General features: G+C 39.8%; 6 protein-coding genes and 1 non-coding gene across 13 annotated transcripts; 3 read left to right on the top strand and 4 right to left on the bottom strand.

The window, feature by feature from the left end:
• Positions 1–14,899: 14,899 nt before the first annotated feature.
• On the top strand, positions 14,900–16,694 carry LOC122056227. Its single transcript, XM_042618064.1, has 2 exons — positions 14,900–15,690; positions 15,791–16,694. The coding sequence occupies exons 1-2, from the start codon at positions 15,023–15,025 to the stop codon at positions 16,455–16,457; spliced, it is 1,335 nt and encodes a 444-aa protein (XP_042473998.1). The 5' UTR covers positions 14,900–15,022; the 3' UTR covers positions 16,458–16,694.
• A 1,596-nt stretch (positions 16,695–18,290) lies between these two features.
• Positions 18,291–20,503, top strand: LOC122056228 (midasin-like). Of its 2 annotated transcripts, none has more exons than XM_042618065.1 (2): positions 18,291–18,442; positions 18,908–20,503. In XM_042618065.1, the coding sequence occupies exon 2, from the start codon at positions 19,004–19,006 to the stop codon at positions 20,099–20,101; it is 1,098 nt and encodes a 365-aa protein (XP_042473999.1). In that variant the 5' UTR covers positions 18,291–18,442; positions 18,908–19,003; the 3' UTR covers positions 20,102–20,503. The 2 variants fall into 2 exon arrangements, with proteins under 2 accessions (XP_042473999.1, XP_042474000.1); XM_042618066.1 differs by having other exon boundaries at positions 18,308–18,447; positions 18,908–20,366.
• Positions 20,504–22,548: 2,045 nt separating this feature from the next.
• On the top strand, positions 22,549–25,492 carry LOC122056229 (probable xyloglucan glycosyltransferase 9). The gene is made up of 5 exons (XM_042618067.1): positions 22,549–23,519; positions 23,597–23,905; positions 24,019–24,309; positions 24,384–24,497; positions 24,568–25,492. The coding sequence occupies exons 1-5, from the start codon at positions 22,764–22,766 to the stop codon at positions 25,189–25,191; spliced, it is 2,094 nt and encodes a 697-aa protein (XP_042474001.1). The 5' UTR covers positions 22,549–22,763; the 3' UTR covers positions 25,192–25,492.
• A 153-nt stretch (positions 25,493–25,645) lies between these two features.
• On the bottom strand, positions 25,646–25,739 carry LOC121968970. Its single transcript, XR_006108472.1, has one exon. It is a non-coding gene; the product is annotated as a small nucleolar RNA snoR8a (small nucleolar RNA).
• Positions 25,740–28,505: 2,766 nt separating this feature from the next.
• Positions 28,506–29,694, bottom strand: LOC121968153. Its single transcript, XM_042518637.1, has one exon. The coding sequence runs from the start codon at positions 29,529–29,531 to the stop codon at positions 28,734–28,736; it is 798 nt and encodes a 265-aa protein (XP_042374571.1). The 5' UTR covers positions 29,532–29,694; the 3' UTR covers positions 28,506–28,733.
• Positions 29,695–46,520: 16,826 nt separating this feature from the next.
• On the bottom strand, positions 46,521–47,021 carry LOC122054769 (ocs element-binding factor 1-like). The gene has a single exon (XM_042616205.1). It carries the CDS (start codon positions 47,019–47,021, stop codon positions 46,521–46,523), a length of 501 nt encoding a protein of 166 aa, XP_042472139.1.
• Positions 47,022–47,570: 549 nt separating this feature from the next.
• Positions 47,571–52,457, bottom strand: LOC122056231. Of its 6 annotated transcripts, none has more exons than XM_042618069.1 (4): positions 52,189–52,455; positions 51,974–52,113; positions 51,678–51,746; positions 47,571–47,884 (listed from the first exon to the last, which is right to left on the bottom strand). In XM_042618069.1, exons 1-3 carry the CDS (start codon positions 52,338–52,340, stop codon positions 51,724–51,726), a joined length of 315 nt encoding a protein of 104 aa, XP_042474003.1. In that variant the 5' UTR covers positions 52,341–52,455; the 3' UTR covers positions 47,571–47,884; positions 51,678–51,723. The 6 variants fall into 6 exon arrangements, with proteins under 6 accessions (XP_042474003.1, XP_042474007.1, XP_042474002.1 ...); XM_042618073.1 differs by having other exon boundaries at positions 51,974–52,092; positions 52,189–52,450; XM_042618068.1 differs by lacking the exon at positions 51,678–51,746 and having other exon boundaries at positions 51,943–52,113; positions 52,189–52,457.
• Between the last annotated feature and the right edge of the window lie 18,614 nt (positions 52,458–71,071).

The following is a 71,071-nucleotide window of genomic DNA, read 5'->3' on the forward strand; positions in this document are numbered from 1 at the left end:
ATCATATCTTTTGTATACACAAAACTTTATCCGTTTACTCAATAAATCCATAGGTGTGGATTACTTTGATAAACTGGATGTTTCAAGACCTTGAAGCTTTGTATCAGTCCATAGACTGATTGAGCTTGCACACAAGATGCTCTTAGCACTTTGCAATGAACCCTTTTGGTTGCTTTATATGGATGCTTTCTTCAAGACTTCCATTAAGGAATGCTGTCTTGACATCCACTTGCCAAATAGATAAAAGAATCTGGATAGACTTAAGCATGGCTACCAGTGAAAAAGGTTTCCTTTTTCATCAAGCCTTGCTTTGAGGGTTTCTACCTTCCTGTCTATCCCTCTTTTTCTATTATAGACCTTTTACACCCAAAGGTTTTTACACCACTTGGTGGTTCTACAAGCTTCCAGATTTTATTAGAATACATATATTCTAATTCTATTATTCATTACTCTTTGCCAAGATGCTTCATATTTATCTTGGAGTGCTTCGTCATATGTCCGGAGATCAGGTTCATGTCCTTCAGGGATCGAGTTCAAAAACTCTCCCAAAACATGAATCTTTTAAGGTTGCTTAACAACCCTCCCACTACGACAAGGCATTTTCTACAATTGTGTATCATTTGTGATACGTGTTGCAGTTTTCTTGTGGTATCTCATCTTGTACAGTTGGTACTAGATTAGACATGTCTTTTATTATTTTCTTAAGAACAAATTTACTTATGAGCACGTGGTTCATTATATAGTCCTTTTCTAAAAATCAGTCATTGATGTTATCAATGACCTTCTGATTTTTAAGACTATAAACCTACTTTTGTTTATTTAGGATAACTTACAAACAAGTGAACTCCTATCCAACTCATCATTATCTCTCTTTAACATATATGCTGGATTACCTGAATCCGAATATGCTTCAAAATAGGCTTACGCCTATTCAGCAATTCTATATGAGTAGAGAGTTATGACTTGGAAGGCACTATGTTCACTTTCATTTTCAGAGTTTATCCTTAAAACAAATTTGGTAATTTTCTTAATAACTCATCATCTATCTAATTATTCCATAAGAGTTCTTTTCCTTCTTTCTACTACACCATTCTGTTGGGGTGTACCAGATGTAGTTAGGATTGAAATCCAACTTCTGATAAGTGACTCCTAAAATCTCTCAAGAGGTACTTGCCACTACGATCTTCCATAGTGACTTTGTACTTTATTCCTCCGCATCAACCTTGTACTCTTTGAACTAATCAAAGTACTTAGTCTTGCGGTACATTAAGTAAATTTATTTGTATCTTGAATAGTTGTCTATAAATTAGACAAAATATTCAATACTACCTCTTGTCTGGATAGTCATAGGATCACACAAATCAGAATGAACCGATTTCAACATATCTTTGACTCCATACCCCTTGGACTTAAAAGCTTCTTGGTTATTTTCCTTCCAAGTAAGACTCGCGGGTTGGAAAGATTTCCACTATCAATGAACCCAAAAGTTCATCAGCTACCAATGAATCCTACTCAAGTATAACCTAGCTTTAGATGCCAAAGATATAATTGGTTCATTTCCGAAGGTTGCTTTCTCTTAAAATTAGAAGATGTGTTACTAATTTCCATTTGTTGCATCGTGAGAGTTATTGGATTATAAATTGTCAACCATCATACCAGAATAGATAACTTCCCTATTTTTCTTGATAACAACTTTGTTATCAAAATAGACAAAATATCTATAATAGTTTAGAAACTGAAATCAGGTTCTTTCTAAACTTGGTACGTAAAGACAATTACTTAAAATCCATATTTTATTCTTATCAAAGGATAAACATCTCCCACTGCAACAGCTACCACTTTTACAGTAGTACCCATGTGGACGGTGATTTACCTTTCATTTAGTTGTCGGGTTTCCTGGAACCCTGCAATGAATTGCAGACATGATTAATGGCATCTTGTATCTACACTCCAGGTTCTGGTAGATAACACCACTAGACATGTTTCAACTAATGAATTAAATACACCTAAATTGTTCTTAGTTCTTAGAAGACAGTCTACCTTAATGTCCAAGTCCTATTTCCAATCATTACAATTGGGACTACTAAGTCTTTTTCTATAGTATGACTACTAGGGATTGACAAACATCCTAAGAATCACAAAAATATTTGGTCAAGATCAACTCCTTAAAATCTCCATGAATTTTGTGTATACAAAATCGAAGAGGAGATTTTATTCATTAATTTTATTATCTCGTCTACTTTACTTTATGACGAATAAAATTAATAGTTGATCTGTCTTTGATCAAATATTTGGTCAAAACTCTTTGAATTTAAAATAACATTGATTCCTCAAACAATATTATTTAAATTCACCAACACCTCAAACACCGTAAATTTTGCATGCCACGTTAGTGTGGACGTATACAAATTCATCATTTGTAAGAGGAGGGTTTTACCCATTGACTATCTTGTCAATATAACTTTTTGACAAATAAAATTACCTCAAACACCATGAATCTTGTATGCCACGTTAGTGTGGACGTATACAAATTCAAACATTTGTAAGAGGGGTTTATTAATTTTATTATATTGCCAATCTAATTTTATGACAAATCAATAGTTGGTTTCCCTTTGGTCACACAAGTGATAGTAGTGACTCCGTTGGGGAGGATACTATTAAATGTGTCTAAGTGTATACCATTACTTGACACTAAGTCCATTAATAAGATTATGCCCCTTCCGTTGGGGAAGATCACACGCTCTTAATTAACTTCCTATAGTCATCCAAAATGGAAGTCTGTTCTAGTGATCCGCAAACAAGCTCATCCGTTATGGAGGAAGGCACTCAGAGCCAACGCGCAAGCTTGTTTGCATCACTTACAAACCAGTAATGGAGACCATGGGATTTACTTAAAAATCCCTCTCCCACTTAGTTATTTATAAATGAGGAATTTTAACTATGCTAGCCTACTAAATATGTAAACCAACATGCACACACAGCACAATATAAAAGCAATAAATAGAAAATCTAATTTTTAACTATTATGGCTTTTATCTCTAGTTGTCCTCCGTGTGTTGTCATCCCAAGCTGCTGCCATATTTGGCCACTGCCACCTGGTCTAGCTGTCGCATCCATCTTGCTCCTAGTTCCGCTGCGCCTCTGGTCCTTAGAAGGTTCCACGCTTTGCAAGATTCGATCCGCGACATAAATAGAATTTTACATTTTTGATCCTATATTCCATAAAAGGAATGTACATGTATCTAGATCAAAATAAAATCCTAATAAAACTAAATACAGCTCCTGCTGTATTTTATAATACAATCATGCACACACATATAAATGCCCTTGACATGTCCAAGGGTCCAATCACACACATAATAACTATAAGCCATAATAGTTGGATCCTGCATCCACAAAGTTAGCACATCCTACTATTAACCTGCCTAAATTATGTATGACATGTGCATAATTAAACTAATACCAAATACACAGAGGCAAAACCCTAGCTCTGATACCAATTGTTGGTTGCTACTCGAAAAGCCTAGAGGTTCCACTGTACAAAAATTTTGTACAAAGGTCTGAACCTTTTCCTAGCTACCATGTGTTCTTTTAAATTAAATTTTGGATCGCCTGCGGAACTTAACACGTTTGATCCAAAACTTAATCTATTTGTTCTTTAGGTTTTGACTTGGATCTCCTTGAACTTAACACGTTCGACCCAAATCACCTTAAGTTATTAATTCCATTAAATATTAATTTCCATAATTGGTTCCCAGTACTGATGTGGCGAGGCACATGGCCTTCTTGGATATGGGAGCAACCACCACCGACTAGACAAAACCTTTTATAGAAATCTAATATTTAATTTCCTAAAATAACTTTAGGTTAACCGAAAAAAAACAATCAAATCACAAGGAAAAATAAAACAAAAGAACACAACTTCGAAAAACATATTTGAAATACTAGAATCGTAAGCCTCTTGTATTTGGTATTATTTCCAAAAATAACTAGTATGATGCGGAAAGAAAAATACTAGTTATACCTTTTAGGAAGACCTCTTGATCTTCTACCGTATTCCTCTTCTAACCTCGGACGTTGTGTGGGCAACGATCTTCCGAGATGAGAATCCACCAAAGCACCTTCTTCTCCTTTCTTCAAGTTTCGGCCAAGCACAAAGCTTCCAAAAGATGAAGATCTTTTTCCACCAACCAAGCTCCAAGGGATACAAGCTTTGTCTCATTCTTCTTCTTCTTCTCCAAGTAGTATCCGGCCACCACAAGAGCTCCAAGCAAATAGAGAAGGTTCGGCCACCACCAAGAGGAAGAGAGGAAGAGAGGTTGGCCGGCCACAACACCAAGGAAAAGAGGAAGAGAAATAATAGAGGTTGTTCACAATGAAGCCCCTCTACCCCCTTTTATAATCCTTGGTCTTGGCAAATAAGGAAATTTAATTAAAACTTCCTTAATTCTTTTTCCATGAAAAGGAAAATTTATTTAATTAAAACAATTTTCTTTCTCAATTCTATATGGCCGGCCACACCAAAGCTACAAACAAGGAGAGTTTTAATTAATTAAAACTTCCTAATTTGTCTCCAGAAATTTATAAAATTTCTCCAATAATTTAATCCTTCATGATTGGTTTATAAAAGGAAATTTAATAAATTAAAATCTTTCTTTTAAACATGTGGATAAAAGAAAGTTATCTCTAAAAATTAAAATCTCTTTTAATCTACAAATAAGGAAAGATATCAAATCTTTTCTCAATCTTTTGTAGAAACTAATAAAAGAGAATTATTAATTTTAAACTTTTCTTTAAATCATGAACATGGTTTAAAAGGAAAGTTTTCTTAAAATTTAAAATCCTCCTTTAATCAACAAATAAGGAAAGATTTCAAATTTTAAACTCTCTTTAAACATGTAGATGATTTACAAATAAGGAAAGTTTTACCAAAATTAAAACCATCCTTTTAAACTACAAATAAGGAAAGAGATTAATCTCTTCTCTTAATCTTTTGTAGAAAACTATAAAAGGAAATTTTTAATTTTTAAACTCTCTTTAAAATCATGATATCCACATAAGAAATAATTTTAATAAAATCCTTTTAATATTCTAGTGGTCGGCCACCTAAGCTTGGGACCCAAGCTTTGGCCGACCACCTACATGACTCATCCACTTGATCTTGGCCGGCCCTAGCTTGGGTTCCAAGCTAGCTTGGCCGACCCCATTGGATGGGTAAGAAGGTGGGTATAAATCTCTATATACTAGAGGCTACGATAGGGACCGAGAGGAGGAATTGGTTTTGGTCTCCGATGAAATTAAGCATCCGTGTTCGCCTGCACACAACTTAATTTCATCAATAATAATTCATTCCACTAAAGAACTATTATTGAACTACGCACCAATCCCAAATTACATTTTGGGCTCCTTCTTATTATGAGCGTGTTAGTCTCCTTGTGTTTAAGATATCGAATGTCCACTAATTAAGTGAGTTACTGACAACTCATTTAATTAATATCTAAGTCCAAGAGTAGTACCACTCAACCTTATTATCATGTCGGACTAAGTCCACCTGCAGGGTTTAACATGACAATCCTTATGAGCTCCTCTTGAGGACATTATCAACCTAGTATCTCTAGGACACAGTTTCCTTCTATAATCAACAACACACACTATAAGTGATACCATTTCCCAACTTATCGGGTTTATTGATTTATCGAACTAAATCTCACCCATTGATAAATTAAAGAAATAAATATCAAATATATGTGCTTGTTATTGTATTAGGATTAAGAGCACACACTTCCATAATAATTGAGGTCTTTATTCTTTTATAAAGTCAGTATAAAAGGAACGACCTCAAATGGTCCTACTCAATACACTCTAAGTGTACTAGTGTAATCATATAGTTAAGATAAACTAATATCTAATTACACTACGATCTTCCAATGGTTTGTTCCTTTCCATCTTGGTCGTGAGCTACTGTTTATAATTTATAAGGAACCGATAACATGATCTTCTGTATGTGACACCACACACCATGTTATCTACAATATAAATTAATTGAGCAACTACATTTATCATAAATGTAGACATTTGACCAATGCGATTCTTATTTCTAGATTAATGTTTATACCAAAAGCTAGGCTTTTAGTATACACTCTAACAGTATATAGCCAAAAGAAATAAATTCACTATCACTAATATCCAAACCATAAGTGGTACATTCCAATTTCTCATATTATGTCTAGGATAAGCAATGTGTTCACTTTCTACTCTTGACTCCACTCTTGGCAACATCCTAAAATGTATATCATTAGTGTCTACATTTAGTCTAGTATCGGACCTCACCCACTTTAACCATCCATGCTGCCTACATCCATAATATAATCTTCCTGGGTTCTTGATCGATCTTGAGACTAGCACAAATGCTGTTAATCCGCAATCCTTGCATCGTACAGTTTCATATTTGGTATGGTTGATGCTACTGTTACTTGATGATGCCATTCAATAATAACCTAAAAGTAAAATTTAACAAAATTAAGTTAAACAATAGCAGTTTGAATAAGTATTGAAAAATATAGATGGTATTCAAGTGACAATATATGGAGCATTCAAAAGAAATGATTGCAACTTAAAGCGCTACAAGAATATAACTATAGAAAGATTTGTATATGCACTGTTTAGACAAGAACAAATCATTAGTAAACATATTGCACTTCTTAATCACACTTATGCAAACAACTATTAAACCCTCCTCTTTAGTAGGTGCACACCATCCATTGACACAATTCTACACTTTAAAGGTTGACTGTGTTTAATAGTAAGTTTCATGATCCATGTTGAATTAGTATCTCAAATATTAGATATAACCGAAATAAGGATATCATTTGAATGACATGCCTAGATATCATGAAACAACTAGTATCTCAAAATTGGTATAAGCTCTGAGAATGGAAGTAGCCTAGAAACAACTAGTATCTCAATATTTTTGTTTTGTATTAGCATATCACTTTCTCTTTGACTCCTCATACTAAAGGAAGCATATTTGGATGATACATAGCCAATTTGACTCCTCAGTTATTTGCCCAATGTGATTAAGAACAGAGACCATAAATAAAAATAGAAACCATCAAAAATTGTTTATGCACTTCTTAATCACATTGATATTGCAAATTACAACATAAATAGACACTCAAACAAATCACAGATTCTTGTTAATTGATGTCACATTGATCATGCACTTCTCGGCGTTGCTACAGATTAAAACCCGAAACCATAAATAAAAACAGAAACAATAACATTTTTAAAAATGAGGTTTTACCTGCAATGAAATTCGTCGCGCCGAGAGAAACCCTAGAATCGTTGGGTTTGATGAGTGGAGGCGGCGCCTGAAACCCTAGATAGACCGTCGGCCTCTGTAATGCTCGCGGCGAAAGCGAGAGGAAGGTGAGGTGGAGAAGATGTGTGGGGCGGCGTTGCAGAACCCGCGAGGGATGGAAGCCGAGCTTTGCGGAGGCGAGAAGAAGGGCGAGGTGGAGAAGATCTGTGTGGGGCGGCGTTGCAGAACCCGCGAGGGATGGAAGCCGACCTTTGCGGAGGCGAGAGGAAGGCGAGGTGGAGAAGATGTGCGTGGCGGCGTTGCAGAACCCGCGAGGGATGGAAGCCGACCTTTGCGGAGGCGAGAAGAAGGGCGAGGCGGCAGATCTGTGCGGCGGCGTTGTAGATCCTCGCGAGGGATGGAAGCCGACCTTTGCGGAGGCGAGAAGGATCGCGAGGTTGGAGAAGATCTGTTTTGTTCCACAGCAGAACCCGCGAGGAAGGAGGCGAGAAGAAATGCTGAAAAGGAGGAGTAGATTGAGTTAGGGCTTAGGCAGGAGGACTGTGGCGTTTTCTAAGGGAGAGAAAAGGTGACGCGGACGGTGCCACGAGGGCGGTCCGCAAAGGTGCGCAAGTTTTGTTTCGCAGTGGAACAAAACTGATATATATATATATATATATATATATTGATTGAATTATAGAAATAAATTATTTCTGGAATTTTTTTTGATTTAGGGATGAATTTGACAACGAAAATAAATTGTCGCCAACTTATCGTAAATACTGTACATCGATAATTTCACGACAAAATCATTTTCATTCCAAATTTCATCGCAGAATCTGGGACGAATACACAGATTCGTCCCAGAGTCTGGGACGAATCAACATATTTATCCCAGATTCTGGGACGAATACACAGATTCGTCCCAGAATCTAGGACGAAATATGAGACAAAAATTAATCTGTTGCAAATTAAATTAGTATTTTCGTTGTCAAATTCGTCGCAAATTTTATAACAAGAATAATATTCGTTGCAAAGGTTTGATGAAAATTAGCGACGACTTTGGCAACAAAAAAATAATTCGTCACCGAATTCGTCCCCAAATTCGTTGCTAAGTTTGCAACAAAATAAATATTCTTTCCAAAATTGTATGCAATATTGCGACGAATAGAGTTTTTGATGCAAATTTGGCGACGAATTTAGGGACGAAAATATTATTCGTCGCCAATTTCGTCCCCAAATTTGTTGCTAAATTTGCAACAAAAAAATATTCGTTCAAAAAGTTGACAACAAGAGGTTTGGGATGAAAAATTTTTCGTGGCAGAATTCGTCCCAAAAATTTTGTAACGAATTTTTTTTATAAATTCGATCCAGAATTTGTCCCAGGAAACTATATTTTTTGTAGTGTTAAGTTAATTATCATTCAAAACCTAAGTTATTAAGTCCCGCCTTGTTATAAGTCTATTGCTTACATGCTTGATTAATTCTTGGGCATGGCCTAACTTATTTGAACTCACATTGACTTGTAGTGACTTTTAGTTGACTAATTTTAATGTTGACTTGGAAAATATTTTCAATGTTGCTTATGTTGACTATTCCATTTGCAAGTCCTACTTGATTACTAAATATATTTAGTCTAGTACTCACTTTCAATTCTATATTTGACTTCATGTGATTTCAAAGTTGTTGACTTAAATTTAAGCTTATTAATTCATCACATATCTAATGTCAAGCTTATTTGCTTAAAGATTGTTTAACTAATTATTCAAAATGCTTCTAAACTTATACTTGATTCTAGTATGACTTATAGTTAATTAATCCCTTGACTTGTTTGGTTTAATTATTTGACTATAGTCTAACTTAAACTCTATTTACAGTTGACTTTTCTAATTGCAAAATTAATTATTCTCTATCTCATTAATTTTTGCAATCTTATACTTACTCATATGCCTTGATTCAATATTTGCTCTATTTATGCCATTTTGATATATAAAAAAGAGGGAGAAAAGTAAAGGGTTAAAGTATAAAAATACTTCCCAATTTTAATTCCTTATCTGACTAAGGGGAGAAATAATTAAGGAGTAGTTAAATTTCATTTTTTTTCATGTATTACTGCACTAACTCTATCTTCTTTTCATACCATGAATATAAATTTAAATTTTATTTTTATTATTAATTACTAACTTTAACTTAGTTTTCATATTATTAAAAAAAAGAAAGATTGTTAGCGCTGGGTGTACAACATTTAACTCAAAGTTTTAATTTATGAGTAAGGTTAAAATTAGGTTAATTGTGATCTAACTAGTTATGTCAAGTTTATAGGTGTAGGATATTTGATAGGTTATAAAGTCATGGTTGCGAACTAGGCAATGATCAAGTCCTAGTGGCTCTAGACATCTAAGTCCTATATATTGGGAATCATGCATGAGCTATGTCTTGGTTGAAAATCAAGTAGAGAAAATTCATATATGGAGGCTAAGTGAATCAAGTCCAAGTGATTAAGTTGGCAGACAAAATTCCTATCTAGATGCTAGGTAAATCAAATCCAAGTGATTAAAGCTTGATAAACAAATTCATAACTGGAGGCTAGGTTGATCTAGTCCAAGTGATTAAGGCTTGGTAAATAAATTCCTAGTTGGAGGCTAGGTGATTGAAGTTCAAGTGATTAAGACTTGGCAGACAAATAAGTAGTTAGGTTCTAGGTGATTCAAGTCCGAGTGTGTGAAATTAGTTGCGAGATTGGTTGGCACAAGTCTAAGTATGTAGAATTGCTTGACAAAACCAAACTAGACAGATTAATCTAGTCAAGTGCAAATGACTTCACACTCTATATCATATTCATCACGCTTAAATTGTTGTATAGAAGAGAAATTTAAAATAATAATTAATTTTTTAAATTGTTGTATATCTATACTTCTTGCTTGGTTGATCAATTTGTATGCTTAAAGTGTTAGATATTATTATTAACTTTGTTTTATTTGATTGAATTAGTCTAAGTTAATTTATTATTTTTGTTATGTTAATTCTGATTAATTCAATTACTATTTGTTCATTACATTCTTGTTATAAAAATTCTTAACATTATTCATTGTCTTTAGCGTCGATCTCGATCCTATATCGAGTACCCGAGAAAAGGGGTTGACCGATCGGGAAGTGAGGCCGAGTGCTCGGAAAAGAACACTAATTGATTGTGAAATAAGGCCGAGTTCTGAGAGTCATCCGGGATACCATCACTAGTTTCAAATCCCTATGGATAATTCACAGTCTCGAGTTCTGTGGCGGTATAACAACAGCCCCCGGGCAATCCGTTCGATGATAGTGTACATTGTGTTCCAATCCAGAAGGGCTTTCTTGGTCGAGTACGAAACAAACACGAGCTTGATCAAACCATGAATGACAAATGGAATACGTGGGAGATTATAGGAGCAGTACACTGACCATAACGGAATGCATCTAAGCTTTTGTTGGGCACGTGATCTTGTCCGAGCGCTGGATCGACGGATGTTGGGGGCGTGACACGTTTCGTTGTCTCTGGTCGGCGATGAATATCTCCGATGGATCTGTAAAGAAGCCGAGTCGGGAGGAGTTTCCCAACGACGGCCCTCCGACGCTCAAGTCAGGCAACGAGAAATGAGAGAGACAGCGTAACTGTGGCTACAGTGAGGATTGCACATACCTTTGTCGACGTCTGGGGGCCCTTATATAGGACCCCTGGGAGGCGCGGGCACACTTCTTGATGCGTGCACGCTTCCCCAAACATACCTTAACGAGCCCATATCAGAAAAGTACCCCTGGCGCCATTCCGCAATCGTCCGAGCATATCCCGGATGTGACGGTGGAAGCTTCCACCGTATGATCCTGTGTACGGCTCGACCGCCAACCCTGCTGCCTGTCGGCGGCAGATGTCTCGAGGATGATGTTATCCCTTGTCTCCTTTGCCCTCTTGCGCCTCTTGTCTGTTCCAGGGGCCGAGCGGTTCGGCCGCTCGGCAGGCATATCACTTCTGCCCCGGTTGTAGGTATCAGTCCGACTGGGAGGACTCCCGGTCGTATGCTCGGATGAGATTGCTCCTGCCTGTCTTTGTTGCCTTGTGCCCCGGCCGAACGGACAGTCCGCTCGGGTCTGAAACCTTTTTACCTTGAGCATCGGAAACCCGACCCTAGTCAGGTTGTCTTTCATTCGGTCCGGGGATCCTTGGTCGGATGTCCGATCAGCCGGATGCTTGGGTGGCCCGCCGGTCTGTTCGGCGTGACATCTATCCACTCGGCCTGACCCTGGGGTTGACCCTCTTGACCATTGACCTCCATGTGTCGTTGACCTCCTGCCAACGAGAGTCCCCGTCCTTACCACCGGATCAACATGTATTCGTAGATACTACCTTCTCGTGCTCATGAATGCAACAGCCCAAGAGGCTAACCAGATTCCTGTGCTGTAGCTTGGAGATCACTTTTCTTCATTCCTGAATTCCTCAATGCCTTGTCCTGAGCTTCTAGATAGCCTTTTTACTGCTATATCTTGGCCATCAAATGCTGTTCCCTGTAATTACAAGTTTTCTTTGAATCAAGATATACAACTTCAGAAGACGAATACAATGAGTAACCTTATAAACAGGGCCAGAACCCACTCCACTAATCAATTCTGAATCTGAAAAACCTTTGGTGGCAAACAGAACAGAATCAAAACTCCACAATTGTAACTCTGACAACTTATCGTTTTCATCATCGATTATGAACGACTCTGAGTCACTCGGAGTTCGATTGAAACTGGAACGCATTGATACTCCTTCACTTAATGGTTTTCTAAGTCCATCTACATGAAATAATTACTTTACACATCAGTTTGAGTTGATCATTGAAGCAAACAGGCAATTGTGTTGGAGGGCAGGACGGCGGGGAAGGACCACAGTGTCCGGTTGGTTGCCGTCCACAACGATGACTGGTTTTAGATGGTTGGCGACCCAGAGGACGGTGACGCTGGAAAAGTTGTGGTACCAGATTCCGACGTCGCGGCGGGACCACTGCGGGGGGCTGAAGAATCCCAGCTCGAAGATTCTGTGCGCCGAGATCAGCCGGTCGTCGTCGCACAGGAACTCACCGGACTTGATGGTTTCGGCTGCTTGGGAAAGCAAGGGCAAAAGCACCGGCATCATCACAACTTCATAAGTGAGAGAAGCAGAGCGACAGCCATGGCGACACGACAGCTTCTCCTTCTCGCATAACAGATGGAATAAACTGAACCGGAACACTGATTAAGCTTCCTGATGAGCTCGATTACTTCGTCACACACGTGCACATACAATTTCTAGCTTTACGATCAGGAATCTAGCAAAGTTTACGATCGTATAGCGAAAAATCATCACAAGCTTTATGCAATTAAAGGTTGAGCGGGAAGGAACAGGGGCGTGGACACAGCCTTTTCCAATCTAAAAGCAGAGGAAAAAAACGGCCATGAACCTTGTTTAGAGCATCCACAGTGGTTAAACCTCACTGTGAGCTCTTTCGTTACCACGTCTGCGCCACATCAAAAGTTAAAAACCTCACATCTCTTTCCACTATAAAAAAACCTCTCAACAACTCCTTCATGGGTCCCACATTTTTCATTATATATAATTCTCATTTATCCTTCATATTTTACATTATACACCATTAAATTTTTATAAAATTTAAATTTACCACTTGCTAACATGAAATAACATTAATAATTAAAAAAAACATAAATATTACATTGCATCAAATGAAAAGACATACATTATAATAATATATAAAAATAAACGTAAACTCATCTACACCAGACCATGTCTCTGTTTAATTTTTTCCACCATTTTCTCATGTAAATAAAGTTGTCCTGGTGTCATCTCACTGATATCCTTCATAAGAATTTCATAATCCTTATGAAAGATCTCGGCTTCCCGCAGAGCCATTTTTTGCATTTGATATTCTTTAATATCTTGCCATTCTTTGTCGATGTTATGTTCCATTGTGTCGCCCTCTCTGGCTTTAGATTTGCCCTTCCTCTTCGCTGTCTTTTGCCCTATCGGACGAATGCGGACTTCAGAGTCATCTAAATCAACACTTGTATCTGGATTTGATGTTGAAGTGTTTCCTCCTGACTCGGATGTCCTTGCCTTCTTGTTAGAGTAATGAGCAACTGATTGTGGAGTATATTTCTCGTAGTCTTTGAGAACCCTCCACACATGCATATACTTAAAATCCTTGTTGTTGTTGTTGGCTTTCCACATATTCAGTGCATTCTCCAACACATTTTCGTCACTCCAACCGCTTTGCCGATGAGTATAAAAATTATTATAAGTTGCAGAAAATTCATTTACCATCGGTGCAAACCTGTAATAATGTGATTTCAGACGCTGATAACTTCTCATCATAGATCCAGTGGGACGATGTTTGTTGTAGTAATCACCAATACGTTTCCAAAAAGCTTGATCCTTCTGGTCATTACCAATGATTGCATCAGTGCTTATAGTTGCCCATGACTTCGCAAGGACCACATCTTCATCGGGAGACCAGAATCTTCTTTTCGATTCATTTTCCTCCAGCTCAACTTCACGCTCTTCTTGTGATGAGTGTGGTGGCACCTGAGTTGCTGGAACAGATGATGGCGTTAGAGATTCTTTGTCGCTGATAGATGGATCAATAGTCGCCCTTCTAGATTCATTTGAAAGTATGACAGGTGGTTGATTAGGAGAAACCCCGTAAGGATAAGACATCCCAAGTTGGCTACCCATTGCTGACCAGTCTTGGGATGGATACATACCAAATGGAGCTGAGGCGGTGTTACTTTGATTCCACGGTTGAAAAAAATTTTGAGAACTTTGGAAATTTGGAAAATTTGGAGAATATTGTGGAACATATGAAATATTTTGAAAATTTGGAGGATATTGTGGTTGAGAGAAAAATTGAGGATATTGGATATTTGGAGGAATGCGAGTATTTTGAGAAGATGTATTTCCTTCCGTATTTGAAGAATTCAAAAGATTTGTAAAGGAAGTATTGAGATTTTCATCCATCTCGAATACAAATAGGGAATGAAAGGAAGAATTGAATTGAGAGCAAAGATAGCAATGGAATGAATGGAATGAATGAAATAGATCTCATATTTATAGATTTTTTATATATTAAAAAAATTAAATTATAACCGTTGAACAACGGCTACAAATTAGCCGTTGCTCAACGGCGCTGTGCTCACTGAAATGAGAAGCAGTGCTCATATTTATAGATTTTCATCCAGATTTTTTGATTTTTTTTAATTATTAAAAAAATAAAAAAAAAAATTAAAAGAACGAAGAAGCGGCTCTGCAGCGGCAGAGCCGCTTCTTCGTTTTAATCAAAAAAACCTCCCTCCCACTATGGGAGGGAGGTTTTTCACTCGTTCCACGTCACAGTGGGAGCTCGGAAAGAGCTCCCACTGTGGTTGCTCTTAGCACCGGCATGTTTTTAACCGTACTTTATTCTCTCTCTCTGTTTTTTTTTTTTCATTTTTGATTTAAAATATTATAATTTTTATCCTGATAATTTGAAAAATAGAATAACATTTTTGTGTTAATTTTCCAACAATTCAGCTATTATATAAATGGTCTAAATCAAGTACGAGCCTATCGCCAGCCTGTCTCTCGTTGTCCTCCTTTAACGCTCTTCCATTCCATTCTCTTTTAACCCTCTCGCTCTCTGATGCTCTATCGCGACGAAGAAGAAGACGGACGGTTACATGGACCGGTGCCCCTTCGTCCGGATCATCGTCGGAAACTTGGCGCTGAAGGTTCTTGTTCCGCCGGCGCCCCCTGCCTCCCCCTGCTTCGCACAGATCAGTCTCGGCAAGTTCCCTCACCAGATTGCCGACGTCCCTATCCTCGCTTCTAGCGAAACCTCCATCGCAGACAACTCGCCTCCCGTCGCCGCCCGGTTCCACTTATCCAAGGATGATCTTGACAGAATCGCCGGAAAGTCGTCGCTTTTCGCCTCCTCCGCCAGCCGCGCGAAACTCAAGGTCTCTATCTACACCGGCGCGCAAGGGAATTCCTTTCGGTGGAGCCCCGGGAACCTCGTAGGAAAGTTCAGGATGCGGCTGGATTTGAAGGGTATCGCAAAGGACGGCGGGGCGAGCGGAGCGATGGAATTCCACAGCGGGTGGGTCGCCATTGGTAAGAAGAGGGCATGGATTGGCAAGGGCTCCCCTTCGTCCTCCTCCTCTTGGTCATCGGAGGCTCAGCTGCATCTGACGGTGAAGGCCGAGCCTGATCCTCGATTTGTGTTCGAGTTCGACGGCGTGCCGGAATGTAGCCCGCAGGTTTTGCAGGTAGAAGGCAACATGAAGCAACCCGTATTCACCTGCAAATTTAGCTGCCGCAATGCCATCGACCGTAACATATGCTCCAGGTTTTCGCCGCCGCTCGCCCCTTCCATCATCCGGGTCCTGTTCTAGGGTTTCCTTCAAAATTTAATTTTTGATTTCTTGGTTCGTCGCAACCGGTTGCAGGGCGGCGATTTCGGAGTCACGTAGCACCAGGAAATGGTTTTCGTCGTTCGGGTCGGAGCGGGAGCGACCGGGGAAGGAGCGGAAGGGATGGTCGGTGACGGTCCACGACCTCTCCGGTTCTCCTGTGGCTCTCGCTTCCATGGTAACCCCCTTCGTGGCCACCCCTGGAACTGACCGAGTGAACCGCTCCCACCCCGGCGCGTGGCTCGTGCTCCGCCCGGGGGACGGCACCTGGACGCCGTGGGGGCGCCTCGAGGCCTGGCGCGAACGCGGCGGTGCCGGTGCCAGCGACAGCCTCGGGTACCGCTTCGAGCTCCTCCCAGACGCCAACATGGGAGCCAGGATCAACCTGTCCGAGTCCACCGTCAGCACCATCAAGGGAGGCCAGTTCGTCATCGACCTGACTGGCGCCACCGGCAAGTCGGTCACAACTGACGCCGGCAACCGCTTCTCGAGCTACCGCGGTTTTGTGATGTCGGTGACGGTGGCGGGGGAGGGGCGGGGCGGCCGGCCGACGGTGGAAGTGGGTGCGCAGCACATCGAGTACACAGAGGACGCGGCGGTCTTCGTTGCGCTCGCCGCCGCCGTCGACCTCAGTATGGACGCCTGCCGACTTTTCTCGCACAGGCTGAGGAAAGAGCTGAGCGCACCGGACTTGCTGCGATAACCACAACACAACAACAACACGGTGAAAGTACCATCTTCTATCATCTCCCCCTCTGCCTGTTCACTCATCGATCAGCAATAACAAAGTCTTCTGGGCGTTTTTAAAGCTAGAAGTCTTCATCAGAAAGAGCCAGTGTGAGGGGGGCTTATCTCAAAAGGAACGCACTGTAAAAATCGTCTCGCAATCCACATTCTAACTTTTTTGTTAAAAGATTTGTTCGGACTATTTTCGATCGTTTGAGATGCTTTAAATTCATGGCACAACAATGGAGTCCTTGCTCTGCACTCCACGCTTGCCCTGTTCCTGAATTCTGATAAACCTAAACAAAATTGATCTGAACAACTCTCATCACAATGCTCTCCATAAGGGCAATCTAACACTCGAGATCTGATGTCATAAAATCGTCTTCTTCAAAGGCGTTCCTTCTTTTGAGTTATGTTCGATAAATAAAGGCTAAATAACTTTCAACCCTCTATTTTCCATCCAAAAGTAATTAGCCCCCTTATATTTAAAAAAATGACACTTAATTCCCTTATATTTTAAAGAAAAAAATAATAAATGATCAAAATAATCCTTACTTTTATTTAAATGTTAAAATTGTGACTAAATAACTTTAAGCCCCTTTTATTTTTCATCCAAAATTTTTTATTTTTATATTTCTTTTGTTTCTAGAAATCTGAGGTTACCCTTATTTTTGTATTGATACAATTTTGTCACACCAACACTTCATTACTGTTTTATTTTATATCACATTTGATAATGAGAAAGAGATTTTTAATTATGAACTTTATTCCATCTTTATTTGATTTTGGTTCATTAATTTAAAATTTTAATTTTTTTTATTTGGTAAAGGTGGTGGAATGAGTTTTTGAATAGTTATTTCTTTTAAAGTTGCTGGTTATCTATTGTTTATACTGATGTATGTATAAATTTTGTGAGAGTTTTTTTATAAACAAGTTAAATTTTTGACCTATATATCAATAAGATTTTGTTAAGATTAAGCTTATGTGAGATTTTTTATTTTTACTTTTCTTTTTGTCTAAAAATCTAAGATTATCTTGAATAAGGATGTTTCAGTTATAATAATTTTAACATTTAGAATAGTAAAAGAGTTATTTTGATCATTTACTATTTTTTTTTCATTTTTTCTTTAAAACATAGAGAACTAAGTGTCATTTTTTAAATACAGGAGAAAAATTACTTTTGGATAAAAAATAAAAAGGGTTTAAAATTATTTTACCATAATTTAATATTTAAATAGTAAAGTAAGGATTATTTTGATTATTTATTATTTTTTATATTTTTTTCTTTAAAATATAAGGACACTAAGTGTCAATTTTTTAAATATAAAAAGATAAATTACTTTTGGAAAAAAACATAAGAGGTTTAAAGTTATTTAACCATAAATAAACTCATAAACCCCCTTCTTCGTCATCCTTGAACCTCGACGAGAGTTGGACGATGTATTGATCGACAGTGTTCATTCATTATTTTGAGTAACGCCAAAAGGGACGCAGATTTTTGATGCCCACACATATACCACTCGTATTCCACCTCTTAGTTGAATGGGAAAGTAAAGTAGGACCCAACGTCGGGCAAAAAATAATCGGGGAAGCTTTTAATTAACCCCCCAGGATTTCCTCATTTAACAGAACCCGGAATTTATTACTAATTTACTCGTTTAAATGGCAGCCGATTTCGACATTTTATGTAAAGTGGCCGATAGTAATTTTTCAAAATCATGTTACTTTTTTAAGAATAAGATGAAGTACGGAGTCGATTGAAAATTTTCCTGAATATGTCAGAAAAAATAATAAAGAAAATCCCGCACCTTTGGTCTGGCAGTGCCACTACAACGCACACACTTTTTCTCTCTCTCCCCCTCTTGTGCATCACTGTAGCAGGAAGCCCTCTTGCCCTCTCCATCTCTCCCCCACCCACCGTGCCGACCTAATCCCTGCAGGGATGGAGAAGTTCTAATTCAGGTGAGGTATCTCACTTCCGCTCTTCATCCTTTTCTTCTTTTGCTTCTTCTGTCTTGTGAGTTTCTAAACGAACACGAGCGTAGTTGAAGTTAAAAAATGTGACCTTTTGTTGCCCTCATTTAGCATGAAGTTATGCTGCTTAGGGATTGTGGGCGGTGGTAGCTCGTGAAGTAAGATTGTCTTATATCACTACTTGTAATCATGAATTTTTCTTCGTTTTTGGATGAATAAGGTGCGATCTGATCGATCTGGGGCTATATTTCTCTTGTTTTTTTTTTTCAAAAAGGAGCGATTTTTCTTGCTTCTCCGATGGTTTTATACTTTGTGAGGTATCTTGCTATAGTTTCCCATTTTCTTCAAATAATAATGCATTTTCTTCTTTTAACCAATCTTTAGATGCAGCAATTTTATTCCTCCTGGTGATTTTTTTCCTCTTGGTTTTTATTTGAGATTGTTCTGGTTCAGATTCAAGGGCGTTGGACAGGCACCAACTGGCTAGCTGATTGTGATTTGGCTTATTCTGAAATCCGAAGCTTGAAGCCATTCTGGGTGTCAGTCATCATGATGAGACAAACTTCTATTAGGAATCAAAGGAGCAAAGGGCTAAGGATAAAAAATATCCTTCAGATTTGCATCTTGACTGTTATGTTCTTCTGGTTGCTTTATCAGCTGAAGCATTCTTATGACAAGAAGAAGGGATTAGACGAACACAAATCAAGAATCTCAGACAATGCCATTGACATGGATTCAGAATTTGTAGGTCTTGGCCGGAAAGCCCTCCCACATGACCATAGCATCTTTACTCACGATAAAGTCAGTGACAAGGATAAAGAAACTGAAGAAATTGATAGAGGAGAAGATGGAGAATCTCATAGACGAATGGATGATGAAGAAGCCAAAGATATCCCGGAAGATGGAATCGATGAGCTAGATAATGAGCAAGAAGATGACCAGGATGATCAAGAGAGGGGGGATGAGGAAGCTGAGGATGGAGATGATACTGTAAATGAAGAAGAAAAAGATGATCAAATTGAGGAGGCTGAGTTCCTGGATGACCAAGACCCTGAGGATGATTCTACCCAGGATGCACATGAAAAAAGTTACAAAAATGATGATGCTTCTAGTTCTGTTCGCCAGGACCAAGTGAATGGAACAGAAATTAGTGATATCGGTGTGGACGAGGATCAACAGAAGAACAATGAGAAGGATGTGGAGACGGAAGGTAAAACTGGCAGGAGTAATGCCACCAATGACGATAATAATTCCACTATCACTGATGTTATTACCCTAGAAAAAGTCACCAATCATAACGATAGCTTAACTGCAAGCAGATCGTCTGGTACAAAAATGGAGCAAGAAATTTCTCCCATCAATCAGACAAAGAAGGAGGGCAACCTTCTTACAGAAGGTGCATTGGATATTCAAGTGAAGTTACAAACTGTGCCACAACTGGCTACTAATGCAAACAAAATTGTCAAAACGAATAATCCTCCATCGCTTGCTAATGAAATACTTAATAGGAGCATAGGTAATGCTCAAAATGCCACGATGTCTTTGCAGACCCCAGCTGAAGCTGACTCCAGCTTAAAAAGTATATTTGAGGATAAGCATAACAAGAACACAACTTCTGCACTAGAGAATGTGGAAAAAGACTCTTAGGGTTTCTCTCACTGCCATTGGTGGCAACGGAGATGCAGTGGAAGACCATTCAGCTAAAGATTCATGAATTGTTCCATCGACCTTACCAACATCCAAAGCAATGTAAAGAACATAAAGCAAGAGGCTGCAGACTAGTGTTCGTGTGGGATGGAAAATGGTAGGGGTTTTGTCATGTAAAAGATATAAGTTACTAGACTGCTCTTTCTTACTACTTGTGTTGCTCCTTCTGGTTTGCTTTTGCTCTACTTAAGCTTTTTTATATGTATTGGGTTCGTGCCAAGCATTCCCGAAGCACATCTCTAGATAAGATCCAGATGTTGATGAAATTAGCTTTAGAGGAACATACTTGTTTTTTCCTTCTTATTTTCATCTGAATATTCAGGCAAATTAAGCTTATGGATATACAAAAGCAACATGCTTTATGCAAGCTACATTTTGGTTTAAAAACCATAGTTCAACTAAGAGATTAACTTAAGATGTGTATTGCAGATACTTGTTCACATTTACTATTGGTTGATTCCTCTCATATCTACTTTCATGTATCATTCACTTTGGGTTGATATTTTCCAAATCTCGTCCTAGTTAGACTCATTAAGTAGTTTCAGTAAATTATATTTTTTATTGAAAACATCGGGCATAAGGCATGATCTTTTTCTGAATGAAATATGTATATAATTGAATTCCTTTTCATGTTATATCAAGTGCCAATGAAATACTTTTTTGCTAGACAGTTGGGCCCTTGTTAGGTGAATATGTACTTACTGTGTCAATGAAATTGGAAGAACTTTTGCTTGTGTAGCAGTGTAGGAAGAAAGCTCTAGCATACTTTGAAGGGAAAGCCTAGAAATTACACCTAATAAAACCTTGAATTTACAGCAAGAATTTCTAGTTTCTTATCAGTGTAATGAATACCTAAGACAATTTATTTGCTCTTTATCATGATTCTATTGTATAATGTAATAAATTAATTATGAAACCTTGATGCCATGAAATAGAACAGTTCTGTGGTTAGGTAGCTTGTCTCTCTGGAAGTGCTCAGTAGAAATCAGTAGGCAAGATAAAAACATGAGCTCTCATCTTTGTTGGTTTGTATATGATCTTCTTAGAAACCCTTTTGAAATAAACTTCAGGAGCAATGGGCTTGGCTCAGCAATGGCACGCACAAGCCCAGGCATCAAATGTTAGAAAGAGTTTAACAAAGATCCATAGCAAGTTTTGATCCTTTCTATAGATTGGAATTGAAAGAATTCATTATTTCCTGTACTGTTTCAACTGGTCTTGTTGATGCGGCTTGTCCAAACAACTCCGAGAATAGGTCGTCTTACATGTGCCGCCATAGGGAAGACAGACAAGAAAATAGCTTCGACCCAAAGCATGATTCCACTTCTTAACTTTGGTCTAACTGAAGTGATCAAACTTTCTCATGATGAATAAGCATTGAAACTTCCAAGTGGTCCAATAACCTTTTCTCTGTTTCTTTATAATGTATCTTCCATGTTAATATACATTCAAAGTAATCCACATAATCTGAACAAGTACTACATGTTCATATAGAAGTAGAAATTAGTTGTGAAGTCAAATTTGTGTTGACTGTTGGGTGGCTACCGGCCTCTTAGTTCATATTTGTTGTGAGCTGGTTTCCAGTCAAGATTTCTTCTTGTTGGAAATCGATATCAATCGATATCTAATCTATCGTGCCAACGTACTAAATCCTCCCTATAGTTGACTACACTCCACCAATATATATTTATATTGAAAAATAATTTCTTCATTATTTGAACCCTGATTACGTGGAATCATCTTAAAGTAGCCAACAAGTAAACAACAAAAATTGGATTAGAAACAAACCGATGCCCAAATGTATTAACATGCGCAAGTTTCGGCGTAGTGGCGGTGCATTAATTCCAAATGTCATTAGTCAATTCTTAATTTAATCCGCGAAAAATGGAAGGGAAAAAAAAAAGGAAAAAGGCAAAAAGAGAAAAGCACCGAATCGAGAAAAGTAAACGGGAAAGAGAAAACGACGGCCGCGGATTACGCCACGACGACGACGCGACAGGCCGCCTGCCGAACCGGGCCGGCCGCAGACCCGACCACCGAGTCGCCGGCAGAGGGTGAAATGGTACTGAAATTAAGGCGGTAAAAAAATTCAATCAAAGCAGAGGTTTCACGCCAAAATATTCATTTTGCCTCTTTTTACTCGTAAAAATTTTCTAGATTTTGAATATTTTAGGTGGCAAAGTGAAATATTTTTTTCTTAATTTATTCTTCTAATTACGCGATTAAATAATTCAAACCGTGTATCGCGTAATTAGATTCGCACCGAAATGCATCAATTATTATTATTTTACTTTTTCTTCTTCGTCTCCTTCTTCCTCATCAGTTATCACTGTCGAGACGTGTTTGGCTGTCGGAAAATCCGTATCTTCCGGTGCCTTTATCGTGCTCTTCTTATTGCGGGAAGCAGCGCGGCAGCCTCTTTATATCCTCCAACTCACTAGATCTCGCCTTTAAGAATCCCTTGGTTCCTTCCTTTTAAATCTCCCACTACTTCCTCACTCAAAACTCCCTCCTTGTCTTTGCTCTTGTCCAGAATCGGTCCGCGACGCCGGATTTACCCAAAAGGTGGGATTTTGATCGCGATTTCAGTGTGGTGTAGGTAATGGCGCCGCTGTTCACTTGGTGGGACACCGAGGCCCAAAGGGGGACGCCGGTGATCGTCAAGATGGAAAATCCTAACTGGTCCATCTCTGAGATTTCCTCCCTTGACGACGAGGAGTACCAGTTCCCCGCTGTGGCTCCACGGAAGAAGGGCGCCCGGGGGAAGAACGCGAAGCAGGTCACCTGGGTACTCCTTCTTAAGGCCCACCGAGCCGCGGGCTGCCTCACCGAGCTCGCCTCTGCCGTCGTGGGGCTCGCGTCCGTAGTGCGTCGCCGCGTCGCGTCCGGCCGAACGGACTCTGAAGCCCTCGCCTCCCCGCCGGAGGAAAACCCCGTGCTGCGCTCTCGGTTCTACTCCTTCATAAAGGTGTTCCTTTGGCTCTCTCTTGCCTTGCTCGCCTTCGAAGTTGCGGCGTACCTCAAAGGCTGGCATTTGAGCGCGGCGGAGATGCGGCGCCTGGTTCTTCCCTCGTCCTTCGGTCTCCCCGACCTCTTAGATTTCTACGCTAGTTGGATAACCTTCAGGGTAGACTATATCGCGCCGGCACTTCAGTTCCTTGCCGACGCCTGCATCATTCTCTTCCTCGTCCAGAGCGCCGACCGCCTAATCCTCTGCCTTGGCTGCTTCTGGATACGCTTCAAAGGCATCAAGCCAGTTCCCAAGAGCGCCATTGGAGACTCCAAGGATCTCGAGTCCGCCAGTGGCGACTACCACCCCATGGTTCTGGTCCAGATACCAATGTGCAACGAGAAAGAGGTCAGCTTTGCATAAACCTCGGGTCTTTTGTCGTTTAGATTTTGGGAATCTCACCTAAATCTGTCATCTATTTGTAGGTGTATCAGCAATCGATCGCTGCAGTGTGCAATTTGGACTGGCCAAGGTCCAAAATGCTGGTTCAGGTGTTGGACGACTCCAACGATCCCGTGACGCAGGCTTTGATCAGGGAGGAGGTGGAGAAGTGGAAGCAGAATGGCGCCCCAATCTTGTACCGACACCGAGTGCTTCGAGATGGTTACAAGGCCGGCAATCTCAAGTCAGCCATGAATTGTAGCTATGTCGAGGATTATGAGTTCGTCACCATCTTTGACGCTGACTTCCAACCAGCACCGGACTTCTTGAAGCGCACCGTGCCTCATTTCAAGGTGTGCAGGACTGAGGATTTCATAACCTCTTCTCTATAACCAAATCTAAGATTTGATTGGATTCTCCTAAACATTTACATTGGAACTAATTCATCTGTAATTGTCGTTTACAGGGCAACGACCAGCTGGGATTGGTACAGGCAAGATGGTCCTTCGTGAATAGAAGTGAGAACTTGCTAACCAGGCTTCAGAACATTAACCTGTGCTTCCACTTTGAGGTGGAGCAGCAGGTGAACGGGGTGTTCCTGAACTTTTTTGGGTTCAATGGAACTGCCGGAGTTTGGAGAATTAAGGCGCTGGAGGATTCAGGAGGGTGGATGGAGAGGACCACCGTCGAGGACATGGACATTGCCGTGCGAGCTCATCTGAATGGATGGAAGTTCATCTACCTTAACGATGTGGAGGTGTGGAAAGGATTTTGAATCATCCTGTGTTTATCGATTGTTACTCTTATCTCATCTTTGAATTCTCAATTCAGTGCCAATGTGAGTTGCCGGAGTCCTACGAGGCTTACAGGAAACAGCAACATCGGTGGCACTCCGGCCCGATGCAGCTCTTCAGGCTTTGCTTGCCTGACATTATCAGATCTAAGGTATTCATCTGTAATTGCATTGTTAGAAGCGAAAATCTTTGAACTAATACACTTGGTTTTGATTTTTCAGATAGGATTCTGGAAGAAATCTAACTTGATATTTCTATTCTTCCTGCTCCGGAAGCTCGTATTACCTTTCTATTCGTTCACTCTGTTCTGCATCATCCTCCCGTTAACCATGTTCGTCCCAGAAGCACAGCTCCCTGCATGGGTTATCTGTTACATCCCGGCAGCCATGTCCTTACTCAACATTCTCCCTGACCCCAAATCCTTCCCTTTCATCGTCCCTTACCTTCTTTTCGAGAACACAATGTCCGTGACCAAGTTCAATGCAATGATCTCAGGGCTCTTCCAGCTTGGGAGTGCCTATGAGTGGGTGGTCACGAAGAAGTCTGGTCGGTCGTCTGAGGGTGATCTCATTTCTCTCACAAAGGAGCAGTTCAAGCAGCAACGAGGTTCCTCCATGCCCAATCTTGAATCCTTAGTAAAGGAAGATTTCGAGCCAAAAAAGGAGTCGTCGAAGCGCAAGCATAACAGGATTTACCGGAAGGAGTTGGCTCTTGCATTCCTTCTCTTAACTGCAGCTGCTCGCAGCTTGCTGTCAGCCCAGGGAATCCATTTCTACTTCCTCCTGTTCCAAGGGATCTCATTTCTGCTGGTCGGTCTAGATTTGATAGGTGAACAGATTGATTGAGAATCATTCACTAAACTAGATGCTTCTTCGACATTCATAATTCCCTTTCAGGAGAGGTTCAATTTAACACCTCTCCACCGAGATGTAGATAGTTACAGTCTGAAGTTGTTCAGTGTTGGAATTCCTTAAGGCGCCATTCATTTCACCGCGAACAATTGGTAGATAATAGAATAAGCCCGTGTTCCCTTGTGATTTCCAAAATCAAGAAGTAGAAAGCTTTTGGAATGGCAATGCGGATGTAAAAGCTTCCAGATTACCTTTACAAGAAATTTTGGTTTAACAAAGTGAAATTAGTGATTTATTTCTGGGCTTCCTGATGTAGTTTTCATGAACTCAAGTTACAACATGATCTGACATTGGAAAAGCTATAAACACGTAAACGATTTGTTTTTTATAAACAAAACAAACAAAAAAAAAATCCTTTTTTTGGCAACAGAAATGCTAAAAAAACAAATGGTGCTCATATTCTATGGGTGTAAATCGAGTCTGTCATGCCGATTTCTACAGCATTCAGGACGAGGAATTTACGTTACAATCACTGCACCAGTAAAACATCAAAGTTTGGAATTTACACGGAGAGAAGTCCTGCGCCGTCGGTTTCAGCAGCGAAACGAAGGTGGATCACATTGCAACTCCAACTCCAAATCAAAATCGAAAGCCATCGAACAAAGCGCCCAAAAATGAGAAAAAAGAAACGAATTAAAATCGCAAATAAAGCAACGACGAATCCGATCGAGCAGAGGAGGAAAATGAAGCTTGGGTGTAGTTTGATTTCCCCTACGTTGTGCGTTATATAGGGAAAGGTCGAGAAAACCTAACCCTAGATTTCGTTGACATGGTTTTTCGCCAATCTAATACTTCGATGTAATGAGCCACAAAGGACATTTAATTTTCAATATTAAATGTAAGGGAATTTTAGTATTAACCATTTTATGTACTCAATTATTATAATCTAAAAATAAAAATGGCATTCATGTTATATTTCTTTGTTTTTTTCTAATGTCATTGAAATTCATTACTCTACCGTCGAATTTGAAAACATAAATATATTAAACAGGCTTTTAGAAATATATTGATTTAATTTAAAATTAAGCTTTCTAGACCCATCAGTTTCGTCCAAATCTAGCATGCCGCCTTAATGTATATATATGTCCTTAGACCGAAAATCAATAACATAAATGGATAGTAATGAATTTTTAAATTTGAAAAAGTTTGATAAAATTTATCATAAATTTATTATTAGAACTATCATCCTCACTCTCCAATACCATTAATAAATTCTTAAGACTTTTCTGGTTCGAAAAATTTTATTTTTTAAATTCTTAAATGATGTAAATTTATTGGCTAATTTTGTTCGAGATTAGATAACACTAGTTGATGGATTTAGAAAATTATGAATCACTTCTAATACGGAGAATAAAGTAGGGTCCTCGAAATTAAAAAGATCAAATGATGTGGAGGTCAAAGTTAAGGAGAGTCAGTACTTGGGATCGAAACTGTCGCACGGTTAGATCGAGTGGTCCAACATGTCAGGCATTATGTCTGGTCAAATACTGAGCACCCCAATCTGATGAAATCCCAGGTTGGTTCAACCGGGTCCCATGTCCGGGCATACCTCTAGCCGATCGAACTCCTTGGCCCAGCAGATACTCAATCTTCAAGAGGCCGAGTCCTCAAACAGGCACCCTGCATACACTTGGTCGTCCTAAGCGTCGGTCGAACTCATGGGATTTAGCTCCCTACTTCTTTCCAGAGGAAAGTCTCTCAGTATATAGCTGATTAGCACCACCGTCGGTCGAGCTTATGACCAAGGCTCCCATCATACATCTATTCAGCCCCATAGCCGATCTCCCAGAATACGCCCGGTTAGCCGTAGAGTCGGTCTCATTATTACGGAGGTTATGAGAGGCGGTATAAAGAGCAGGGTCTTCTTAATTGACCAGGTAACTAGAATTTTTACATTACACACACACACGCACTGTTCATCTTCTTCTCCACTTTCTGTTTGGCTGTTATTCTGACTTGGTCGTTGAAGTGTTGGCGCTAAGGACCCTCTTTTGGTTCTCGTTCTAACGCTTCTGTTTGTTCTCTTTTTGGTGTGTACAGAAATGCATGCTGGTTTAACACTCCTTTCCAAATCAGAGTTTTCTTCAAATCAACAGCAACGTCACATACCAGCACATTATCTCCTCCGATTTCAGATAAGATTAACTTTACACTAAAATCAACTTGTTTATGTAAGTCTCATTGATATATTAATATTTTTATATCTAAATTTGATAACATAAATTGAAAATGATAAATTTTTGAATGAAAAATAGAGTTATAACATAAATGTGATAGTGTTTTTAGAATTACAAAAGTTAAATATGTGAAATGGGTAATACAAATTTCCTCACATGGTAATATCGAATTTTCAATAACGCCCTGCTAAAAGTTTCTCTCTGTTTTTTTTTTCAAAAATATTCTAACAATATTCTTTTTGTTTTTAAAGTCCAAAAATACCCCCACTTTAAATGAATTTTAAATTTAGAACTCATGTTTTAAAATATTTAGTTATCATGAACAAATTTGTTTCTTGGATTCTCAATGAAGCGAGGACTTTCTTCCCGAATTAATAATTTGATGGCTTGTTTTTTTTTAAAAAAAAATAAATTATAAGAACCTGCAGACATGAAATACCAAAGGACAAACTGGTAGGAAGGTCAGTTCAGCTGCCTTATACAAATTAAATTTTAATTAGTCAAATTTGCTAATAAATCCCCAACTAATTAAATTGTAAGATTCCATCTAAACACACCATGGATCGCTTGCCTTAATAAGAGACTTGAAATTCAAAAATGAAAATTATAAATGAGTTCAAATCTTAAATCCTCGACTATCTATCCCCTTCAAAACTATATTGATAAGAGACTTGAGATTGCATATCCCTTATAATTGTCCTTTTTGTAATTTAGCTAGGTCTTTCTCATGTTCTCGTGTGGGTAGGGTAGAAAAGGTGTCGTGCATCCTTTCTTCCTTCACCTCTCGTCATTTAAGTTGCACATGGTTTGCTAGAACCCTAGACGACGACCTGACCCATTAACTCTGTGGCCATGGCATGGACCATTGCATTGTAATTTATACACACACCCAACTCAAAATAACTCCCTTTCCAACTACTTCCATCCTCCCCTTGCGTTCTCCTTCCATGGCTTTTGGCATATGAGACAGTGCAATGGTATAATCATGTGAAAGGATAACTCTTTATTTGCATGTAAATTCACAAATTAAAGACAAAAGAGAAAAAGGAAAAAAAGAAAAAGTTCCATGAGTTGCATGTCAACTTTGAGGACGTTCATTTATAAGCTTCAACTCCTGCCTTGGCATTAAGGGAATTAATTAATTCATCAGCATTGACTAGAGAAACAACTGGCATGAGCAAGGGAATTGCTCGGTTTTGTTTCTTTCTGTGACATTTTTGTAGTTTTGTGAGCTGGAGGAACTGCACGCATCGTCCGGCACAGAGATTTGGTGATCTAAGAAATTAGCAAATATTGAAATTAATAATAATAATAACTGGAATCGTCGACGACGGAAGGTCGACGCAGCAGTGTGCAGTTGCAATGCAGGAGGAGATCGAGTGCAGTTTCTTGTCTGATCTCTTCGAAGATGATGTGCTCGATCTCAGCTCCGACCTCCCTTCTCTCGTGCTCGAACTGGCTCCATTCTTTGTTGGAACTGGAGAGATCGCCAGATATCAGCTGCGATAGGTTGACGATTCCATCGCAGTAGTCGACTCGAAGGCTTTCTTCCAACTCCCTCAGGCGATCTTCCAGATTGCTGCCGGAATTCTCTGCCTCTTCCGTCGACCCAAAACTCGACGGCGATGTCGATTCTTCTCCCTCGGCTGCGACAGGAGAATGCAGAGCAAGGACCGAGACAGGGCTCCTCTCCTCCTTGTCCATCTCAGCCTCATCGGTGGCGGCGGCGGAAGAGAGCCTATGGAATTCCCCACCGTGATTCTCGGCTTTCATTAACCTGTCAATGGCCGCAGCATTGCGCCTCCAAGCTCTCCTGATCATCCTGTCGCAGGCAATTTTGGCGAGCACATGCCTGACGGCCTCGCTCTTCTTCTTCTTCTTCCTCTTCCTCCTCACGAGCCAGTAGTCGGAGAGCCCTTTCAGCCTCGAACAAGCGCTGCCAAGGCAGCAAACGCATGCAGCGGCGTCAGCTGCTCTTCTATCCGAGTAGCCATGCTGCGAGAGGTAGGCATCGAGCAGGAAAGGCTCTTGCTGCTCTTCCAGCAGCTCGCACAGCCTTCTCCCATGGCGGTGCAGTGAATTGGAAACGGACTCCATCTCCAAGAAGATAAAGAGCAGCTAGCTCCTCCTCTCTCCCACACTCTCTTATCTGCAGATAGTAATCAGAAGCGATGGAAGGAACACAGAGACTACCATTCCCTTTCAGTGAAAGCAGATAAATGAGGCAGATGCAGAGGATGCCCAAATGGCCAAACCCTGGACAAAGATGAGGCTCGTCAAGCACCTGCCTGTCCCCACCTGGTTGTTGGCTAGCAGTGACAACCATGTGTCCATGACAAGAGGCAATGCCAGTCGAAAAGATTGAACTGATTTGCTGTTGGGAATTGTGTTTGGAATACTATACTCTCTCTCCCTCTCTTGCCCTCTCTTCTCAAGGACTACGCTAGCAGTGGTAGTTCATCACTATGCATCAGTGTTGGAGGCCAGGAATCACTCTGCTTTGCGCCTCTTCTCATGGACATTAACATGGACATGGACAGTCTAAGCCTCTCTTGAGTCTGATAAAGAGAGGTGCACCTTTAGCTCACATTGATTAAGATTAAAAATTATTATTTTTTTTTTTAAAAACAAGTCCTTAAATGAAGCATGGTCCCGATATGAACTACAGAGATTGGGTGGGAAAGTATCCTATGTTCTAAAGACACTGTTTGGACTTCTGGAATCATGTGTGTGCTTATATAAATTGCAGTGGTTGGGGAATTAGTTTGATTGCCTTAATGAATTCATACTGACTTTACTGTTAAATGATGCCGGTTGACTTACTGGAGCTGCATTATCTTTGCTTAATTAATAGTTAATACAATGCAGTACAAACAGTGTCCAATGATGTCGCTTAATCAATAGTTAATACGGTAAGTTGTTACCTGAAAGGAAAAATCAAATGAAGCTTATTAATTAATGATGTTCTGATTTCTTTGTTCTATGATTTAGTGGGGAAAAGAAAGCAGAGGCAAAAGTCAAATGGGCACCTACTATTTGCCCCTCTTTAGACGGGCGTCCCGTTTTTCAATTAGCATCAAATGGACGCTCTCTTTAAAGAAACTATTCGAACTACCCTTACACTATAATTTAATTTGTAATGTAATCAAATTTATAATATAATGTAATGTAATCCTGATTACATTATTACATTTGGTAATATAATATATATAATTTTTGATTGCAAGGATGATTATATTCTTTTATTTGATGTCTATTATTTTTTATAAGGAATGTAATTCGTATTATTATAAAATGACAAAAATATCCTACGACCTCTATCGGTGTGCGCTACATCTCTGTCAGAGTTTACGGTCGTCGTTGTCGTTGGTCGCCGACAACCACCGCCGGCCACCGGCAACTGCCGCCGCCGATCACCGGCAGCCGCCGCCGATCGCCGGCAACCGCCGCCGATCGCCGGTCGGTCGCGCGGCCGCTGCCGGCCACCGTTGGCTGGTCGCCGGCTGCCGTCGGCGGGCGACAATGGGTGGCGACAGATTAGGGGTATATTTGACATTTAAATTTTTGTTAAATGATGACCTTGTAATGTAATCGGATTACGATGTGTTTATTTTGTAATCCAGATTACATTACAGTACAAGTTAAAAATGAAACCAAACAAATTAATCAACCTTGTAATGTAATCTGGATTACATTATAAGACAGATTACCCCCTACCAAATACAGTCTTAATGCATTTAGAATTTGAATCATAGCCGACCGACTAATTTCTTTACGGGCTACTACATAAGCTAGAAGTTAGCCATCATTTGTTATATGATATAGAAACTACTTCATAATTTTTACTGTTGATCATAATTAAATAATGTTCATTTAAACTTTGTTTTTTTATTGAAATATTATTTTAACTAATTTATTATTCTCTAATAAGTAAAATAAAATAAAATGTATAAAAGTAGTACGAGGTAAAAAGATTTACTTGATTTTCAACTAGAAAAGATGCTAATTCAAGACAAATGAAGCTCAACTAATCAACTCCTTCAACACAAGTCAGAAGCGGAAAAACCTCGTACAGAATATTGAACGCACATACAAATGAAGAACAGAGTGAAAGAATTAGAATACAAAAAGTGTTGTGTAAAATGAAGAGCACCAAAGTTTCTTTTATAGGCTCATTGGTCGAAGTGATAATTTGTCGACGTGGCGCGTGTTGATACAGTCTGACCTGGATGTTGTTTTGCTGTTAACACTGATTTAAGTTTGTATCAGACATTTAACTCAGATTGATTACTAATCTAGGTTGACTTGGTTGACCTGATTGAAAAAGTCCTAACTGGGATGTTAGGCAGTTGGAAAGTCCTGGTGAGTGAAGCCAGGCAGATTGGAAATCCTGGTGAGTGAAGCCAAGTGAAAACCCTAGTGAGTAAAGCTAGGTGCAAGTCCTGGTGAGTGAAGCCAGGCAAGGGAAATCCAGATGGGTCAAGACATATGGTGAAAAGTCCAAGCAGGGAGCTTGGCACGGGAAAAGTCCAAGTATGGTGACTTGGCACGGAATGGTCAGAGAGGGCTCGGTAGCTCGTTCTCTGGACCGGACGAAGTCGGAGAGGGCTCGGTAGCTCGTTCTCCGGATTAAGTCAGAGAGAGACTTAAGTGGACATTCCATGGCTCATTGGATCGGTCGGTAGACCGACCCAGTGACACATGAATCAGTGGATCGGTCGGCAGACCGATCCAGTGAAACTGAGTTCCATGGATCGGTCTGATGACCGATCAGATGACACTCAGGAGCATACTGAGTGCAATCTGATCGGTCAGGGAGACCGATCAGGAGAAGAGATCTGCAGAAGAAAGAAAGAGGTTGATCGGTCTGTGGACCGATCCACACTCAATCTGATCGGTCTTGGGGACCGATCAGAGAACACTCAGTAGCACACTGAGTGCAATCTGATCGGTCAGGGAGACCGATCAGGAGAAGAGACTGCAGAAGAAAGAAAGAGGTGGATCGGTCTGTGGACCGATCCACACTCAATCTGATCGGTCACTACGACCGATCAGAATGGCCTCAGACCGATCGGTCCAAGGCACTGTGATCGGTCAGGTGACCGATCCACACACTCTGATTTGTTCGCTGTATCAGCGATTCCTTCACTGCTTTTGATATATCTCATTCATTTATGTGATGTAATCTTCTGTGCTGTTAGCTTTTGAGTTTGCAGGTTAACAGGTATCATTCCAAGCCTAATTTCAAATTAAGTTCATAAGAGGAATGCGACAAATGGTCTTTCTGCTGGTTTCAGCGGTGCATGGTGCATTTCAGGCATCAACGGATACTGCTGTGATCTGGCTGCGATCTGCTTGACTCCTGGGATTGGTTCGAGCTCAGAAGACGCCAGTGTTGACTGTGATATCATTGGTGTGAGTTCAGGGAACCAGGGAAGGAGGAAGAGGGATTGGCTGCAGCGCTGATTTGCGCAGTTTGGACCAGATCTGTGACAGCAGAGATCAGGTTTTGAGAAGCAGTAAAAACAGCGAGAGGAGAACAAGAACTACAACAAGAAAGCTTGAAAGAAAAGTCTGTGCTGTTGTGCGAAGTTCTTGAGCTCTCGGGTGAACTGCGATATCTATTTTCTGCTACTGATCCTCGCGTGGTTGTAAGCATTTCTATTCTCCTTTGCCACCGAGTTTCTGTAAGTCTCGTGCTTTAACTTAAATCTTTCTTGAGACGTTGTGGGGAGGTTACTCCACCGAGAAGGAGGATTTGTAGCCGGAAGTTATCCGGGGTGCGATCTACCGAAGATCAAGGAGTCGTCCACCTTACGGACACGCCGAGGAGTAGGGGCAAGTTATCCCCGAACCTCATAAATCCTAGTGTTAGTGTGCTTGTGTTTTTCCTTTCTTTAGTTGTGTAATTCCGCTGTGCTAACAATTATCTGTGTAGAAGTTTTGGTTTAAGTTTTTCAAGGGGCTATTCACCCCCCCTCTAGCCATCTAAGATCCCAACAGCGCGGTCCGAGTGCCATGACCCTCTTGGGCACCCCTAGCATGGCAAAGCTCTATCTCCACGTAATGGCCTAGCAATAAAGTTTTATCCACTTCCGGGCTCCGGACCCTCTCCGAGCGCCCGAACCGTAGCTGACGTGGGCGCAAAAGTTGTTCTGCAGCGATGAGGCACCCTTTGGGCACCTTGGTGGTCCGAGCGCTCTGACGGTCTAGGCGCCCGGATCAATCAGCCTTGTGTTGACTGTCTGGCGCCTTCTCCAGTCACTTAGGAGATCTCGGTCACCCATAATTGAGCTCACCCAAACCAATCTTCCGGCCTTCTTCTCGAGCAATCTTCTACTTCAGCTTCTCATCCCTCGAAAATGTCGCGCACTTCCTTCTCGTCCGCTAGCGTACTCTTCCGCAACACCTCGTCCCTGGGATGCACCGAGCCCGTTGACTCTTTCCCATGCCATCCTTCTCGTTAGCTAAATCTTTGCTCGACTTCTTGTGCTACTGAATTCCTGCACACTTAGACAAAAGGATCAAACACAACAAAACCTAACTTGACTTAATTGATCACATTAAAACTAACACAGGGTACTTATAATCTCCTCTTTTTTGATGTGATCAACTCAACTTAAATTAGGGTTAAACAAAACAAAAAATAGTAAAGCAATAGAGAAATAATTGCAATTAATAAATATTTATGAAATGTAAAATAAAAAATATACCTCCCCCTAGACTTAATATATAATTATCTAATTTTGATCATATTAAAATAGGGGTATACTCTGAAAATAAATTTGAAATAAATTTTAAGAGAAAAAAATAGTAACTAATCGTCAAAAATATTATGAAGTTTATATTTTGAAAATCTGAATTTTTATGATTTTATAAATCAGTTTTGAAAGAAATAATTTTAAAATTATTTTTAATTGTTAAAAAATTCTGAAAATTTTTGTTACGACTAAACATACTTATCCAAAATAATGATAAAATTTTTACAAAAAAATAAAATTATATTTAGCAGTAATGAAATATTTTATACATAGCGATATATTTTCGTAACAAAATATTTAAAAATAGTTTCAAGCTTGGAACCCAAGCTTAGGTGGCCGACCACAATAAAAATAAAAGGGAGATTATTTTAAAATATTTCCTTATGTGGAAGCCATGATTTTAAAAGAGAGCTTTAAATTAAATCTTTTCTTTTATAGTTTCTACAAAGGATTAAGAGAAAGGTTTGATATCTTTCCTTATTTGTAGTTAAAAGGAAGATTTTAATTTTAGAGAAAACTTCCCTTTTTTTAATCATCCACATATTTTAAAAGAGAGATTTTAATTTATAAAAGTTTCCTTTTATAACAACCATGAAGGGAATTTTAAAAGAGAAATTTTTATTTTAAAAATTTTCGGAAACAAATTAGGAAGTTTTAATTTTGTGTTTAAAACTTTCCTTATTTGAAGGACTAGTAGGGGTTGGCCACAAGATGGGTTAAGAGGAAATTTTAATTAAATTTTCCTTATTAGCCATTGGCAAGGAAAATAAGGAAGTTTTAATTATGTTTAAAACTTTCCTTATTTGCCAAGACCAAGGAATATAAAAGAGAGGGTAGAGGTGTCTCACCTAACAACGCATCTATTATTCCTCTCTTCTCTTCCTTGGTGGTGGCCAGCCCTTATCCTTCCTCTTCTCCTTTTCTTCTTCTTTGGTGGCTGACAGATTTTGGTGGCTGGATTTAGCTTGGAGAAGAAGTAGAGAAAGGAGGCTTTGTTTCTTAGCATCCCTTGGAGCTTGGTTGGTGGCCGAAGTTCTTCATCTCTAGGAGATTGTCGGTGACCGAAACTTGAAAGGAGAAGAAGGAGGCTTGGGTGGATTCTCATCTTGGTAGATCGTCGCCCACACAACGTCTGAGATAAGAAGAGGAATACGACAGAAGATCGTGAGGTCTATAAGCTACAAAGAAAGGTATAACTAGTTGTCTTGTTCCGCATCATACTAGTTTTCTTTATATGGATTTTGAAATACCAAACACAACAGGATAACGATTCTAGGTTTCGAATTTATGATTCGATTTTGTATTTCTTTTGTTTTTCGATCTTGTGATTCGATTGTTTTTAATGGTTAAACCTAGGGTTACTATAAGGAGATTAAATATTGAATTTCGTTGAAAGGTTTTGTCTAGGAAGTGGTGGATAATCTCATACCCAAGAAGGCCTAGTGCCTCGCCATGTTTAACCTGGAAGCCGATCTCTGAAATAAATATTTAATCGAATTTGTAACATGGGTGGATTTGCATTAATAATGTTAAACATCGTTTGCGATTCAAGTCTAAACCTCTAAGAACAGATAAGTTGAATTTGGAATTAATAATGTTAAGTTCTGTTTGCAATTCCAAATTTAATTTCTAAAGAACACAATAGGTTGTTAGGAATGCTTCGAGACTTGTACAAAAAATTTTTACAGGGGAACCAGTACGATATTCCGAGTAACAACCAACAAAGTCAAGCCCAGCCAAGGTCGGCAGTGGCCAGCCTCAGCCATTGGCGCCTGTTCGAGGAAGGCGAAGACCCACTACAACTGGTGGTGGCCGCTGGCAGCCAGCAAAACCACTTGTGGCCGCTGGCGGCCTCAGGCCGTGGCCAGCGAGAGGCTGCCCTATTTGTTGGCGCAGCGGAGACCGGCAAGAGGGGGATGAATTGCTGAAAATAAAAATGAAAATACCCTCCTAGGATTTCAACTCGGAATAAACGCAGTAGTAAAATAATAAAGACAGAAAATTAAAAACAGAAACAGGAATTTAACCTGGTTACAACCAAGGAGGTTGTTAATCTAGGGCAGTGAAAAGTGCACTAAGAAAATTCTCCTTCTCTGAAAGAGGAGAAGCCTTTTACACTCTAATTGCTCAGAACTACTGATAGGAATTGCTTACAGATTGATTGCTTGAGTTGTTGTTGAATTCTTAGATCCAGGGGCCTTTATATAGCTCCTGGAAAGTCTATCCCGAGGGTCCAAGGTGCCTCCAACAAGGTTCAAGGTGCCTCCAGCTCGGTCAGCGGATAAAACTTTATCCGCAACGCAAACGGTCAAATCTGACCTGTTGAAGGCGCCTTCAATAGGGTTGAAGGCGCCTTCAATAGGGTTGAAGGCGCCTTCATGATGGAGGCACCTCCAAGCTGGCAGCACAGATTCCAGCTCGATTTTTCCAGCTTCCGATGCTCCATTCTTTTGGGCGATTTCGGCCAACCGAAATAGGGCTCACCCGAACTCAATTCCCGGCCTTCTCCTCGAGCAGCCTTCCGTCCCAGCTTAATGTCCCTCGAGCGCCGCACACGCTCTTCACGCCCACCGGAGTACTCTTCCGCAGCTCTCTCGTCCTTCGGACGCACCGAGCCCGTCGGCTCCCTTCCCGTGCCGTCCTTCTCGCTAGCTGCGTCTTCCGCTCGACTTCCTGTGTTCCTCCTGCACACTCAGACACAGGGATCAAACACAGCAGGACCTAACCAACTTGGTTGATCACATCAAAACTACCACGGGGTCCAACACTATCATTATTAAAATAACATGTGTAAATAAATATACCTAACAAAAACGAGTCTCTCCTAGGAACATCAAATACAAACCTGCACAAACAAAAATATAAAATTTACAAACAAATATAACAGCCCATAAATTAACAAATCTAATATTGCTAGCTAGTGGCCAAGACAATCCTGGGCACGGTCACCAGGGGACCGGCAAGCCCGCAAAGGGATTTCCCTCGTCACCGGAGGCTGCTAGTAGTCAAGCCAAGCCCGACCAAGGCTAACAGCAGGCAGCCAAGGCCGATAGCAGGCAGCCAAGGTCGCTGGAGGGCGCTAGCAACCAAGCTAACCCCGATCAAGATCGGCAGTGGCCGGCCTCGACCGTTGGCGGCTGCTGGAGGAAGGAGAAGGCCCACTGCAACTAGTGTGGTCGCTAGCGGCTAGCGAAAACCACTTGTGGTCACTGGTGGCCTCAGGCCGTGCCCAGCGAGAAGCCGCTGGCGGCCGCACAACGCTACCGGCGGTTAAGCGATGTTTTTTTTTCGGGCAGTCTCTTTGCAAGCTCAAAGTTTTTTTTTCATTACCACGGTTTGCAACGAATTCAGAAATTCGTTGCAGATTTGCAACGAATTCTAAATTCATTGCAAACTTTGATTCTATATGTCTGAAGTCAGTTGATAGAGCTAAAGAGGTCAGAATTGGATGAAATCAGTTTTTGTGTGTTCGTACATTTGTTATAATTATATAAATGTCCTCAAATATTTTTTTTAGTTAATATATTTTTTTAGTGATTTCACCTATATGTCTGAAAAATATATTTCGGGTTTAAAAATTCACAAATCCAAATCTATTGGGTCAAATTAAATTCTGAAGACATGCATATAATCAGGAGAATTATACAGACACATAAAAAATAATTTTGTTTCGTTCTGAGCTCTTTAGCATTAATTTGTAATTCTAACAAGTTCAACAAATTCAATTTCCTTTCTAACTCTATTACATTCAACTTCATTTAAAATACATCTATTTGACTTATCTATGAAAAATATATATATATTTAGTCAAAAAAATTATTAGAGGACATTACATAATCATGAGAATAAGACGAACATATAAGAACTTATTTCATCTCATTATGAGCTCCCTAGGTTCTTTAACCGGCCTCGAAGTTTTTTTTTAATTACCAAGATTTGCAATGAGTCTCAAAATTCATTGCAAATTTACAACAAATCTCCTATTTGTCGCAAATTCCTAATAAAAATTCATTTAACAATATTTGCAACAAATCCCGAATTCGTTGCAAAATTTTCAATGAATTCGAGATTCATTATGAAATCTGCAATGAATAATGTTTTTGTTGCTAAATATGCAACAAATAGTTTTTTATCCCAAAAGTTGCAACGAATGATTTTTTTCGTCACCGATTTTGCAACAAATATTTATTTTTGTCACCAAATTGGAATAAAATTTAGCGATGAAATTTTTTTATTGTTGATTTGCAACAAAAATATTCCATTGCTAAATTAGTTGTTAATTAGCAACAAAATTTATTTTTCTCGCATAATTCATCTCAAATTTAGAATGAAAATTATTCGTCGCAAATGTTCTTTCCTAAATGACTGATTTTTGTAGTGCTCGCCCTTCGAACGCTTTGAACTCGTCGACTCTTTCCTGTGTCATCCTTCTCGGTAGATGCTGTTGGCGCAACGGGGGCCGGCAAGAGGGGATGAATTGTCTGCAAAATTAAAGATACCCTCCTCAATACTTTTAACTCAAAATAAATAGCAATAATAATAAAGTAATAAAACAAAAAGAATCAGATAAAACCAGAAGTTGGCTTGGTTACAACCAAGATAGTTGTTAATCTAAGACGATGAAAAGCGCACTAACGATCTCCTTCTCTGAAGGCGGAGAAGCCTTTTACGCACTAAAAGCTCAGAACTATTGCTAGAAATGAATACAAAGTTGATTGTTTGAATTAATGAAAAGATCTGGACCAAGGCTTTATTTATAACCTTGGTCGAGGCGTCCTGAAGGGTTTCGGGCGCCCTGGGGGGATAAAATTTTATCCCCCAACGTTCAGATCGAGTTTTGACTCGATCTGGTCAAAATCCAACTCCGAGCGCTCTGGGCTGTTCCGGGTGCCCGGAGGTCCGGGCGCCCGGGATTGATCTGGGTGCCCGGGATTGATCCGGGTGCCCAGAGATGAAAGTCAACTCAAGTTTGACTTTTGGCCCAGGCCTTTTGCTCCATTTTCAGCTCGCCTCGGTCCGGGTCTTTTCCACTCCTGCTCCGTTTGCTTGAGTGATCTCCGCTATCCGGAATAGGGCTCACCCGAACCCATCTTTCGGTCTTTTCCTCGAGCAGGCTTCCATCCCAGCTTCTCGTCTCTCGAACGCCGCGCACGTTCCTCTCGTCCACCGGAGTACTCCTCCGTAGTTCTCTCGTCCTTCAGACGCACCGAGCCCGTCAGCTCCCTTCCCGTGATGTCCTTCTCGTTAGCTGCATCTTCCGCTCGACTTCCTACACTCCTAAGTTCCTGCACACTTAGACACAGGGATCAAATAACAAGCAGGATCTAACCTAACTTGGTTGATCACATCAAAACAACCACGGGGTTCAACAATCTCCCCCAATTTGATGTGTATCAACCCAAGTTCAAGTTAGGGTATAAAAACAAATAGTAATTTGAAAGAAATTACTAACTAACAGTTTAAACATAAAAATTGTAAAAATAAATTTGCAATACCAAAAAAAAATTAATTTGTCAATTTTCCTAACTCCCCCTTAACTTGTATAGCTACTTCTCCCCCTTTGATCACAATAAAAAGAATGAGGTAAAAAAGTATAAGGTAAGGGTTTTGAAAATATAAATATGTTTGAGAAAAAAATTTAAAAAAATTCCGAGTACAAAATTAGTTATTTTCAAAAAGATTTCTAGGAATTTTCTTAAGATTTCACAAAAATTCTAAGTTAATCCAAGATTTCAAGTAAAAAAATTCTAACTTTTAGAGGACTTTTTAACTTAGGCAAAAATAGTTTTAAAGATTTTCCAAAAAAAATTTCGCAAGAGAATTTCTCTAAGTATAGATTTTTTTTAAAAAAAAAAATAACTTAAACAAAAATATTTTCTTAAAAACTATTTTTGAAGAAAAAATGTTTGAAGAACTTTTACAAGCATTATTTAATTCTACTTTTAATTCTTTTCAAGAAAGTTAATTAAACATTTCATTTCTATATTTGGCTTCCAGGCAGTGGCGAGGCACTAGGCCTTCTTGGTTATTGGAGCAACAACCACTTTCTAGTCAAAGCCTCAGAAGGAAATTCACTATTTAATTTTCTCATTGAAAGCCTTTAACTTTTTAAATTTAATCTAGCAATGGTTTTGGAACTCAGTAAAGGTTCCTTCCTACTGGATTAATCAGAAACTTAGGGGGTATATAGTTTCTTGGGACTTTCCTAAGTTATCCCTGATGTTTTCTAATATACCAATTTAATTTTTCAAAAGTTCTTAGTTTTTATTTTGAAAATTTATTTAAGCATGCATGATTATTTTTCAACTTCTCAATTTCAATTTTTAATCTTTCATTTTCTAATTTAAAATTATCATATATTTCTAGTGGGCATGCTTTTGTTAAGTTCAATTTCAATTCAGCATTTTGTTTTTTTAATTTTGCTAGATTTTTCATAAGCACTTTGATAAATTTAAATGACTGAATAAGGGTGAGATCACGTACCTTACCTCTCTTGGTGATGCTCCCCCTTCGTCGCAGCTTTCTTCTTCTTCTTCTGAGGATCCTCCCCCTTCATCTATGCTCATCTCTGAGTCAAGTTATCTTCAAAGAGATGGTTGGCCATCAGTGATACTCCTGAGAAGACTTCGACTTCTGATTCGGATGATGAAGAATCATCCCAAGTGGCCTTCAGACTTTTGCGTTTAGTTAATATCGGTCTCTAAGACTTGTACTTTTTTTAAAAAATTTGGGGCAGTCATCCTTGATGTGCCCTTCCTCGTTACAAAATCAGATTTTTTCAATAAGATTTCTAGGAATTTCCTTAAGATTTCGCAAAAATTCTAAGTTAATCCAAGATTTTAAGTAAAAAAAATTCTAACTTTTAGAGGACTTTTTAACTTAGGCAAAAATAGTTTTAAAGAGTTTCCAAAAAAAAAATTCACAGGAGAATTTCTCTAAGTATAGATTTTTTTTTAAAAAAATTAACTTAAACAAAAATATTTTCTTAAAAAATATTTTTGAAGAAAAAAATGTTTGAAGAACTTTTATAAGCATTATTTAATTCTAATTTTAATGCTTTTCAAGAAAGTTAATTAAACATTTCATTTCTATATTTGGCTTCCAGGCAGCGGCAAGGTACTAGGCCTTCTTGGTTATTGGAGCAACAACCACTTTCTAGTCAAAGCCTCATAAGGAAATTCACTGTTTAATTTTCTCATTGAAAGCCTTTAACTTTTTAAATTTAATCTAGCAATGGTTTTGGAACCCAGTAAAGGTTCCTTCCTACTGGATTAATCAGAAACTTAGGGGGTATATAGTTTCTTGGAACTTTCCTAAGTTGTCCCTAATGTTTTCTAATATATCAATTTAATTTTCCAAAAATTCTTAGTTTTGATTTTGAAAATTTATTTAAGCATGCATGATTATTTTTCAACTTCTCAATTCCAATTTTTAATCTTTCATTTTTCTAATTTTAAATTATCATATATTTCTAGTGGGCATGCTTTTGTTAAGTTCAGTTTCAATTCAGCATTTTGTTTTTTTAATTTTGCTAGATATTTCATAAGCACTTTGATAAATGTAAATGACTGAATAAGGGTGAGATCACGTACCTTACCTCTCTTGGTGATGCTCCCCCTTCGTCGCAGCTTTCTTCTTCTTCTTCTGAGGATCCTCCCCCTTCATCTATGCTCATCTCTGAGTCAAGTCATCTTCAAACAGATGGTTGGCCATCAGTGCTACTCCTGAGAAGACTTCAACTTCTGATTCGGATGATGAAGAATCATCCCAAGTGGCCTTCAGACTTTTGCGTTTAGTGGATATCGGTCTCCGAGACTTGTCCTTTTTTAAAATTTGGGGCAGTCATTCTTGATGTGCCTTCCTCGTTGCAATTGTAGCATCAAACTGTCTTTTTATAGCGTTGATGCTTTTTCGACTGCGATCTAAATTTGTTAGTTTTAATAAATTTATGTAATTTTCTTACCAGAAGAGCCGCTTTAGTTTCGTCGATCGATGCTTCAGAATCGGGATCGCCCTTTTCGGCTTGTAGGGTAATATTGAGGTTTGTCTTCCCCATTTGTTTAGGCTCTGCGATTCGAGACTCGTGAAGTTCAAATGTAGAGAATAAATTTTTTAAACTACTTGCCTCAAGGTCCTTAGAGATGTAGTAAGCATCTACTAAGGGCGCCTACTCTGGAATTCTTGGGAAGGCGTTGAGCGTATACCGGATAGAGTCTCAGTTCGTTACCGATTCTCCGAGGTTGGTCAGTTGAGTTATCAACTCCTTAATTCTTGCCTGGAGTTGCGCTAGCTTCTCGCTGTTGTTCATCCGGAGGTTCGTTAACTGGGTCCGAAGGATGTCGCGCCTCGCTAGCTTTGCTTCTGAGGTGCCTTCGTGGAGCTCCAGGAATTTGTCCCAGAGGTCTTTGGCGGAGTCGTAGCTTCCGATCCGACTTACCTCCTGGGGCAGCAGAACATTGAGCAGGTGAAATTCCGCTTTTCCGTTGGCCACGAAATCGGTCTGCTCCTTCTTCGTTTGTATTCTTCTTTGTCTTTTGGCGCTGTATATCCATATTTCATTATTAAAATGATATCAAATTCGGTCTTAAAAAATACCTCCATTTTTCGCTTCCAAGTAACGAAGTTTCCGTCGAATTTCGGGGGATGAATGTTCGCGCCGACCATCGTCCTGATCTTTGTGCTTCAGTTGGCGGTGAGTCCTTCTGAGGCTGTCGGGCTTTGATACCACTTGTTGGCGCAACGGGGGCCGGCAAGAGGGGGATGAATTGCCTACAAAATTAAAGATACCCTCCTCAAGACTTTCAACTCAAAATAAATAGCAATAATAATAAAGTAATAAAACAAAAAGAATCAGAGAAGACCAGAAGTTGACTTGGTTACAATCAAGATGGTTGTTAATCCAAGACGATGAAAAGCACACTAACGATATCCTTCTCTGAAGACGGAGAAGCCTTTTACACACTAAAAGCTAAGAACTATTGCTAGAAATGAATACAAAGTTGATTGCTTGAATTAATGAAAAGATCTGGACCAAGGCTTTATTTATAGCCTTGGTCGGGGCGCCTTGAACGGTTTCGGGCGCTCTGGGGGGATAAAATTTTATCCCCCAACGTTCAGATCGAGTTTTGACTCGATCTGGTCAAAATCCAACTCCGAGCGCCCCGGGCAGTTCCGGGCGCCCGGAGGTCCGGGCGCCCGGGATTGATCCGGGTGCCCGGACATGAAAGTCAACTCAGGTTTGACTTTTGTTCCAGGCCTTCTGCTCCGTTTTCAGCTCGCCTCGGTCCGGATCTTTTCCTCTCCGGCTCCGTTTGCTTGAGTGATCTCTGCTATCCGGAATAGGGTTCACCCGAACCCATCTTCCGGTCATTTCCTCGAGCATGCTTCCATCCCGGCTTCTCATCCCTCGAATGCCGCACACGTTCTTCTCGTCCACCGGAGTACTCTTCCGCAGCTCTTTCATCCTTCAGACGCACCGAGCCCGTCGGCTCCCTTCTCGTGTCGTCCTTCTCCCTAATTGCGTCTTCCGCTCAACTTCCTGCGCTCCTAAGTTCCTGCACACTTAGACACAGGGATCAAATAACAAGCAGGATCTAACCTAACTTGGTTGATCACATCAAAACAACCACGGGGTTCAACAGATGCGTCTTTCGCTCGACTTCTTGTGCTCCTAAGTTCCTGCACACTTAGACATAATGATCACATACAATAGGACCTAACTTGACTTAGTTGATTACATCAAAACTAACATGGGTACTTACAATAGTAGCTATCTGTTAACTTCTACATAGTTGATCATATTCAAATAATATTCATTTGAAATGTAATGAGTGTTATGAAGTCTCCTTTATTTATTTTGCTCATTCAAATATTTTTTAAAATAGGTTATCATTCTTGAATAAGTAAAATTAACATAAGACAATGACATTGTGCTAAAAGCTAGCAATCAATTGTTATACGTTATAGTAGCTACTTGCTAACTTCTATATGACCAATCATATTTAGATAATATTTATAAAATATATACTCGTCGGGAAACAACACACAAATATGATAAGAGTTTAACTCATCTAATAACACATTAACAATAAAACACAGGGAGTATTTGAAACTGAATTCATCCAAGTTTTTTTTGAAAAAAAACAAATATATATATATATATATATATATATATATATAATGGTGGAGCCAAGTTAATGACTATCTGAGCGATAGCCCAGGGCCTAACAGAGTGAAAGAGATTTATGGTCAGTTTACTTGGAAGATCGGAAATCAAAACTAAGGAAAAATTTCCATCGTTTACTTCATTAAAATTTTTAGATGGAAGAGAAACATAATTCATCAACGGATGATTTTGGAGTCAAAATCGATCACCTTAAAATTGGACGGAAAGTAACAGATGGAAAAAAAATAACGCATGTACCCCCTTTTCATTTATAAAATTATATCATATATAAAAAAATGATGTGTATACCCTTTTTAACTCATAAAATTACACCATGTATCTAAAAAATGATGTATATATCATTTTTTATTTACAAAATTACATTGTATGTATTAACTTTCCTTTATCAAGATAAATAAATATGCAAAGAAAATGATTTATTCATCTTTTTTTTTATCTTCCTCCAAGAATTATTTTTCACTATAGATCCTTTCCCTTTCTCATCCGCGTTTGAGTAAACAAAATATTAGGATTGAAGAAAGGAAAAAAGGTAAGGGAACCAGGAGATTAGCCTAGGGTAATGATAGGGAAAAGGGCGGCTAGATCGGATGATGATATCAGCATCAGTGCTTGTGGCCCACAGCTCGAGATCAGTCCGGACAGATTACCGAAATGGGATCTGCCATTGATTGCGAGAATACGTTAAATCCTGAAGTGAAACGGATGAAAGATTTTAAGTAGAGCTCTAGGCGGATGATAAATAGTTTATTAGTTAACTGTCATTCTTTTGATTTACTAAATCTGTAAACCAGATAAGTCAGTCGGTCGTGGTTCAAACGATAAACACTAAACCCAGTTCAAAAGGATAATTTCGCGAACCTCACTTATATTAAAGGTATTTAGTTTACTTTATATGAGACGTCCATAATTAACAAAAGGGACACCTATTGATAAACGATTGACGTACTTTCAATTTTTTTTAACAAAAAAATACCATCGAGTATTATGAAATTGGAGAGAGAGAACGACAAGCAGCCACGTTCCGGTCACAATCAATAACAATCTGTTTTTAAGTTTATCATCCTCAAATTATAATTTAAGTCGAGACGGATGACCGAAGATAATTTGAAAGTCGTTGACGATGGACATGTGATTAGACTGCCAAACATCAAGTGGGGATGATATTCAGACGACCTTCAATCATCCGTTCTGATTCAATTATAACTTGAAAATAATTTAAACTTAAAAAAAAATCATAACTAATTATGAATAGATCATGATCTAACTATAATTATAAATGATTAATCTATGTTTTGTTATCAGGGAGCTGGCCTCGAGTATTATTGGTTAAAGAATAGAAAATCAGTCATTTTGTTGCGTTGCGCGTAGCAGTGATTTAATTAATGCGTGGTGGATCAAAATGGTAGATTCCATGAGCAACCAAGGGCCGCGTTAATGCGTCTCCGTAATGAACCATTTGCTTTAATCTCACCATTAACTCGCAATTTATGTGCCGTGCTAGTGCCAAAAGAGTCACTTTCAAGTGTGTGTAAAGGAAAGTCACCAGGTAGCTTTCAACCCAAAGAAACCCACAAATTATTAACATGACGTGGGAATTGAGATGGGTGATCAACGAAAAGAAGATTCCATTATCGATTAATCAACTAATTAGTGCTGGGCGAGTTCATAATTAAATAGAAAAAGAAGGTCAACGATTAGTCAAGCATGATCTCCAATCCGGTTGACACTGACCGATCGCCGAATCCATCGAACCCGTTGAGATAGTAATCACGTGCGGCCCACCGGTCCGGTTTAGCTCGAGGTGCGTGGGTCCCACAGACTGCGGCCAATCATATTTCAACTGAATCCTTCGCTTTAGACTTCCTCGTTGACTTTGGCATGAACTTGTCGAGTTTTTCTTAAATTAAATTACGGATCTTGAAAGATCGCGAACTTTTAAGAACGTGGTGGATAGATTTTGGTGTTTTGTAATTTATTTCAACCTAATAATTCGTGATTGCGGCGGCACGACGAAATTAATCAAAACCCACGATCCCGTTTAGCAATAAAAAAAAAAAGTTAAAAGGAAAAAAGAGATGAGAAATTTGAAATTTTTTAATCGAACGCAGTTTCGTCACAATCTCTTAATTCGTAGTTGTTTTAGGCCATCAACGACGCGACCCAAGCGAGATCGTAGTGCGGTGACGCCGGAGTCGGCGGCGCCGGCCGGTGGATGAGGGCGGCGGTCCGACGGAGCTTGGAAAGCTGCCAGCTCAGCGCGGAGGCTTCGGCGAGCAGGCCGTCGTTGTCTCGCCGGACGAGGAGCGAGCGGTGGGCCAGGCCGGCGAGCCGTTCCGCAAGCTCGCGGTTGGAGGCCCGGAGCCGGCCCAACTGGAACCGGAGCCCCTCGAGGTGTCGCTTCTTCCGCGCGCGGGAGCGGCGGGCGGACTCTCGGTTGGAGATCATGCGGCGGAGCCGCCTTAGCTCCTCGGGAGGCGCCGCCGGGTTGTCGCCGTGGACGAGGACCGCCATCGGGAACTCGGCGAAGTGGGACGGGGGGAGTGAGGGAAGGAGGAAAAGGGAAGAAAGGTGGAGGAGTGGGTGGGCATTTAAAGGCGTAGGATGGGGCGAAGGAAGATGGGTCCCAGTCACTTGCGGCATGGATCACGACATGCGGGTCGGCGGGTGTGGGTTGATGCATGATTATTGATTAGAGAGTCAAATTCCGGGCGGTGCATTTTGTCCGGTTTGGGCGGGCAGATTCGCGAGGTTGCCATCAACATTTTCGTTAAGTTATAATATCAAATATTAGTATGGACAAAATTGAAAAGGCTCTTATTTTTTGAAATCATCAATGTGTAATCCAACTTTTCTTTATTAAAGAATGTCCCAGGAATGAATTGAAAAATAAAGATCCTTTTGATTTTAGCCTTATTATTACTATGTTTTTTTAATTCCATATTTGATTAACCCGTAAAGGCTAATTGCGATTTTCTTGGAAAAGAGAAAAGGAATTTAGTTTCTTGATTTTCTGCGACTGTAACTAGTTGAGAACAAATAGAAAACACAATTTCTTCTGCTGCGTCTGACGTTGAAACACAACTTCTGCATCAGCCAATTCCTTTTACTGTGAATGTTCTTGGTATATTTGACAATAAGTTCACTTGTCTGACAATTGCTCATCGAGTTTGTCATGACACAATTTAATCATGCAGCCTTGTCAATCCGACAAGAATTTAATAACCTCGGGAAAGTATGCTCGATAAAAAAACAAAAATCTGGCAAAAAGAACTAGCAGGCATTACTTGGCCATTGTTGAAATCTTGGTGCTATAAAACAATTTTTTTTCCGCAGGAACTGAATTCTACTTATTCTTGCACATGTAAGCTAAAAGTTAAAAACCAGTGAAACGAGAAGAATCATTTGTACTCTTCCATTCTACAGAATGATAATCATGTTCTGGTTCGATGCCTAACGATAATCCTCCTTTCGGAAGCACAGCTAATACTTGATTCATTAAGTACCTGCACAAATTACAACTCATTTTCAGGGTTCAAATCACATTGTTAAACAGTAAAAATTGCAACTGATTGTTTGATAATGATTGATCAATTTTCTTTTTAAAAAAATAAACAAATTAAACATAGAGAAGGTTGGCTATTCCATTATTAGGAGCAATCTTTAATAATGACCTTAGGAATCTTGCTTCAAAATGATCCTGCTTCACTCAACAGATAGAAGCCTAAAATATTATAGTTATCCCCTTAAACCAGTCAAAAAGGTAAATCTAAGACTGGTCTAAAAAATTGAACTTCCAAGGTAACTGAGACGACATTCACATTGTTTTGTGAGCTCATCAGATGGTCTGCTTTGATGTTTACCTGAGAGAACAGATTCCCTAACTGATCTTGATATGGAACTGAGATGAGATTCTTATCATTGTGTAATCTTTTTAGCATGAACTGAGAGAACTGATCCAATAAACTACCCATATGGCATGTGATACGGGTTATAACGAGTGGACCCAGAAGATGACGTGACAGTTAGAGTCAAGGTGGCAGGATGGTCAAAGTCAAAATTATGTGGCAGTCATATTCAAGAAGGGACAACACCCTCTCATCTTGGATTCAACTAGACCGAGTTACAAGCCGGTCGGGGAAAGACGATCAACCCTTAAGCCGAGCGAACCGGGAAGTATAGTGCCTTAAGGGCGACCAGATCTTAAGGCGACCAAGATTGAGGACGGCCGGCCTTACATGTCGGTCGGAATGACTAACTCCACAACAAACCAGCCATAGATGACAGTGTGCATGTGTATCTGTCCGGCCACAAAGTCGGATGAGTTTATATGCCCTAGCCATACAAAAAGTCGGCCAAGCAATTGCATGATATAGCTCAGCTTAATATAATTGACCGAACCTCTCAGAACGTAGCCGTGTTTCTCTTGATAAGCCATTATATGTTCGGTCGGGTAAAAGAACATCCAAGCCTGCAGCACTTATCTTCAAATTACCTCCCAAACGGGATTTCATCAGAAGCATACATTATCAGAAGAATTTCCAAGGAGCATGGGGCACTATATTATTTCTCGAGCAGATTTCCAACATAACTAAGACACTATATCATTCTCCAAACGAATGTCTCAAGGCTACGTAGAATATAACCAAGTGGCTTAATGACCGAGGCAGATATAAAGGCGGTCGACTTTAATGGTCGACCAAGACACATGCAGTATAATACACGACAGAGTAGATGATGCAGAAGGCAACCGAACAGCTCAATAGAAACGGTCGGCTTAAGGCCTAGTCGAGATATACTCAGCAGACAATGTCCTAACAAGGCGATCGGCTTAAAACCCGACCGAGATATATTTAGCCGGCAATATCCTAACAACCTATCATAATAATAACTATGTGAGAATATTCTTCTAGAACCTTCTTTAGGGATCATCCTGTCCCCCACTTATAACAACATATTTCTTCATTAACCTCAGTGATAACAGAAACTATAAATGACAAAAGAAATATCTATCTGGGTAAATGGAAGATTCCTTGGACAATTAAGACGTATTGCCTAGGTTGTACCTACTCCTTTACCTAACAACCTCTAACACGCCTTGCCACCTCATGATTACGGAGGTTATGTGAGGTGGTATATAAAAGGAGAGTCCTCTCTGTGATGAAGGTACGCTCTCTGAACATCTGCAACTCATCCTCGTGCACTCTACTGTTCTTCATCCACTTGTTCGGACTTGTACTAACTTGAACGCCAAAGGGCCTTCGCCAGGACTACCCCTGGCTTCTAGACACTAATGTTTTGTTGGATCGTTTCCGTGTGCGCAGGATCAGAGGGAAACTTCTTCTCAGAGGAAAAAAGGTCTTCTGCAAATCAACCGTTGATCCACCGTGCCCAGCGCGTCATCTCTGATGTTTTCAGAGAGAATCAGCATGTCAGTAATCCACAAGAAATTCTCAATGTTGTATGAGCACATGAGGTACTCATACATCGAGCCTTCGCAACTTTCCTTGAAAGGCCATCATTTGCCTGTTGTATTTGAGGTTACACAAGATGCCTAAATATAGTTCAAGTAAATCATGGACGAATTAGGAAATAGAAAGCTGACTTAAAAGGCAATAAGGCATCACACGAAGATGATGAAGAATGGGAATATGCTGCCTTTAATACAAGAGAGGTCTGACTGAAATCTGACACTATAAATTCCAGTTATAGTTGGTCATTAAATGGAATATGTTAAAGAATTTGCATAACTGCAATAAGAGATGTGCCAAATCATCTCTGCTTCAATGTATGTTGGTTATATGAATCCATTGCACAACTAAATCCAGAACAACCTCCATTCTCTCTCTTATATGAGAAATCTGAAAAAATGGCCATTAAATCTAAATATCTAATAGCTACATGAAGGATTTAGTCAGTCGCTGAAGGCAATTAACACTTAAGCTTTAAAAACAATATAAATGTGATTGACCACCAGTTAGTTTTAATAATATAACACCTAGTTTAATTAGTTGCTGAGTAATTGGGCTCCACCAGCATGAATAAGAACAAGTTTAAACGTCGTCTATATTTACAGACAATCTATGTTTAATCGTGTGTGCATAAGCAATAATAGAGTCTCCAAAACTACAAAAAACAATTTTGTCAAAAGGCACTAAAATAGGCGTACAAGACAGGTAAACATCAGTCAAACATGTTATTTCTTGCCAAGTGAGCAACTTAACGAGGCACTTCCAGCAAAATGCATCTTGATAAGCTACTTATTAAATGGATGATGAGAAAGAAACCACTTCATAATTGCATCATTTTCTTTGCCTCCTTCACATCATAGCATTCAATATAGTCAAAACACTCTCTCGCCTTTTTAAATTGAATGCACATATTTCTAGTTCTTTCCATCAAATTTGGTAAAACAGAGACACAATGATACTTGTAGGAAAAAAATCAAAACATCGTATGCAAACTTAAGAATGCAACTTTCATGACATTTTCTTGAAACTTCTGTTTTTGTCTTTAAGTGACACTAAGTTAAGGTAATAATTTCATAGCCCACTAACATAAAAATTTATCACCCACTACCATTTAAAACCTGAGAATAAAAAGATATAATTTCATGTAATCCATAGATATGATATGAATTTTTTGAACTTAAGCACCTTGCTTATCCTAATAAATAAACTAGCATTGCTACTAATTCGGGATCTTAGTGTCTTATGTGTCTTAAGACTAGTTAAGAGCGTGGAGTACCAACAGCTTCTTAGAGGTGAAAAATGTTCTTCGAAACACAAGCTTTCATTTTGTTGGCTCTTAGCATAGGAAATATTAAAATCAAGCTCTGAAAAAGAAAACAATTCTTGCTCCGATCATATTTAAGCAAAAATGTCACGCTCTTTGCTTCTACTCAATACATTACAGACTATCATAACTCAGTCAAAAGTTGAGTTTTCAGGGTAAAATTATAGCATATCGTTAATAATCGAACTTGTCTCACACTATTATCATCAAATGCATTATGAGGAAAGACTTTGTGTTCCAAATTAAAAAAATAACTAAAAAAATTAATGAAAGAAGAATAATTAAAAGGAAAAAAAAAAGAGCATCTAACTGTGAACATTATCATTCAAAACATTGACATTAAAATTAAAAAAAAAAAAACTTATATAACTAATGCAAGGCTTTGTAGAAAATGACAATAATTGGTTCCTTAAATTATTGAATTGAATCTTCAATTATTCCTCTTCAAAATAACTCTTTTAATCATTCATTATCGGAGATCAGTTGGAAAAAGAGGAAACCTACGTGGGCTTTCACATTGATTCCCATTGAACGACGCCTGTATCTTCCATCAACCATCTTTTCCATTTTTCCCTATCAAATCTCAATGGCATTTTCTTCCCATCAACTAAAACTCAAAGACCAACGAAGGGGAAAAGGAAATAAAAACAAAGCAAAGCATGATAGACAATCATGATATACTCAAACCACATATCATGCTGACGAACCAGGAGCAAAAAAAAGTTCATTTTTTAATGAGAATTTCAAATAAAACATCGAGAGAACTAACTAGCGATCTTGACAAGTGCGACGGAAGATACCCTGAGAGAGCTCACAACACGCCCTCGGGTTGACCGACAGGTGGGAGGTGAGTCGAGGAGCGGCCACCGTGCTGTAAAGCGGAAGGAAGGACTGCATGCACCCAAGTTCCCCCAGATTCCTACGACGATTTTTTTTTTGTCTTTTTGCAAATCAAAAAAAAAACGAAGAGAAGAAACAAGTGAAACATCACGGATTTTAGGTTTGTGTGGTGTACCGGGGAGAGGCGAAGGAGTGCTGGCGGCGCTGGAGGCGAGGGACTGCGAAAGGCGGAGCGCGGATGCGGGAGGCCGCCGCAGGCTGCGACCGGGTGGCGGAATACCGCGCGGCGTTGAGCAACGATCGCGAGATGGAACCTCGCCACGCCATTCGGAGTGTGCGTGAGGTGTGGCTGCGGAGCGGAGAGGACCGTAGGGTTTACGAAGCACCAAGCCGTGGTGCTTTAAGATTGACTTGAAATCCGTGGTGCTTTAAGGCCGTCCACGTTTCAACTCTCTTAAAGAATGTGTAAGTGTACCATATATTTGGGCCGTGAGCCGCAATCTTCTATCACTACGACTGTTCATGTGAGTTACTTTCAAATTTAACGATTTTACATATACATAAATTCACATTTATTTAAATCTTGTAAATGAAAACTAATCAGAAAATTATTTTTTTAAAAATATATTTTTTAATTTGAAATAGTTCGTTTTAAATTTGTTATGCTCGGCCATGATTTACAAATGTTGTTTCATGTCATGGTTCTCGGGGTAAGGTTAATCAATTTAATTAAATTTGAGTAAATTTGAATTTGAGTTTCGATATTTGAACAATATATAAGAAGAACTTAAGTAGGTTAAGTTAATTGGATACTTGATAATATGTGAGAGATAAATCAATTAGGTCACGGAGGACCGGATATTTGACTGAGAAAGTTTTAACTACATGTTAGGGAAGGTAAACCCTAATTTGAGAGTTAGGCAAGGGTAAAATCATAATGGGAGATTAGGCAAGACAAAGACCTAGTTATAGTTAGGCAAAAGAAAGTCCAAGTGGGTCAAGAAGGATCGCACGTTGACAAGAGGAAAGTCTTAACTGCGGTTAGACAAGGAAAAAACCTTAACTGAGGTTAGGCAGGGTGGAAATATATCGAGTAACTAGTCCTAACTGGAGGTTAGTGTTGGCCCAGGTAGGCCGGAAGGAGGGGAGGTGAACTAGCTGTTAAGAAAAATCTTCCTCGACTTTTAACTCAGATTAAAAAATAAAATAAATGAACAACTAAAAAAAATGAGGACAAAAGAGTTACTTGGTTATAACCGAGGAGGTTGTTAATCCAAGGTAAGTAAACGCACTAAAGATCTCCTTCTATGAAGGCGGAAAAGTCTCTTACACTCGTTGGAAGCTCAGAGAGTAGCTAGAAAATGAATACAAAAGTTGTTACCTATTTCCTAGATCCAGGGATCTTTTTATAATCCTTGAAAAATCTTATTTGTGACTTGAAAGTGCCTTCCATACAGCTGGAAGGCACCTTCAGCGAGGTGCCAAAGGATAAAGCTTTATCCTTTGACAACGGCTAAAATCAGTCTGGTCGAAGGCACCTTCCATGGGGCTGGAAGGCGCCTTCCATGGTTGGTTGAAGGCGCCTTCAGCCCTGTTGAAGGCACCTTCTACCTGAAGGTCGCGAAGGCACCTCCACTTCTATTGAAGGCGCCTCCAACAGCTCCATAGCTCAATTTTAGCTCTTCCGATGCTTCAATCGCCTAAGTAATTTCGACCAATCAAAATAAGGCTCACCTTAATCCAATTTCCAGCCTTCTCATCCCTTGGACCGCCACATGTGCCCTTCTGCCGGTGTACTCTTCAACAGCACCTCATCTGTAACACCCACGAATTCTTAAGCTAAGTAGGTGAAGATTTCTTTTAGAATAAAAGAAGATAAGATAGAAAAAAAAAAAAAAATATATATATATATATATATATATATATATATATATATATAAAGAATTGGTCAAAGATTGAACCTTGAACCTTCTTAAGCTAAGAATTATAGAATTACCACTAGACCATCATGAGTTATTGTTAAATAGAGAATGGATATTGTAGATAAAGATAAAACCATGATTAAGAGAAGAAAGCAAGAAAACATCAAGTAGCTTCTTCCTCCTTCTCTTGATCAAGAAGCAAGACAAGTTGTCTTTTTCTTCCTCACTCTTTTTTTTCATTTTCGTGGATGACAAGAGAGAAGGAGAGGAGAGGAAGTAGGGGGATGAATGAAGACATTTCTTCATCATTAAGAGAATAAAAGATGAGTTAAGAAGAGGGGAAAGCAGAGCCTCTTTTTGCTTCTTACTTCCACCTAGCATAAGAGGGAAAATCAAGAAGGGACTTCATTTTTCTTCCCTTCCCTCATCTTGCCGTGACCTAGAGCCTCCTCTCTTCTTTCCCAAAAATCCAACTAAGGTTTTCTCCCTAAGAAAACCAAACCACAAGAGGGAACCCTCAAGATCTACCTCTCACAAGCAAGAAGAACACAAGGAGCACTAGGAGGAGGAGCTCTCTTCTTTCTTTTCACCAAAGGGTACCTTCTCTTAGGAAAAGACCAAGCAAGAGGATGTGAGTATCCCTTCACCTGTGGTACAAGTGGTTATATGATTTTTGTTGAGTTTATATGAATTTATAACCTAGAGTTTTCCCATAGTAATTTCGGTTATGATACTTGTAAAGTTTATGGAAGCTTAAAAACCAAAACCAATATGTTTAAGTTTTCCTCATGATATGTTAGGAATATGATTTTGATATTTCATTCTTGCATAAGGCTTAGAGTTAGGTAATACTCTACCTTAGGGTTCGGCCATGAAGAGGCTTAAAAACCTAGGGAAGCTCAATTTAAAAACTAACATGTCTATGATCTCTTCTATGATGTATGTGAATATTTTCCTTGATGTTTATACTTTTATGTTGCTTAGAACTAGTAGGAACCTATCACAAGGTTTCGGCCATGAAGGGATTTAATACCTTAAGGAGGCTAAACCTCAAATCTAGCTTGCTTATGTTTTACCTTATGAAAAGATATGAAAAATAACATAAAGCACTTGAGATTCATGTTGCTTAGGGTTAGGTTTTTACATGGTAAACATTCGGCCACCATGAAATGTAGGGCTTAGGCAAGCCTAAATTCAACCCTAACATGTTTATGTTCCTCCCCATGATATGCTATGAAATTCATAAGGTACTCACATGCTTGTAAATTCTAGAAGAGGTATCAAGTATGAAATTCTCCACTATATGTTGTGAATGTTCTCTTGATGTTTCATACTTGTATGTTGCTTAGAACTAGTAGGACCCTATCACAAGGTTTCGGCCATTAAGGGATTTAATACCTTAATAAGGCTCAACTTCAAATCTAGCTTGCTTATGTTTTACCTTAAGAAAAGATATGAAGATAACATTATGCACTTGAGATTTCATGTTGCTTAGGGTTATGTTTTTTTCACATGTTGAACATTCGGCCACCATGAAATGTAGGACTTAGGCAAGCCTAAATTTAACCCTAACATGTTTATGTTCCTCTCCATGATATGCTATGAAATTTATAGAGTACTCATATGTTTAGAATCCATGCTTTGTAGCATTCGGCCACTTACACTTGGTGAAATTAGGAAGCTTGAACTTTAACCTAATATGCTCATGTGAATGCCTAGGATAAATGCATGGAAAAATTTATTTAGATTCACATGCTTACATGCTATTGTAACCAAGTTTGGACCTTGTATGTTTCGGCCAAGGTGGGTTTAAAACCCTAGGAAGCATAGAACCTAAATCACATATGCTTATGATGTTCCTTATGTTAAATGTATGGAAATGAATATGGGTTCATATGCTTGTATGATTTCATGAAACCTAAATGAGCCTATGCATGTTTCGGCCACCCTTAGTGGGTTGAGAATTTAGACTAAGTTATGACTCAATATGTACTTCCCTTGCTATGACTTGAATTGGAAGAAGTTAACTTGTGATCCATGCATGATTATGTTTTCTTTTTATGTTATATTGCTCATTTGAATATGTTTATGAATCATGCATGAGAATGATATCTAAATGGCTATGTGCCCAAGACAAGTATGATGGCTATGTGCCCAAGACAAGCATGATGGCTATGTGCCCAAGTATGCATGGCTATGTGCCCATTTATGCATACCTTATGAATGACATGAATGATATGAACATGATATGCCATGAATGACATGAATGAAATATGCTATGCTATGAATGACATGAATAAGATATGCTATAAACGACATGAATACATTATGAAATGATAGAGATATGATATGGCATGTATTTTACTTTGAATGGCTTGTACCAAAAGGGTGGACTCCTCATGCGCCCCTAGGTCGAATTACGGGCCTAGTAAAGGGTGGACTCCTTACGTGCCCCTAGGCCGAGCTACGGGCCTAGTTTCCTAGTAGGTTCAAGACTTGCTACCTTGGGTCTACTTAGGATGCGCGCATTATGTATGTATGTGGTATTAAGCCGGGCCCCTTTCATGTTGAGATTATTTTCAAGTACTATATGATATTGTTTTAAGACATCTCACACATGACATAAATCATGTTTTGAAAGACATATTGCACATGACATTTACATTTCCCATGTTTTAAAGGGCATCTTGCATCCATGCTCATGATATGATGAAAAGTAATGCTTACAAGATATGCTATGATATGATGCCTTGATGTTATGAAAAGAAATGTCATGATGTTTTCACTTATGCTATGATGTACACTTATATTATGATATGATCTATACCATGATATGATGATTTTCTTATGTTATGATAGTACCTCCATGCTATGATAGGATCTATGCCATGATATGATGATTTTCTTATGTCATGATAGTACCTCCATGTTATGATATGATTTATACTATGATATAATGATTTCTTATGTTATGATGTGATTTATGCTATGATAGGATGTTACTTGTACCATGATAAGAATTAGGCTATAATATGTTGTTTACTTTACCTTATGTCATTACTGAGATTCATGCCATGATTTGATATGTTTTAATTACATGATGATATGAGCATCAATTACTCTATAATGTATGATATGATGATGTTGCATGATACGTTGGTTTTTGTGAGTAGGAAAGGATCTCACTAAGCCTTGAGTGCTTACAGATACTTTTCCTTGTACCACAGATAAAGGTAAAGAATGGAGAAACTAGAGGCGCAGCAGGAAGGTGTTGGTTGCTACTTGGAAAACCTATAGGTTCCACTGTATAAAAATTTTGTACAAAGGTCTGAACCTTTTCCTAGCTACCATGTGTTCTTTTAAATTAAATTTTGGATCGCCTGCGGAACTTAACACGTTTGATCCAAAACTTAATCTATTTGTTCTTTTAGGTTTTGACTTGGATCTCCTGCGGAACTTAACACGTTCGACCCAAGTCTCCTTAAGTTATTAATTCCATTAAATATTAATTTCCATAAAAGGTTCCCAGTACTGACGTGGCGAGGCACATGACCTTCTTGGATATGGGAGCAACCACCACCGACTAGACAAAACCTTTAATAGAAAGCTAATATTTAATTTCCTAAAATAACTTTAGGTTAACCAAAGAGAACAATCAAATCACAAGGAAAAGAAAGAAACAAAAGAACACAACTTCGAAAAACATATTCGAAATTCTTGAACGTAAGCCTCTTGTATTTGGTATTATTTCCATAAATAACTAGCATGATGCGGAAATAGAAATTACTAGTTATACCTTGTAGAAAACCCTCTTGATCTTCTACCGTATTCCTCTTCTAACCTCGGACGTTGTGTGGGCAACGATCTACCGAGATGAGAAACCACCAACCACCTTCTTCTCCTCCAAGCAAGGTTCGGCCACAAAGGAAGAACTTTACCAAAGAAGAAAATCAAAATACTAACCAAGCTCCAAGAGATGCTAGCTTTCTCTCCTTCTTCTTCTTCTTCTCCAAGTAGTATCCGGCCACCACAAGAACTCCAAGAGAGATGAAGTATTCGGCCACCACAAGAGGAAGAGAGGGAGAGGGTAATGGCCGGCCACAACACCAAGAAAAAAGGGAGAGAAAACAATAGAGGTTGTATCTCATGAAGGCACCCCTACCCCTTCTTTTATATTCCTTGGCCTAGGCAAATTAGGAAATTTATTTACAAAAAATTTCCTTAATTTCCTTGACATGATTTATTTGAAAAAAATAAAATAAAATTTCCCAAATAAACTCTAATGGCCGGCCACATCAAGAGGAAGCAAATTGGACAAGTTTCAATCAACAATTAAAACTTTCCTTATTTGTTTCCGGAAATTTTAAAAAATAAAATTTCTCTTTAAAAATCTCTTCATGGTTAATAAAAGGAAATATCTATAATTTTAATTTTATTAACATGTGAATAATTTTAAAGAGAAAATAAAAAATCTCTCCAATCTACAAATAAGGAAAGAGATCTAATCTCTTTCTTTAATCTTTTGTAAATCTTTTACAAGAGAGATATTTTAATTTTAATTCTCTTTAAATTATATCTACCACATAATAAAAATTAAAATTAAAATTCTTTTTTAATTTATTTTGGCCGGCCCTACTAGCTTGGGTTCAAGCTAGGGCCGGCCACCCAATTTTATACCTAGGCTGGCCCTAGCTTGTTCCCAAGCTAGCTTGGCTAGCCCCTATTGGGTGGGTATAGAAGGTGGGTATAGGTGGGTATAGAACTCTATAAATAAGAGGCTACGATAGGGACCGAGAGGAGGAATTGGTTTTGGTCTCCTGATAAAATTAAGCATCCCGTGTTCGCCCCGAACACACAACTTAATTTTATCAATGATAATTCATTCCACTAGAGAACTATCATTGAACTACCGCACCAATCCCAAATTACATTTTTGGGCTCCTTCTTATTATGAGTGTGTTAGTCTCCCTGTGTTTAAGATATCGAATGTCCACTAATTAAGTGAGTTACTGACAACTCATTTAATTAATGTCTAAGTCCAAGAGTAGTACCACTCAACCTTATCGTCATGTCGGACTAAGTCCACCTGCAGGGTTTAACATGACAATCTTTATGAGCTCCTCTTGGGGACATTATCAACCTAGTATCTCTATGACACAGTTTCCTTCTATAATCAACAACACACACTATAAGTGATATCATTTCCCAATTTATCGGGCTTATTGATTCATCGAACTAAATCTCACCCATTGATAAATTAAAGAAATAAATATCAAATATATGTGCTTGTTATTATATTAGGATTAAGAGCACACACTTCCATAATAATCGAGGTCTTTGTTCCTTTATAAAGTCAGTATAAAAGAAACGACCTCAAATGGTCCTACTCAAATACACTCTGAGTGTACTAGTATAATTATATAGTCAAGATAAACTAATACCTAATTACACTACGACCTTCTAATGGTTTGTTCCTTTCCATTCTGGTCATGAGCTACTGTTTATAATTTATAAGGTACTGATAACATCATCTTCTGTATGTGACACCACATACTATGTTATCTATAATATAAATTAAATGAACAACTACAAACAAATGTAGACATTTAGACCAAATGTGATTCTTTATTCATAATGAATGTTTACAAAGCTTAGGCTTTCAGTATACACTCCAACAGAAGGGGCAAGAGATGTGTGATGGTGACTTGGCTAAAGAAACAAAATAACCTACTTAAGTGAACTTAGAATAATATGTTATGTTATGTGATGTCTTTTATGATTCTCTATGCATGAGTTAGAAATGAATACTATGACTATTTAAGTTGAATTATGTTATTTCTTATACATATGCTTACTATGTTACTCTATACTTAGAAACATAGATATGCTTCCGCTGTATGTATGTATGAATGTTTAAGTTACTAAGTCTAAGGATAAGGAAAGTAACCCCGCCCTCACTAGGCAGGAGTGGTAGTAAAGGGGCGGGCGTTACATCATCTCTCAGACGCACCGAGCCTGTCGGCTCTCTCTCATGTCGTTCTTCTCGCTAGTCGCGTCTTCCACTCGACTTCCTGTGCTCTTAAGCTCCTGTATACTTAGACATAATGTTAAATACCAACAAACTAATCTAACTTAGTTGATCACATCAAAACTACTATGAGATACCAACAGTTAGGCAAATGACAATCCAAGTAGGTCAAGGAGGACTGCACTTGGTGATCGGAGTCCAACAAGAAGTTGGTGTTGGTGTGAGAAGTATCCGACGATCGAACCTGAATTTTGATAATGGCAAAGGGTTTAAAGTTAAGGTTATTTGTGGTCTAATAAGTTTGAATGAGATTGCAGGAAAGTCCTAAGGGTTATTAGGCAAAAACCCTAGCTGCGGTTAGGCGGTGGAAAACCCTAAGGGGTGATAACCCTAGGTCCTAGGGGGTAGTAACCCTAGGTGGAAAGTCTTGGCGGGTCGAAGGCTTCGGACAAAAATCCTAGAGTCGGGGACTCTAGGTTGAAATCCTAGTGTCGCAAATCGGGTGAAAATCTGAACGGGTCGTGAAGCGGATGTCCAGCATGAAGACCGGAAGCTTTAGACGCTGAGCAAAAATCCAGTTGGTCTGGAGGATCAATCTGGCAATAGGTAAACTCTCCTGAGTGGAGTAGATGAGGACGTGTTCCCTGAAGAGGGAACAGTATGCGTCGATTCGACCTAGAGTTTTCAGAAAGAAATTCAAAGTTAGAACCGGACAGTCCGATGACTGTCAAGTACTTAAATTTATCTTATATTATTGTGCTAACTTGATTTTATAGGGTATACTTTGTTTGTAGACTAATATGCCTTGTAGGAATGAAGTTGCCCAAAGGAAGTCTCAAATGAACAGTATCCGAGACACCCTCCATGGAGCTTGGAGGCGCCTCAGGTGCCTTGGATGAAAGCCTCGCAGCAAGGAGTAAAGGCGCCTTCCAAGGAGATGGGAGGCGCCTCGAACGCTAGATGGAGGACACCCTCTATGGAGCTTGGATGCGCCTTCAGGTGGATAAGCAGCGAACTCTGCAGAGCTTATCAACGCGGCTGACTCGGAGTTGGAGGCGCCTCCTATGGAGGTTGGAGGCGCCCTCAACAACCTATATAAGGCATGTCCGAGCGATGCCAAATATTAATCCATACTCGCAATACTTCTTCCGTGTGTTGCTAACAAAACGATCCGAAGAAGCTATAGCACTGCTCCGACAACCTGAAGTCCGGATTTTCTCATTCTTAGTTGTTGGTATATTTTCTTCTACTTAAAGTTATCTGAAACAGACGAAATAGTCACGAGCATTATTCACCCCCCCCTTAGCGCTTTTCGATCCTACAATTGGTAAAAAGAAAGTCAAAATAGGTCAAAAGCTGATCGGACACTTGGCATAAGAGAAAGTTCAAGTTGGCGAATGTTGGTTGGTCCTAAGAAGATCGTACCGGTTCCACTGTACAAAAATTTTGTACAAGTGTCGAACCTTTCCTAAACAACCTATTGTGTTCTTTAGAAGTTAAATTAGGAATCGCAAACGAAACTTAACATTATTGATTCCAAATTTAACTTATTTGTTCTTAATGGTTTAGACTTGGATCGCAAGCGAAACTTAACACTATTGATCCAAATCCACCTATGTTATAAATTCAATTAAATATTAATTTCCAAAATTGGCTTCCAGGACTGCATGGTGAGGCACATGCCCTTCTTGGGTATGGGAGCATCCACCGCCGCCTAGACAAAGCCTTTTAAGGAAAGCTAATATTTAATTTCCTTATATAACTCTAGGTTTAACCAAAAAGAATAATCAAATCACAAATTCAAAAAACAAAGAAAAACACAAACACGAATTACTAATTCGAAAAACTAGATCTAATGCCTCTTGTGTTTGGAATTCATAACAAAGAAAAATAACTAGCATGATGCGGAAGAAAATTACTAGTTATACCTTTTCTTTGCAAGTTAATGACCTCAAGATATTCTGTTGTATTCCTCGCCTCGCCTTGGACGTCGTGTGGGCGACGATCTTCCAAGATGAACACCACCCAAAAACTCCTCCTTCTCAAACTTTCGGCCACCACCACCACAAAAGAAAAGAGAGCAAAGGGAGAAGAGAGGGAGAGAGGGTCGGCCACCAAGAGAGTCTCCACCAAGAGAATAAGAGTTGTTGTTTCATGAGGCCTCCTCACCCCTTCTTTTATATTACTTGCCCAAGGCAAATAAGGGAAGAATTTTTACAAAAATTAAAATTTTCCTCTAGTTTTTCTTTTTCCCTTTTTATTTTTCCTTTCTTTCCTCTTGATTGAATCAATCACCAATCATTGATTGGTTTGATTTTATTTTTATTTTTATTTGGCCGGCCCCTTAAAGAGGAAGAAAAAATATTTTTTATAAAATTTTATAAAAGAATAAAACCTCTTATAAAATTTTGCAAACTCTCTTTCTAAAAGTGGATGTTAAAAAAGGAAAGTTTTAAAAATTAAAACCATATTTTAAAATTTAAAATTTCTCTTCAAAAAATTTCCTTTTTTTAACATGAATATAAAATTTTAATTTTAAAACTTCTCTTCCTTTTTTCTAAAATCATGAGAATGGTTAAAAAAGAAAAGTTTTAAAACTTTTAAAACTCTCTATTAAACCATGTGGCCTAATTCAAATAAGGAAAGCTTTTAAAATTAAAACCTCTCTTTTAAAACTTATAGTTTTCTACAAAGAGAAGATTTTAAAAATTCAAAACACCCCTCCTATTTGAATTTATTATGGTCGGCCCCTACTTGCTTGGTCACCAAGCAAGAGGGCCGGCCCTCTTAAGGAAATGGTGGTCGGCCATTGCTTGGTCACCAAGCAATGGGCCGACCTCCTTTCTTGGACACCAAGAAGGGGTTTTATTTGGATGGACTTGAGACTTTAATGAGGCTACGACAGGGACCTAGAGGAGAAATTGGTTTTGGCCTTCCGATGAACTTGAGTATCCCGTATTCGCCCCGAACACACAACTCAAGTTCATCAACAATAACTCATTCCACTAGAGAGTTATTATTGCACTACCGCACCAATCCCAAATTACATTATGGGCTCCTTCTTATCATGAGTGTGTTAGTCTCCCTATGTTTAAGATAACGAATGTCCACTAATTAAGTAAGTTACTGACAACTCACTTAATTAATATCTAAGTCCAAGAGTAGTACCACTCAACCTCATTGTCATGTCGAACTAAGTCCACCTGCAGGATTTAACATGACAATCCTTATGAGCTCCTCTTGGGGGCATTCTCAACCTAGATTACTAGGACACAGTTTCCTTTTATAATCAACAACACACACTATAAGTAATATCATTTCTCAACTTATCGGGTCTATTGATTTATCAAGCTAAATCTCACCCTTTGATAAGTTAAAGAAATAGATACTAAATACATATGCTTATTATTATATTAGGATTAACAGTACACACTTCCATAATAACTAAGTGTTGGAGCAATCTAGGTGCCCTAAGTTTTGATGTTTGGGCAAAGGTTTAAGTTAGGTTTATTGTTGTATTTGATATGCATTGTGAGTGTGCAGGATACAGGTACAACAAGGAAAGTCCAAGGGTGAGTCTTGGCGGTGTAAGTCCAAGCATGTAGTCTTGGCAACGTAAGTCCAAGTGTGATCTTGGCAAAGGAGGAAAGTCCAAGGATGAGTCTTGGCGGTGTAAGTCCAAGCATGTAGTCTTGGCAACGTAAGTCTAAGTGTGACTTGGCAATGGATGAAGTCCCGGAGGCGCGACCTCTTGGCAAAGGAAGACCCGACAACAATGACAAGGCCGATGGAAGCTCCAGAAGGCAAGACGTGAAGGATGGGGAGGCATCCGAGGGACGCAAGGTTAATGGAGGAGGCTAGAAGGCTAGGTCTAGGTTGGTCGGGCGAGAACGAGTGCTGAGTGAATGTACTCGAGGTAAAATTCTAGAATTAGGGGTACTGTAGCAGCACTGTAGCGTACTGTAGCAGTCGACTGGTGACTGTATCAGTCGACTGGTGCACTGTAGAGAGCCGTTGAGAGAGCCGTTGGGCTGACACCAGTCAACTGGTGCAAGGACCAGTCGACTGGTGCAAGGACCAGTCGACTGGTAACGGGCAAATCAGGTTCTGATTTATTCCAAGCTCTATAAGAAGGAGCTTGGTATGGCCGGCCAAGGTGACGAAATTAGACTTGGTTAAAGCCTAATTAGTAGTCACTAAGTGCTCAAGGTTTCCCTTGTGTCCAAGAGATCTTGGTTGGAGTTGTGGTGAGGTTTCTCCACCCACAAGGAGGTTGAGCTAGCCGGAGTTTGCCCGGGACTAATCCACCGACGGATTGAGGGATCGTCCACCTTACGGACACGTCATGGAGTAGAAGCAAGTTATCTCCGAACCACGTAAACGCCTTGTGTTAGGGTTTGTGTTTGGTTTGCTGTCTTCTTCCTTATTGTTTTTAGGTTAACTTTCATATTTGTTAGTTTGTTTTTGTATTCCGCTGTGCACTAACATTATAGGAAGTAAAGTTTTGGGTGAGACGCTATTCATCCCCCCCCTCTAGTGGACGTCAAGGTCCTAACAAGTGGTATCAGAGCAAGGTGAGCTCTTATTGGACTAATCGCCAAGAGAGCGGCTAGAGGAAGAGGATGGAGTCGGAGGGACCTCTCGGATGGGACATCTGAATCCCACCTCCATACGAGCGCGAGGACTTCGACTATTGGAGGAAGCGGATGGAGATGTGGTTCCAAATGAATTGGGACCAATGGATTACGTTGGAGGAACCGTTTAAAACTCCAACTGATAAGAAGGGAAAACGTCTCCGACGTCGATATTGGACCAAGGAGCAAAGGGAGCAATCGGAGACGGACAAGGAGGTAACTAAAATTTTAATTAATTTATTACCTCTTAATGCGATATTGAATGTAGGTGAATACGAGAACGCAAGTGACCTTTGGAAAAAGGTAATTGCGCTTCATGAGAATCCTACACCAATCCAAGGAGAGGAGGAGCCCAAGGAGAATGACTCATTGGTCCAAGAGGAGAAGGACCAATCGAATGTTGATACATGTTCAACATCCAAGGAGGAGAAGGAAGATGAGGAGGTATCATCCACATCTTCAAGGGAGAAAGAAGTGGAGTCGTCCACATCTTCAAGTGAAGAGGAAGAAGAGCAATCCAAGGAAGAGGAGATATTGGAAGCTCAACCCTCCACCTCAACTACCAATAAGAGCACAAAGGACCACATCAAATGTTTTGAGTGTGGTAAGATGGGGCACTACAAGAGTAGGTGACCTTCGCTCAAGAAGGTAAAGGAGGTAAACCCTAAACTCACTAAAGTTAATTTAGAAACTAATGTGAGTTGTAGGAAGAAGAAGAAGGAGAAGAAGCACATTAGGTGTTTCACGTGTGGTGAGTGGGGACACTACCACACAAAGTGCCCAAGGAGAGGAGAGCTCAAGAAATTGGCGCACTTGAAGAAGTGGGAGAAGAAGTGGAGGAAGAATGGAGGCTTATGTCAAGGGGGAGCTCCAAAGGTAAAGCGTAAGGTAAACCCTAATTTGAATTTAAGTTCAAATTCAAATTCCTCCATGCATGTTAAAAATAATATGAATTATTTTCCCATGCATATTTATGGTTTTAGATATAATGATAGGAATAGGGTTAATGTAGGTGATAACCATAGGAAATCATTTTCAAATGATAGACCTAAAAGGAAACAACCTATCTTGCCTAAGGAGAAGAAGGTGGTTGAAAACCTAGGCATTAATCCCAAGAAAGGGAGACATATGCCTAGGAAGGTGGGTAGGTCTAGGGATGCCCAAGGTGGACATGTTGACTTTAGGGTTAGAACCCTAGAATTGGAAAATCAAGCCTTGAAGACAAAGCTTGAGGAAATGGAGAAAATCCTAGAGAGGTTCATTATTGGACCTAAAGGACTTGACATATATTTGGGTGGTCAAAGACCCAAAAATGTCAAATTAGGTCCCTCCAAGACCAAAAGGAGGTCAAGTGCTAAGGTAGCACATGACATTGGTAAGAGAGGTGTGACCAAAGACAAGGGAGAGTCATCCAAGGCCAATAAGAAGGAATATGCTAGGGTGGCATATAATTATGGCAAGGATGAGATGTCCAAGGTTAAGGATAAGAAGAAATTAACCAAAGACAATGTGTCTAAGGTTAAGAAGGTGAGTTTTGTAGGCCAAGTATCACCCGTGGTGCACCGAAGTGACCTAGCCATAGTGGATGAGTCACCAAGGGAGGTGACTAAGGTTAAGATTCCTAAGATTAGGAAGAGCCTTTGGGACCCATGGTAGATGGGTTATCAAATGTGCCAAGTGGTTAGGAGACGGACTTAAGTCTCTAACATAGTGGGTTGACACAATTGAGTTGAGTTTCATGCATAGAAATATGAATTGGGTTCATATTACATGAAAATTAGTTTTTGATGTATAGATGCCATATAAACTAATGCTAGTGATGCATTATGGTTTAGTATGGGCAGATACATCAAGAGGAAGCCAAAACTAGGACTTTAGGTCAAGGTTCAATTGAACTTTTTAGCTAGTTTTGTGTTTTGTGTCAATCTTGGGATTGGTAATAGATGCATTTTGTAATGTATTTTTCCTAAGTAGAAAATGGTACAATAGACCACTCCACAAAATTTGGGGATTTTTGGAGGTCTAGGGAATTTTTGGTGCATTTCTGAAGTTGGCCTGAAAAGGCTGATTTTTGCAGAAATAGGGTGTCAGTCGACTGGTGCAGATACCAGTCGACTGGTAACAGTGTTTTTTAGCACAGAATGTTTCTATAAGCTCATTTTGTCGATACCAGTCGACTGGTGTCGATACCAGTCGACTGGTAACAGTAGATTTCGATCACAGAATGCTTCTGTAAGGTTCTGTCGAAGGGGGCAGTCGACTGGTACCTAGTTCAGTCGACTGATATGAGCCTAAAAATGTTTTTTAACGTTGTTCTTGACCGTGTCAACTTGTTTAAATGTATGAGATCCATGGGGGATAAATACATGAGTTTAGGGTCAATTTGGATGACATGTTTTCAACAATTGGGATATTGTTGGAGCTCTTTTTGATGTGTGGCAAAGGGGGAGAAGTCTAGGTTTAAGTGGGAAACCTATACACCTTTGCAAGAAATCCTAACTCGAGGGAGAGCTTAGGTGAAGGGGGAGCGATTGTTTAGACAAAGGGGGAGAAGTTTACCTTTGCGGGAAATCCTAGCTCAAGGGGGAGCTTAGGTGAAGGGGGAACCTAGAGATTTAGGTTCCATTATTTATGCATGAGTTGATTTGCATATTTATTTGCATATGTATTGCATTTATGTTTCTCTAACTTAAACAGGTTGTCAAACATCAAAAGGGGGAGATTGTTGGAGCAATCTAGGTGCCCTAAGTTTTGATGTTTGGGCAAATGTTTAAGTTAGGTTTATTGTTGTATTTGATATGCATTGTGAGTGTGCAGGATACAGGTACAACAAGGAAAGTCCAAGGGTGAGTCTTGGCGGTGTAAGTCTAAGTATGTAGTCTTGGCAACGTAAGTCCAAGTGTGATCTTGGCAAAGGAGGAAAGTCCAAGGATGAGTCTTGGCGGTGTAAGTCCAAGCATGTAGTCTTGGCAACGTAAGTCCAAGTGTGACTTGGCAATGGATGAAATCCCGGAGGCGCGACCTCTTGGCAAAGGAAGACCCGACAACAATGACAAGGCCAATGGAAGCTCCAGAAGGCAAGACGTGAAGGATGGGGAGGCATCCGAGGGACGCAAGGTTGATGGAGGAGGCTAGAAGGCTAGGTCGGTCGGGCGAGAACGAGTGCTGAGTGAATGTACTCGAGGTAAAATTCTAGAATTAGGGTTTACTGTAGCAGTACTGTAGCGTTACTGTAGCAGTACTATAGCAGTCGACTGGTGACTGTATCAGTCGACTGATGCACTGTAGAGAGCCGTTGGGCTGACACCAGTCGACTGGTGCAAGGACCAGTCGACTGGTAACGGGCAAATCAGGTTCTGATTTGTTCCAAGCTCTATAAGAAAGAGCTTGGTATGGCCGGCCAAGGTGACGAAATTAGACTTGGTTAAAGCCTAATTAGTAGTCACTAAGTGCTCAAGGTTTCCCTTGTGTCCAAGAGATCTTGGTTGGAGTTGTGGTGAGGTTTCTCCACCCACAAGGAGGTTGAGCTAGCCGAAGTTTGTCGGGGACTAATCCACCGACGGATTGAGGGATCGTCCACCTTACGGACACGCCGTGGAGTAGGAGCAAGTTATCTCCAAACCACGTAAACGCCTTGTGTTAGGGTTTGTGTTTGGTTTGTTGTCTTCTTCCTTATTGTTTTTAGGTTAACTTTCGTATTTGTTAGTTTGTTTTTGTATTCCGCTGTGCACTAACATTATAGGAAGTAAAGTTTTGGGTGAGACGCTATTCACCCCCTCTCTAGCGGACGTCAAAGTCCTAACACTAAGGTCTAGTTCTTTTATTAAGTCAGTATAAAAGAACTTACCTAAAATGGTCCTACTCAATGCACTTAGAGTGTACTAGTGTAATTTATTAGTCAAGATAAACTAATACCTAATTACACTACGACTATACTAATGGTTTGTTCCTTTCCATCTTAGTCGTGAGCAACTGTTTATAATTTATAAAGAGCTGATAACATGATCTTCTGTGTGTGACACCACACATCATGTTATCTACTTTATAAATTAATTGAACAACTATATTTAATAAATAAATATAGACATTTTGACCAATGTGATTCTTTTATTTCAAAAATAAATGTTTACAAAAGTTAGACTTTTAGTATACACTCCAACAGTGAAAAGGTTGACAGGATACTTGGTGGGAGAGACCCAGGAGGTCATGATTGATCGGATATTGAACAAGGAGAACCCTAGACTCTGGTCAAGCAAGTTAAGGTTGGTCAATCGATTAGAAAATCAATTGGTGTTGGAACCCCAAGGTTGTTTTGATGCGATCAACAAGTTAAGTTAGGTTCTGTGTGTTTTTAACCTTGTGTCTATGTGTGCAGGAACTTAGGAGCACAGGTAGTCGAGTGGAAGACGCAGCTAGCGAGAAGAATGGCACGCGATGCGTCCGAGGGACGAGGCGCTGCGGAAGAGTACACCGGCGGACGAGAAGGAAGCGTGCAATGGTTACGAGGGACGAGAAACCGGAGTGAAAGACTGCTCGAGGAGCAAGAGACGCAGCTAGCGAGAAGGTCGGCACGGGGTGCAACCGAGGGACGAAGACTGCAGATGAGTACACTGACGGACGAGAACGAACCACGTGGCGATTCCGAGGGACGAAAAGCAGGAGTGGAAGCCTGCTCGAGAAGACCGGAAGTTGGGTTCGGGTGAGCCCTATTCCGGATGACAGAGATCATCCAAGCGAGCGGAAGACTCGGTCTGAGACAAATGGAGCCGGAGCAGAAGACCCGGGCTGGAAAAAGTCAACGGGGTTGACTTTTCCCTCCGGGGCGCCCGCAGCTTTATCTTATGTTTGATTCATGCTGTCAAAAAGAAACAACTCAAGAATTGTAATTCCAACGCTTGTGTGCTTTAAGTTTAGAGTTGAGCTTCTGTTTCTGTGCTTAAACGTTGTAAGAGGTTTCTCCGCCTGAAGGAGATATTCTAGTACACTTCATCTTCCTTAGATTAACAACCTCCCCGGTTGTAACCAAGTAAATCTCTTTTGTCTCTTACTTTTAGTTTATTTGTTTAATTTATTTATGCAAGTGTTCTGCTGAGAGTTCGAGAAGGGTTGATTTTTGTTTTTGTGTTTGCAGGCTATTCAACCTCCCTTCTAGTCGGCTGCCGTGATCTAACAAGTGGTATCAGAGCCAAGGCGCTTCAGGAGGACTAACCGCCAATCGAAGCAAAGATAATGACCGAACCAAGCATCTACCTGTTGGATCAAGAAGCGCTAGAGGGAGGGTGAATAACGCTCGTGGTTATTTCGCGTTTCGGAATCGTAAATCGTTCGAGTAATAAAGCAGCGGAATAAATAGAAAGAATCACATAGACACAGAAGACACAGGTCGTTTACTTGGTTCGGAGCCTGTGGCGACTCCTACTCCAAGACCCGCGATCGTTGATCGCTTACTGTGGGCAACAACTATATCGTGCAAAGAGTTTGTACAAATGTAAGTTACAATAAGTGCAATAATTAAAGAAAACTTATATCGACGACAGAATCTTAAAGTAGCGGAGCTCCGGGTCGTCGGAAACTTGTAGCAGCACTTCAGTGTGTTTTTGAGGCAACGCATTGTAGCTTGATCACTTGGAAATTGTTGTTCTGAGCCTCTGCCTCGACCCCCCTTTTAAACAGTACTGGAGGCACCTCCAAGCTTGTCCGAGGCGCCTCCAGGCCGTCGAGTCGCACGCGTGGATCAGCTCTGATCTGGTCACGCCTTATCCCATTGAAGGCGTCTCCAAGCTGGTCCAAGGCGCCTCCAACGCCTGGTCCAAGGCGCCTTCAGCTTCCTCCAAGGCGCCTCCAGCTCCTCTGGACAGCTGGCTTCAGCTAGCACCCGAGGCGCCTCTAAGTCCCATGGAGGTGCCTCAGACACTGTTCATCCGAGGTCAAAATGTGCTTCTTTGTTCCTACAAAATGTGTTAGTCCCAAACACAAAATTCTGCAAAATAAAGTTAGCACAGATATATTATAAGTGATATAATTGACAGTCATCGGACTATCCAGGTCTGACTTCGGATTTCCAACCGGAAACCCTAAGTCAACCCGACGCCTACTGTTCCCTCTACGGGGAACGCGTCCTCACCTACTCCACTCAGGAGATTTACCTGTTGCCAGTGCGATCCTCCAGATCGACTGGACTTTTGCTCAGCGTTCGAAACTTCTGGACTTTCTGCTGGACTTCCGCTTCCCGGCCCGTCCAGTCTTTCACCTGGTTCGCGACACCAGGACTTTCCACCTAGGGTTACCCCCCTAGGACTTTTGCCTAAAGATCTCGACCCGCCAAGACTTTCCGCATCGGGTTACCACCCCCTATGACCTAGGGTTACCACCTCCTAGGGTTTTCCACCTGCCTAACCGCAGCTAGGACTTTTGCCTAAGTACCACTTAGGACTTTCCTGCAAGCTCCATGAACTTGTTAGATCACAACACTAC

This window comes from Zingiber officinale, chromosome 3B (genome assembly GCF_018446385.1).
Source record: "Zingiber officinale cultivar Zhangliang chromosome 3B, Zo_v1.1, whole genome shotgun sequence".
NCBI lineage: Eukaryota > Viridiplantae > Streptophyta > Magnoliopsida > Zingiberales > Zingiberaceae > Zingiber > Zingiber officinale.

Excerpts from the sequence above, each read along its gene's own strand:
- LOC122056227 (XM_042618064.1), top strand. The coding sequence starts at position 15,023 with ATGGACCGGTGCCCCTTCGTCCGGATCATCGTCGGAAACTTGGCGCTG. Across the intron at positions 15,691-15,790 it reads GACCGTAACATATGCTCCAG|GGCGGCGATTTCGGAGTCAC; the intron begins GTTTTCGCCGCC and ends AACCGGTTGCAG.
- LOC122056231 (XM_042618068.1), bottom strand. The coding sequence starts at position 52,340 with ATGGCGTGGCGAGGTTCCATCTCGCGATCGTTGCTCAACGCCGCGCGG. Across the intron at positions 52,114-52,188 it reads CACTCCTTCGCCTCTCCCCG|ACAAAAAAAAAATCGTCGTA; the intron begins GTACACCACACA and ends ATTTGCAAAAAG.
- LOC122056228 (XM_042618065.1), top strand. The coding sequence starts at position 19,004 with ATGATGAGACAAACTTCTATTAGGAATCAAAGGAGCAAAGGGCTAAGG.
- LOC122056229 (XM_042618067.1), top strand. The coding sequence starts at position 22,764 with ATGGCGCCGCTGTTCACTTGGTGGGACACCGAGGCCCAAAGGGGGACG. Across the intron at positions 23,906-24,018 it reads GCACCGTGCCTCATTTCAAG|GGCAACGACCAGCTGGGATT; the intron begins GTGTGCAGGACT and ends TGTCGTTTACAG. Across the intron at positions 24,310-24,383 it reads TCTACCTTAACGATGTGGAG|TGCCAATGTGAGTTGCCGGA; the intron begins GTGTGGAAAGGA and ends TTCTCAATTCAG.
- LOC121968153 (XM_042518637.1), bottom strand. The coding sequence starts at position 29,531 with ATGGAGTCCGTTTCCAATTCACTGCACCGCCATGGGAGAAGGCTGTGC.
- LOC122054769 (XM_042616205.1), bottom strand. The coding sequence starts at position 47,021 with ATGCCGCAAGTGACTGGGACCCATCTTCCTTCGCCCCATCCTACGCCT.